The 66,481-nt window shown below is 59.7% G+C and overlaps 4 protein-coding genes across 5 annotated transcripts in view; 3 read left to right on the forward strand and 1 right to left on the reverse strand.

The window, feature by feature from the left end:
- CGN (cingulin) overlaps nucleotides 1-8,738 on the forward strand; it is a 10,059-nt gene extending 1,321 nt beyond the window's left edge. Inside the window, 18 exon segments of the mRNA XM_050912282.1 lie at nucleotides 210-279; nucleotides 499-594; nucleotides 898-1,049; nucleotides 1,367-1,508; nucleotides 1,591-1,803; nucleotides 2,161-2,309; nucleotides 2,585-2,726; nucleotides 2,814-3,005; nucleotides 3,198-3,404; nucleotides 3,488-3,745; nucleotides 4,259-4,429; nucleotides 4,540-4,701; nucleotides 5,217-5,306; nucleotides 6,539-6,622; nucleotides 7,532-7,650; nucleotides 7,742-7,850; nucleotides 7,974-8,137; nucleotides 8,243-8,738. Coding sequence (XP_050768239.1) covers nucleotides 210-279; nucleotides 499-594; nucleotides 898-1,049; nucleotides 1,367-1,508; nucleotides 1,591-1,803; nucleotides 2,161-2,309; nucleotides 2,585-2,726; nucleotides 2,814-3,005; nucleotides 3,198-3,404; nucleotides 3,488-3,745; nucleotides 4,259-4,429; nucleotides 4,540-4,701; nucleotides 5,217-5,306; nucleotides 6,539-6,622; nucleotides 7,532-7,650; nucleotides 7,742-7,850; nucleotides 7,974-8,137; nucleotides 8,243-8,384 — 2,662 coding nt within the window. The 3' untranslated portion in view covers nucleotides 8,385-8,738.
- Nucleotides 8,739-9,389: 651 nt separating this feature from the next.
- TUFT1 (tuftelin 1) lies at nucleotides 9,390-25,359 on the forward strand. Its single transcript, XM_050912233.1, has 14 exons — nucleotides 9,390-9,429; nucleotides 10,554-10,657; nucleotides 15,128-15,202; nucleotides 15,485-15,589; nucleotides 15,967-16,053; nucleotides 17,941-18,021; nucleotides 18,380-18,451; nucleotides 19,071-19,184; nucleotides 20,704-20,832; nucleotides 21,608-21,702; nucleotides 22,326-22,431; nucleotides 22,975-23,058; nucleotides 23,869-23,969; nucleotides 24,298-25,359. The coding sequence occupies exons 1-14, from the start codon at nucleotides 9,390-9,392 to the stop codon at nucleotides 24,350-24,352; spliced, it is 1,248 nt and encodes a 415-aa protein (XP_050768190.1). The 3' UTR covers nucleotides 24,353-25,359.
- A 986-nt stretch (nucleotides 25,360-26,345) lies between these two features.
- SNX27 (sorting nexin 27) lies at nucleotides 26,346-60,290 on the forward strand. 2 transcript variants are annotated; one of them, XM_050912362.1, is made up of 13 exons: nucleotides 26,346-26,629; nucleotides 39,112-39,343; nucleotides 42,477-42,669; nucleotides 43,969-44,033; nucleotides 44,872-44,976; nucleotides 46,042-46,120; nucleotides 48,211-48,374; nucleotides 49,595-49,684; nucleotides 52,033-52,182; nucleotides 52,545-52,673; nucleotides 52,931-52,990; nucleotides 54,936-54,998; nucleotides 59,567-60,290. In XM_050912362.1, the coding sequence occupies exons 1-13, from the start codon at nucleotides 26,346-26,348 to the stop codon at nucleotides 59,612-59,614; spliced, it is 1,662 nt and encodes a 553-aa protein (XP_050768319.1). In that variant the 3' UTR covers nucleotides 59,615-60,290. The 2 variants fall into 2 exon arrangements, with proteins under 2 accessions (XP_050768319.1, XP_050768320.1); XM_050912363.1 differs by lacking the exon at nucleotides 54,936-54,998.
- Nucleotides 60,291-63,372: 3,082 nt separating this feature from the next.
- CELF3 (CUGBP Elav-like family member 3) overlaps nucleotides 63,373-66,481 on the reverse strand; it is a 9,317-nt gene continuing 6,208 nt past the window's right edge. The window contains 7 exon segments of the mRNA XM_050912389.1: nucleotides 63,373-63,500; nucleotides 63,851-63,994; nucleotides 64,367-64,428; nucleotides 64,430-64,469; nucleotides 65,122-65,187; nucleotides 65,253-65,402; nucleotides 66,023-66,161. Of these exon segments, the coding sequence (XP_050768346.1) occupies nucleotides 63,373-63,500; nucleotides 63,851-63,994; nucleotides 64,367-64,428; nucleotides 64,430-64,469; nucleotides 65,122-65,187; nucleotides 65,253-65,402; nucleotides 66,023-66,161 (729 nt within the window).

A 66,481-nucleotide genomic window follows, 5' to 3' on the forward strand; every position in this document is an offset into this window, starting at 1 on the left:
CCTGCCCCTTTCCCAAAGCCCCGGCGGCTGCGGCTGGGATGCTGCGGGGTGGTTTGGGAGCGGGGATACCCCTGTAGCCAGCCGGTGCTCAGGATTTTGGGGGAGCGAGCAGCAAAGCGCAGGGGGTGTTCCCGCACCCCGGGCTCGGCCGTCCCCCAGCTCTGTCCCCCCCCGTCCCCAAACGCTTCCCCCCGCTCTGACGCCCGCAGGAGCAGCGAGAGCGAAATCTCCCTGAAGAGGAAAACTGCCCGGCTGCTTGAGAAGCTGCAGGAGCTGGCGGTGAGTCGGGGCCGTCCCGGTGCTGCTCCCTGCTGGGGGGGGGAGACCGGTCCCCAAGCCCCCCCAGGGGCTCCTGCCTTCCCGGCACCGTGTCCCGGCATGCCGGGGACTGGATGCCAGCGGCACGCGGCTAACAGGCGGTGGCTGGGGACCGAGCCGTGGCCCCGGGGGGGTTGCAGCACCCCAAACCCACCGAGTGAGCCCGGGGGTTCTCTCCAGGCACCCGCCAAGGACGCGGCATGTTCCCAGCCCCAGCACAGAGAGCTGGCCCGGAAGGTGGAGGAGCTGCAGGAGAAGCTGGACGAGGAGACCAAGGTGAAGCCAAGCAGAAGGGTGGGGGGCGTGGGGGGATGCGGGGTCGCAGTTTACGTCCCTGGGGGGGGAAGCGCAATGGGTCCCTGCTCTGAGCCCCCTTCACTTGGGCTTGGGTGCCCAGGCGAGACCAGATCTTCTCCTGGTCTGATTTACACCCCGCTGGGGTGTCTCAGGGATGCTGGGGCTGCAGACGTCCTTCCCGTCCCCGCCGGAGCCGGGGGGGGATGCTGGGGAGGTGGGACGGGAGCGTCGCTGGCCGCTCGGCCCCCAGGAGGGACGTGACCGGTGTCCCCTCTCCCGCAGCTCCGCCAGAAGCTGGAGCTGAGCAGGGAGCCGGGGAGGAGCGGCTCCGCTCGGGCCCTGGAAGCCCGGCTGCGGGAGGCCGAAGGGGAGAGCCAGCGTCTGCGGGGAGCCCTGGAGAAGAAAACCCAGGAGCTGCAGAGAAGTTTGCAAGAGTAAGAGCTGCTGCCGGGGGCTGCGGCCGCGCTGCCGAACACGCCAGGGCTGGGGGCGTTTGTCTGTCCCCGGCCTGGGGGTGCTGGCAGAGGGGGGTGGGAGGGCGGCGGGGGCGTTGGGAGATGCAGAGAGGGCTGGGGGTGCGCAGGGTGGGTGGCTGTCGCCCCTGTTGTCCCCGTCCCCTTTGCCGTGCCGGGATGAGCCGCCCGCCGGTGTAGATGCTGGCGGGTGGGGGCTGCAGCCCCGGCCCTTCGGGGCGCAGATGTGGCCGGGGTCTCGCGCCCCGCGCTGTGAAGGGCCCGGCGCTGCCCTCCAGGCTGAGCGAGGCGAAAACGGCCAAGGAGCAGGCGGAGACCCGGCTGGGCGACTGCGAGGAGCAGCTGCTGGCGACGCACCGAGAGCTCGACCGCCTGCGCAAGGGCTCCGGCGCCTCCCCGGACGGCGAAGCCTTGTACAAGGTACGGTGACGGTTGCACCGGGGCGTGAGCATCCCCCTGTGTCACTTCGCTGCCACCGAGCCCGGCTGTCCCCATCGCCCAGGAGCTGCTGGAGACCAGGGAGGAGCTGGAGGAGGCCCTGAGCTCCAAGCAGCGGCAGGAGGAGCAGCTGCGGCTGCGGGAGCGGGAGCTGACGGCGCTGAAGGGAGCCCTCAAGGAGGAGGTGGCCAGCCACGACAAGGAGCTCGACCGCGTCCGGCAGCAGTACCAGAGCGACATGGACCAGCTGCGGCGCAGCATGGAGGACATCTCGCAGGTCCGGCCCTGGGGAGGGCTGCTGGGGAGAGCCGGTGGACGGGGACTTGCCGGCCGCGGCTGGGGAGGGTCTTTGCTTGGAGTCGGTGTCCATGAATTCCTCCTTTAAATGGTCCTGAGCTGGAAATGGGGTTTGTGTCCTGCCCCAAAGTCGCCCCATCGGAGCATCCGTCTGCCCCGGCTCTCGCTGCCCCAGGGCGGAGCCGCTGGGCGATGAGCGGAGGTGTGGGGGCTCCCCGGGTCCCTGCGTGGGTTCCCTGGGCTGGTTCGGGGGGGCATTAACCGGGGCAGGACCTCAACATTGTCAGAGCATCCTGCAAGGATGCTCTGCAGCTGAGCACCCAACGCTTCGATCCAGGATCAGGCCAACCTGGAGTCGGAGAGGCAGAAGATCAACGCCGTGGTGAGGAACCTGCAGCGGGAGCTGGAGGAGAGCGCGGAGGAGACGGGGCACTGGCGGGACATGTTCCAGAAGAACAAGGACGAGCTCCGCAACACCAAGCAGGAGTAAGTGCCGGAGCTGCGGCTGAGCCGGAGGCGCGAGCAGCTTTTGGGGAGGTCCAGCCGCTCGTGGCCATCCAGCATCTTTACTCCAAACCCCGTTAAAATGGGTCGGGAGCTGGGATGGGGCTGGTTCTCCTCCTCCTGCCCTGGGCACCCGGGGAGGAAGGTGATGGCCAAGGTGGGTGCTGTTCTCCGGGCACGCTGGGACCTGGGAACGGGGATGTGGGACACGAGGACACAGGGGTGGGTTTGGGTGGCCTCATCCTGCCCCTCTCCAGGCTGCTGCAGGTGAAGCTGGAGCGGGAGGAGTTTGAGGAGGAGCTGCGGGAGCTGCGGGAGCGCTTCGCGGCCGCCCGGGAGGAGGCGGACCAGGCGCGGAACAGCGCGGTGGACCCCAGCGAGCTGGAGGCGCTCAGGAAGGTGGGTGACGAGGGAGGAGGCGCACGCAGCGCCGAGGACCGTGTCCAGCGCCAAGGGTCCCCGACACCCCCGTCCCCTCCATCCCAGGAGCTGCGGCAGGCGCGGCGGGAGCTGGCGGCGGAGAAGCAGAGCCAGGAGGAGCTGCTGCGGGAGCGGGAGCGGGAGCTGGCGGCGCTGAAGGGCACCATGCGGGAGGAGGCGTCCAGCCGCGACGGGGAGCTGGAGCGGTACCGCAGAGACCTGCAGCAGCTCCGGGAGGAGCGGGACGAGGCCACCAAGGTGAGTGGTGGCTCTGGGCTGCCCTCGCACCTTCCCCTGAGCCCCAAGTTTCGCAGCCACGCGGCAAACCCGCAGCCCCGCAACCACCCGCCGTGGGCTCCTCCCAATGGATGCAAGCCCAAATTGCCCCCTGAGACCCCCCCAGCTCAGCGGCTGGCCCCAGGTCCACCCCGTGCCGTGGCTGTGTTGCAGGCAAAGGCATCCCTGGAGAGCGCACGGGAGGCGTCGGAGCAGGCGAGGAAGACGGTGGAGTCCAGCCTGCAGGAGCTGCAGGAGCAGAACGACGACCTGAGGAGGAAGGTCCTCGGGATGGAGACGCAGCTGAAGGAGTACGAGCGCTTGGGCGAGAACTGGGAGGGCTCCCAGGCACGGCTCAAGGAGAAGGTCACCAAACTGGAGGTACCGGGGCTGCGGCCGTTCCTGAGCTGCCCTGAGCTGTTCCCCCGCCGTGGGAAGGAGTTTGAAGAGCCCCGTCTTTGCAGGCAGAGCGCAGGCAGATGGAGGAGTCGCTGGGCGAAGCCACGGAGCGGGAGCAGGAGCTGCAGATGGCCAAGCGGTCGCTGGAGACCCGCCTGGAGGAGGCGCAGCGGAGCCTGGCCCGGCTGACGCAGGAGCACCAGGAGCTGAGCGCGTCCTACCAGGACGAGCAGCGGCAGAAGGAGCAGCTCAAGCGCGCCAAGAGCGAGCTGGAGGAGCAGAAGCGCCTGCTCGACCGCACCACGGAGAAGCTGAACAAAGAGGTTGGGGCACCCGGGTGCCTGCGGGGCTGCTTGCACCCCCAGGACCCCCCGTCCCATGCGGCATCGTGTGCCACGACACCCGGTCTCTGTGGCACGGGACGGGGATCTCCGAGACGCCCTCGCTGGGTTAGGGGAGGGATCCAGGACTTTGGGTACAGATCTGGTTTCCCTGCGGAGCCGGTTGGGACCGATCCTTCCCCGATGTCCTGGGAGACTCCATAAAACCACGGTGTCCCCAGGGATCAGCCTCCCCTGGTGTCCCAGGGCCATGTTGTCCCCTGCCCTTCCCCAGGCGGCTCCTGCAAGAGCCCGGTGCCTGCTCAGACTCTGGGGTCGCCCAGGCTGCTCTGCCGGTGCTTGCACCCCTCACCGCGATGCTCCTGAGCCCACAGGGCAGAAACGTCCCCCCCAGCCCCGTGCCCACGGGTATTTCTCCCACCTCGAGTCCCGTCAGCTCAGGACAGGGTGCCTGGGCTGGTGCCCGGCGCCTGAGCTGTCCCCGCTGTGCCGCAGCTGGAGCAGATGACGGAGGAGTCGCACAGCTCGCTGGCCGTGCTGAAGTCGCAGCTGGAGGAGTTCAAGGAGAAGTCGCGGAAGGAGATCACGGACTCCCAAAAACAAGCCAAGGATCGGGGCGCCGAGGTGGAGAAGATGCAGTTCAGCATGGGACGGCTGCAGGACGAGGTGCGGCAAGGGCTGGCAGGTTCTGGGTCCCTACGCCGTCCCCTCCGTCCCTCCCTGGGGTGCCCAGGGCCACATCTCACGTGGGGACGCCTTTTCCCTCGGCGCCGCAGGTCGCCCGGCTGAAGCAAGCGCTGCAGGACAGCCAGGCGGAGCGGGAGAGCACGCTGCTGGATAAGGAGGTGCTGCTGCAGCGCCTGCACAACCTCGAGCAGGAGATGGAGACCAAGAAGCGCTCCCAGGACGATCGCTCGCGGCACGTCAAGGCGCTGGAGGTGGGGAGCGCTGCGCGGCGCCCCAAAACCGCTCGCCCCGTCCCTGCAGTGCTGTGTGCTAACAGCAAGGGGCAGAGCTCGCCCAGCCATCCCCTGTCCCGCAGCCGCCAAAGAGGAGTTCCCAAGCCCGGCAGCGCTGGCGGGTGCTGTTGCTAATATTCCTATTTACGGACTGCCAGCACAGCCGGCTTTGTTTCGGCTCTATCCGGCATTGCCCCGCGGCTTGGCTTGCCACAGGCTGTTGCTTCGTGGGTTATTCTCCCCTGATGGGGTGGTGGGCGCACGGGGGTCCGCACAGCATCAAGCTGCCGTGTCTCGTATCCGAGCATCTCCCTCCTCCTGCCGCCCGGGCCAGTTGGGTTTTGGTGGGCTGGAAGCGTTGTCGGAGCAAAGCCCCTTCCTCCAGCATCCCCGCTTGCTGGCCCCGGCTGGCCTGAGCCCCTCCTGCCCCTCGTCCCCCTGCCCGCGGGCACCCCGAGGCCCGTGCTGACCCTTCTGGTCCCGTCTCCTGGCAGGAAAAGTCCAAGCGCCTGGAGGTGGAGCTGGACGAGGAGAGGACCACGGTGGAGCTGCTGACGGAGAGGGTCAACCGGAGCAGAGACCAGGTAGGGCAGGCGGTGCCGCCCCGAACGCGGCCGGGGCCGGGGCAGACCCACCCCCAGCTCCGGCAAAACAGCGCTGGGTGACGTGGGTCCTGGGGTACAACTGGTCACTGGAGCGAAAACCCCATTAACGAGTCGTTAGCGAGCAGCCCGCAGCCCGCCCTCCCTCTAAATGCAATCGGGATGACGGCGTCTGAAAAGCTGGTTCGGGCGCGAACGGAAATTATACGAGCTTGGCGCAGGAGGAAAAAAAAGCAATCCCCTGAAATTACAGGGTGAGGTTTGCGTTTGTGCAGGAAGTTGGGGCTTAAATCACGCCGGGCTCTGCCCTCCCTCCTAACCCGCCTGCTCGTTACCTGCAAAGCCGGAGCCCCTGTTTGAGCTCTGCGAGCGGGCGGGAGCTGCCTGCCGAGCCGCCCGGGATCCGGCGGCGCTGGGTTTTACTGGGATCCCGGGATCGGCAGCTCCTCCGCTTATAGCCCGTCTCCCTCCTGCCCCACCGGGATCCAGCCTGGGGCTTGGAAAGGGGATTCCCACCCCTCGGGCTACGGCGAGCCGGTGAAATGGGTGGTTTTCCCATTTTTCCATCTGGGAAATGGGCACATCCCAGGGGAGACTTTTCCCATGAATCCTGGACGTGTCTGAAGCCCAGGAGCTGCAGAGCAGGGATGCGCGTGAAACCACAGCTGGGTTCAGCTCCGAAGCAGCCCTACCGGCTTTTGGGGCTGCTTGAATAAAATCCAAGCAATTTTTAATATAAATCCCAATTTCCTTCGCTTTGAAATAACGCACAAAGCTGCGTATTTCGCCTCCGTCAACCTGAAAGAGGCCCCTGGGGCGGTTCTGGTTTTGCTCCATCGGTGGATCAAACCCATTCCTGCCCCCGGCACGGCCACACCGCCGTGCCTCGCGGTGCCGGGCAGAGCTGGGAGTGCAGACGGGTCCCCAAATCCCAGTCCAACCAGTTTAAACCCTCCAGTGGAAAATTGCAGCCCTCGTCTCTGGGCCGCTCGCCAGAACGGCGGTAACTAATTCAGGAAGGAACCAAAATCCTCTCGTCGGGGGTTTTTGGTGTCACCGATACCGGCTGTGCGGCTGCTGGGCGCACTGAGTCCACCCGTGCTCTGCGGCACCGGTGTCATGGGAAGAAATTGTGGTGGCCCCGATCTCTCGCCGAGCAAACGCGGCGGCAAAGGACGCGGCAAAACCAACCCGTGCCGTGTCCTTGTCCCCAGATCGACCAGCTGCGGGCAGAGCTGCTGCAGGAACGCTCCAGCCGGCAGGACTTGGAGTGCGACAAGGTCTCGCTGGAGCGGCAGGTAAGGCTGCGCTGCGGCAGGGCCGGGCCCAGCCCGCAGCCGTGGGCACAGCCGGAGGGCCGCTGGACCCCTCGTCCCGGTGAGGGATGCAGGGCAAAGCATCTTGCTGCGGCCCCGCTCCTCTCCAGAGCATCCCTGGGAGAGGGACCGTGTTCCCAAGGAGTTTTTCCTGCTGTAAAACCGTTCCCCCTCCTCCTCCCTGCTCTGGATACGGCCCATCCCCATCCTCCCCACGCCCCATCCCTGGCCAGAGCATCCTTGGAGCCATCTGGCATCTCCCCGGGGTGGCATTCCCGCAGGATCCCCCCCTTTCCTCGCAGCTCCCCGCCAGCCTGCCAGGGCTTGCATTCCAAACCCTTCGTTACCTAACCCCGAGCTGGCTCTTAACGAGATGGATCAGTGGGAACTAAGCTCCCCGAGCTGTTCTTGTTCCCAGTGCGGAATTGCCGCTGCCAAGAAAAACACGGGGCTCCTACTGCTGACGCCGCGGGGCCCGGCCCGGCTGCCATCGTTACCGCCGCCCGGTTGACGAGGCTGGGGCGATGCCGCTGCGCGGGACGGGGAGAGGAGCTGGGTTTTGTGGTGCTTTTGGGGATTTTTTTGGCCAACGAGGGTGTTTAAGAGCGGAAATTGGGGAGCTGGGGGATGATGGGCGTCATGGAGCCGGTGGGGGCTCTTGCACCCACTGGTCCCCGGCACATCCTGGTCTCGCCTCGTGCCCCGGCTGGTGCCAGCGCGGCTAATTGCCGTTACATAAGCCGGCTCGTTAGGTCTCCTCCTTGGGAAAGGGTTTCTGGGCCCTGACTCACCGCCGGGATTTACATAAGCGAGGCTCTGAGCCTTTCCCACCCCAGCTGGGAGCACCGCGGGGGGTGACGGGGACGGCTTCGGGGCTTTCTCTCCCTGCAGAACAAGGAGCTGAAGAGCCGCCTGGCCAGCTCGGAGGGGCTGCAGAAACCCAGCAGCAACGTCTCGCAGCTGGAGGCGCGGGTGGAGGAGCTGCAGGACAAGCTGCAGGCGGAGGAGAGGTACCGGCCCCAGAGACCCCCGCCCCGGGGCTGCCTTCGCCCTCACCGGGCGCCAGCCCAGCTTGCCCCACGACCCGTTGCTTCGCCGTAGGGAGAAGAGCGTCCTGCTGTCCTCCAACCGCAAGCTGGAGAGGAAGGTGAAGGAGCTGACCATCCAGATCGATGACGAGCGGCAGCACGTCAGCGACCAGAAGGACCAGGTGGGTGGTGGACGGGAGCCCTCGGAGATGCCGAGCGGCTTCGGGACCCACCGAAGTGACCCTTGGGTGCTTGCCCCACGCCGGCCATCCTAATCCCGTGGGACTTGCCCTGTTTCCCCGCAGCTGAGCCTGCGGGTGAAAGCCCTGAAGCGTCAAGTGGACGAGGCGGAGGAGGAGATCGAGCGGCTGGAGGGCACCCGCAAGAAGGCGCAGCGGGAGCTGGAGGAGCAGCACGAGCTCAACGAGCAGCTGCAGAACCGCATCAAGGCGCTGGAGAAGGAGGCTTGGTAGGGGATGCCGGGCTGGAGGGGGGTCCCAGCCCCGTCCCCGGGCTGGAGGGGGGTCCCAGCCCCGTCCCCGGCGAGGGCTTGAGCCTTCTTCTCCATCCCCAGGCGCAAAGCTGCCCGCTCGGCCACCGATTCCTCCCTGCAAGACGACCAGCTCAGCTCGGACGAGGAGTTCGACAGCACCTACGGGCCCTCCTCCCTCGCCTCGCTGCTCAACGAGGCCAACCTCCAGACCAGCTCCTGCTGACGCCGGCCCGCGCCGCCCCGGCTGCTCCATCCCGGAGCGGAGCCGCGTCCCGAGAGCCGGGCAGGGGACTGGCCACGGATGCAGCTGCTCGATGCAAAAACTCTTCTAACACCAACGCCGTGAAGGAAGGTGCCGCTGAAAAAGCGGTGGGATGGGGAACCCCCCCGGACGCTGTCCCGCCTCTTCGTCTTCATACGGGTCTCAGGCTGCGTTTGCACCGTGGCTTTTTGCCGGGGGGGAGCTGCTCACCGCAGCCGGTGTCCCCCTTGGTGAGCGGGTCCCGCCGGGACGCCGTGGCCCTGGGGTCCAAGACACGGCCCCGAGGGATCAGGCTCCCATGGGGGCAGCCGGAGAGCGGGGCTAGAGGGGCTGGGGGCACCCACGGCTCCGGCCCCCCGTGGCTCCGGCCCCCCGCTTTGTTTTTATACGCAGCCGCCCTTCGTCCCCCGCTGCCCTCTTCCCTCTCCGAGTGCTATTTTAAATAAAATCGAGCATTTTAACGCCTGCGGCTCGTCGTCCGTCCGGGGCCGGAGGGATGGCGCAGGCTCCGGCACGTCGGGCTGCGTGGCACCAGGCTCCTACCGGGCTCGCAGAACGCAGCTCCTTCCCCGCTCCGCTGGATCTGGCCTGGAGATAAATCCTCGTTATCGCTAATTAACGAGGATGGGAGTCTTGCCAACTGCTAATTAGCGCCATTGCGTTGATTGGCAGGTGGTTACCGCAGTTCCCCTCCGTGGCCTCGAGCGGGGCCGAGCTGGCTCCATCCCCGAGCCAGCACAGGGCTGGGACGGTGCCCGGAGACCCGGCCAGCCCCGTCCCTGCTGCCTCAGTTTCCCCTCCCATGCCCCGGTGACGTTTAACCAGGACGGAGCCACTGGGGATGGGCACGGTGATGACACAAGGGACACCCCTGTCCCCTCTCCGGGCAGTACTGGCTGTGTCTCTGCGTCACCGCCGCCCAGGGCTGTGCCAGGCTCAGCGTGCCCGGCACCTGGCCCCGCACCCATGGCGTCCCTGCTGCGGCTAAACCGGGCCAGCACAACCGGTTCTGCCCTCAGCTCCTCCTGGACACGCGTGTCGGAGCCGAGGTCAACCACCGTCCCCACCCTGTGCCTCGGTTTCCCCAGCGGCTGCTCGGCCCGGCGAGGCGACAGGGGCCCCGCTATGCCTCAGTTTCCCCCGCGGGCACTGCAGTGGTTGTTGGGGGGCTCGGGGGCCATGGGGTGCGCAGGGGGAGGAGGCGCCAGCTCCCACGGCTGAGCGTGACCGAAGTTTGCCGGTGCCCGGCTTTGCCACCGGCAGCCAGCCCCGAGGGAGCGACAGCCTCCAGCAGAAAATCCCGCTGCCCCAAGCCCCCCTGGGATGGGGTGTCCCCACCCCAGGGCTGGAGCGTGGCCCCGGCTCAGCCCCGGTGACCGCACGGGGCTGGAGCGTGGCCCCGGTTCGGCCCCGGTGACTGCACGGGTCTGGAGCGTGGCCCCGGCTCGGCCCCGGTGACTGCACGGGGCTGGAGCGTGGCCCTGGCCGGCAGGGCTGGGGCCAGTGGTGAACCTGAGGCCGGCTGAGCTCATCACACCGGTATGTGGCAATTAGCGCCCGGCACAGAGGAGGCAGCCGGCACGCCCAGGCCACCCGGCGTGGCACAGGGACACCCGCCCCGGCAGTGCCCAGGTCCCTGCGGCACCCACTGAGCTTGACCCCGGTGTGCAGCCGGTGACTCTGTGGCTCTGGGTGGGGGCACCCCCGGCACCTCCCGCCGGGCTGGACCGGCACTCCGGGGCCAAACCGGTCCCAGGCGTGGGGGGGCCCAGCCCTGGCATGGTTTGGGGCACCACGGCACAGCTTGGCACGGCTCGGCACGGCATCCCACCGCTCGGCGCTGCTGGGCAGGCCCTGGCTTGGTTTGGCAAGGCTTGGCGAGGGTTTGGCAGAGCTCGGGTGGGGTTCGGCAGGGCTTGTTGTGGCTTGGCACGGCTTTGGCACGGCTTCGGTATGGCGTTGGCACGGCTCACGCTGCCCGGGCACGGCGCGGCGTGCCGAGGCTGCCGTGGGCGTGGTCAGCGCGGAGGGGCGTGGTTACAGCAGAGGGGCGTGGTCAGAGCGGAGGCGTGTCTAGCGGCAAGGGGCGTGTCGGCGGGCGTGTCCCGCGGTGGGGGCGTGGCCGTATAGAAGGGGCGGCGGCGGCGGCGCGCCCCGGCAGTCGCGGCGGGGCCATGAACGGGCTGCAGGGCTGGTGCGCGGTGCTGGACGTGCGGCCCCACGGCGAGAGCCCGGTGAGCCGCGGCCCTCCGGGGCCCTCCGACCACCCCGGTCCGCGGGGGCCGCCCCTTTCCTTCTCCCGGTGCTTCTGGGGGGCGGCTGCTGCCCGCGGGGGTGCCCCGGTGGGGCGGGGGGGGGGCGTCCCGGGACGTGCCGTCGGTGGAGCGGGGCTGTGCCCACCCGGCATCGCTGCCCCAGCCTGCCCCGCTGTGCCCGGGGCTCGCCCGGCAGCCGTGGGGAGGTGCGGGGGTCAGCGGGGGCCCTGCGGCCCCTCTCTGCCCCAGGGGACTCGGAGGTCCCCCAGCAGCCGGGGTCCACGGCTGGCCCGTCCCCGGGACCTTCGCTGGGCCGGTCTGCGGGGCTCGGGTGAACCCCGCTGGGGCGGGCGAGGACGGCGGAGCGCACCGAGGGACACCCCGGCGTCGGGGTCCCACCATCCCCTGTCGCACTTACGGGTGGCTCCCGGGAATCCCGGCTGGCGGGCGGTCCCGTGCGGTCATCGAGCCGTCCCCGAATAATGTGATTTTTTGGGTAACGCACCCCTCGAGCGGCTGCTGGGGGCCGTGGTGGCGGGAGCAGCCGGCAGCGAGTCTGTTGTGGCGCGTTCCTCCCTTGGTTACAGCAGGGCCTCGCGTTTTTCCCTTCCTTATCGTTGGGTTTTCCCCATCGCTGTCGGCAGCCGGGCCATCGCCGTGAGGATGGGCCCTGGGTGGGGCTGGCAGCACCCCAAAGCCGGCCCTGCGCCGGCGCGGCGCCCTGATTTCTCCGCGAAGGGGGCGAAGCCGGCGGCGGTGCTCGGCAATTCGGCTTTTTGCTCAGGTTTCAGCAACCGGAGGGATCCCCCAAAGGCGCTGGCGGCGGCGGAAGAACCGTGCCGGCGCTCGGCCACCTTCCCCCGTGCCGGCGGCCGCCCGGCTCCCCGGCCTGAGCCCTGCCGGGTGACTCAGCTCTGAGTCTCCTTAGGAGAGTCCTAATTCCCGGCAGCTTTCCCGGCCTTATAAGGAGCGATTGCAGAGTTGGGCTCGTTTGGCTAATGGGTTATTACGGTGATAAGCGCTTCTGTAACGCCGGCAATCTCCAAACGCCAGAGCTGTTTGCTGCTGATCCTTGGCGATACCCTCCGGGTCAGGTCAGGCCTGTTCTTATTTAACAGTCGGGACAGATGGACGGACGGAGCGCCTTCCCTGTGGTTGCAAAACGCCGGTGTCGGGATTGCCGGCTGTGGTTCCTCAGACGGTGCCGCCTCTCCTCCGCCCGGGATGTGGTTGGGATTTGCGTGGTTCCCTCTTCCCCGGGAGCGGAGTCGGTGCCTCTCCCTCCAGCCAAGCTTTTCCCAAGTGGGGTTTTTTTGGGCTGGATGATACAAAATAGACCAAAAGATTTAAAATCGGCTTCAGTGTCACTAAAAGCCTGTCCCTGCTTGTCCTAGCCGATATCGCTCGCCGTCATTGCCAGGGGACCCGGCTCTTGCTGGGTGGTTGGACCCAAAGGGCCGCCGGGATTTTGGGAGCGCCTCCTCGAAGGGTGCTGGACGGGAGCGCGGCTGTCCTGCCAAAAAGCCTCCAACTGTTGGTGCTCCGCTGCAGCCAGCACCCAAACCTGGGCAAGCTCTCCCGATCGCAGTTAATTCCCGAGGCTGGTAGTAAAAGCCGTAAACACGCGCTGCCAGGCTGGAGTAACTCTTGGGGTGCACGGCTGGCGCGTTAAGGAAGCATTTTCTGTATGAGGTGGGGTTTTTTTCCAAGCAGGAGACAAGTGTGAGGCACTCCGTCGTCTTCCCAGTGCTGGCCACGTTGCAAAACCCTTCTGCCTTCCCCGGAAAATAACGGAGGGGGCCTGAAACCCACTGCCCCCTCCGCTCCGGGGCTGTAAACAGGAGGCAGTGCGGATTTAATGCCAGCCAGGAGGCAAAGGAGTGGGGTAGGGGAGTCCTCACGGCTCCGCTCCTCCTGCCCCAGCCGAATTCGGCACCTCGGAGCGGGAGGACAGTGTGTGCTGGCTGCAGCGTCCCTCTGGGTTGCTCCGGCTTTGCGTCGGAGGAGCTGCTTCTCCTAGAAACAGCCCCGGCGCCGCCAAGGAGCCGATGAAACTTTGGCTGTGGGACAGTAAGAGCAAAGCCCAAAAATAACCATGCGAGAGCATCGCCGGGGACTGGCGTGCCAGCGGTGCGTGAGACGAGAGCCAAATTAAGTGCCTCTTCTCCTCTCCTCCATCCGCCTGGTCCTGGCCAGGCGCAGCTCACCGCAGCCGAGGCTGCTGCAGACAAACAAGCCGGGCAGGGAGGGGTTTGCTTTACCCGGCTGCGGCTTCCACCTCCTGCACCTGCCTCGGCCGCCTTAAAAGCACTCCCCGCACCGAAAAAGCTGGTTTTCTCCCCCGGTGGTCCAGAGAGCCTCGCTCAAACGTCCGTCTTGTGTCTCGCCATCCCTCTGCCTCCCCCGCGCTTCCCCGGCGTGGAGGAGGATGGAGACGGCGGAGCCTTCCCCCGCTGGCATTTGCATGGGTGGTTTCCTCATTGTTTGACCCGAGGTTTGGTAGCGCTGGTGCCGGTTGGGAAGGCACCGGCTGCTCTTCGCTTCCTGCCGCAGCTGGTTTGCATCGGCTCGATGGCGGGTTTATCCAGGAGCAGATTTTTTGGGGGTCTGCTGGGACGGAAAGCACCCGTGTGCCAACTCCGGGTAGTTTTGGCTGCGGGGATGGAAATAGGCCGGTGCTTGTTTCTTATCACAGCAGATCTTCCCCAGGCGAGCGATTTCCTTGGCAGCCTCCCACCCTCGCCCGGGCTTGACGGGACGGGGACGGCGAACGTGAGATCCTGACGCTTGTAAACAAAGCTGCGAGTAAGGACGCGTGAAGGGACTGACGTGCTGCCGGCGGCTCTGCCGGGCTCGCGCCGTGCCGAGGCTCCTGCCCTGCTGTCGGCAGCCTGTGCGGGAGGAGGCTGCTCCGTGCTCTTACCCCCGGCCTTTCCCTGCATCGCGTTTGCTTTAGGCAGCGCGAAGATGATGAGCGATGCTTCGTGTGCAGGCACTGCCGTGAGCCGTTTTCCCTGCCGTAAAACCCCAAGTGCTTCTTGCATCTTCCCAAAACCACGGAGCATGCTACATCCGGCTGCTCTGAAGTTTTCCTGACCGAAGCTTCCAACTTCTTGGATCTTGCCAAGGAAAACATTCCTTGGAGCAGAAGTTGCAGACAAGTATCTGGTTAAATGACCAGTGCTGCTGAGTGCTAGCAGAGCCCAAGTGAAATTTCTCTTGGATAATTGTCTTAACGGGGGAACGAAGGGGTCTGGCCATGTGTTTGAGATCCGTAGGAGGGCTCCTCATTTCCCAGGGAGCCGGAGTTTGTGCGAGCAGCGTACACAAAATATTTTGGACGCAAACAGATGGCTTGTCGAGACTTGGATGGCGAGGAGAGCGCTTGGAAGCGGGGAGGCAGAAATACCTTGACATTGCTTTTGGAGAGCAGGAGGCTGACGTGGCCGAGGTGTGGCGAGGGGCGGGCGCCCGGCGCTGTGCGGGCACCTACCCCGGCTCCGCGGTGCTGCCGCCCGAGAGCCCACTGCCGCGGCCGTCGCGCACCGAGCAGCTCCCGCTTTCGGGGTCGCGTTTAACAAGGACCATGAGCGACGGCTGCCTGGGTGCTGGTGAGGTCTGTCTGGAAAAGGGGGGTTGTGCAGTGCCGTGGGTGCACGGTGCCGGTGTTGAGCTGTGGACGGAGAGTGGGCAACCCTGTGGAGCGTTTCGGGTGTCCGTGTGCTGGTTTAGGGCTACTTATGTGCTCCGGGCATCTCCTCGAAACCTTGCTGAGCTTTGCACGGTGCTGGACGCGGCTGAAACGCCTCTTCAGTGGGTGGCACTGGTAGGAAGGCTTTGGGCAAGGAGTTAAGCGGTGAAGGCCTCCGTGGATGCTCGTAGCCATGAGCCGGGGAGCGCTCTGCTGCCGGTCTCTCTGGCTGCTGCCGAAATGGGCTCCACTCAGCCGGGGCTGTGCCAGCAGAGGACGGGCAGAGCCGTGGGGGCATGTGGCTGTCGCGGTAGGGCAGGGAGAAGGATGAATCTGGCAAGATCCTGGCGCGCGAGCTGGGAACGGCTGCTTTCGTCCTTCTCCAGGGCTGCTACCGAATGCCGTGCATCGGCCCCGCCGTAGCCGGCTGCCGTGACGGATGACGGCCGTGACTCCCGGCAGAGGGCATGCACGAAAGCGAGCCCGGCAATCGCTTCTCCAGCCCGTCTGCATTACCTCAGCCTTGGCTGGGCCACGGCTCCTCCAAGCCCTGATGGGTTTGATAAATGTACTCGTCGTGCGCTCACTAGTACTCATTTTCATTCCAGCGTTACATCGCGGGCTGCAGCTCAAACCGAGGGGAAGGCAGCTTGTCCACGCGTCCGCAGCAACGCCGACCTGGCTGTCGGCTTGTACCGGCGCTGGATGAAAAAAGACTTTTGGGGAGTTATAAAACTGAAACCTGCCTCTTGTTTTAGGAGAGCGTGAAGGTGCTGCGGCTGACTCTGCCGAATGACCTCCCGGGCGACAGGCGCGAGCAGGCGAAGCAGAAGGTGGGTGTCCCCCGCGGCTCGGTTTGGAGTTGAAAATACAAGTTTGTGAGTTAACTTAGGGAGGGGGGGAACGGGCGTTTGGTGGAGGATCGGTCGCTTTATGCTTCGTGAACTAGGAAACTCGCCTCCTGGTCTGTTAAACGCTTCGGTGCCGGTTCCCGAGGCCGTGCTCGGCGCCGCGTTCCTCTGCGAAAGTGCCTGATGCTCATTTGACTGGAGCCGGGCGAACCGTTCCAGCCAGTCTCGCCTCTCTGAAAGCCCTGCTGCTTCTGTCTGTTGCAGCCGGTGGGAAAAGCCTTTGCCATGGTGGCCAACCGATCCAGCAACGGTCACTCCCTGGCCTCCGAATGCATCAAATCCAACGATGGCGATGAGGAGATCATCAAGGTACGGTCCCCAGCTCCCCGGCTTTGTTGCCAAGTGATCTTGTTTAATAAGTGGGGCTGGAGAAAAGGTTTTGTCTGAAGCTACACCGGCAAAAAGTGTAGCTGGCAGCTCCAGCTCGGTGGGCGTCCCTGGCTTTGGGGGCTGCAGCGAGAACCCGGGGCAGCTGCGGTGGCTCTGCGGGGTGGGGGTCACGCAGGAGGAGGAGAAGCTTCAAAAAATGCCAGGTTAACTGCAAAGGGGAAACTTGCGGACAACGTGTCTCGGGAAACGGTGGGATCCGGTGTCCCGATCCCTGCAGAGCTGGGCTTGCTGCTGGCATTACTGGGCTGGCCGGAGTCGGGACGGTCTGACCGGCTGCCACCGTCTCTCCTGGGCAGGTTTACCTCAAGGCGCGGGCCGAGGGCGGCGTGAACCATGAGGAGCACGTCAACCAGCTGAAAAGTGAAGTTCGTTACATTCAAGAGGTAGTTAACGTCCGCGAGGGGCTCTGGCTTGCACGCCGCTGCCTGCACCCGCGGGGGCTTGCAGCGAGGGTCCGGGGCGCTCTGCTTCCCCCCGGGGACCTCCCGCGGGGTTTCACACGAGCGGGCGGCGATGCCCGCGCCGGCTGCGGCACTCGAGCCCCGGCTGAGCCCCAACCACTCCGGCAAACTGGCAGCGGAGCTGAACTCTCCAGTTTGTTGACTTGCCTGTACAGGGCAGCAGTCTAATCAAGCACCATAAATTAATTCAGCCTGACTAATTGCTCTGCTATATGGACTGAATTTGAAGAGAATTGCGTGATGACTTTCCCCCAAGGCTGTCCCCTGCATGCCTGGGTGCGGCACAACCCGAGCCTCTTGTTAAAAGGCAGTTTCTTTGGTATGTCTCATCTCCCAAAGTAAACTGGATGATGAGGCTCTCGGAAGATTAACCCTTTCCTCTGCTCCTGGTGGGGATGTTATTTCTGGAGAGCTGGTTGCAAGGCACGGAAGCGGTTGCGTGCATGTTCTGGTCTGGGCAGCTTGGCCTAAAAAAAAGAAAAAAAAGAGAAAAAGGTGAAAAAAAAAAAATTACACTTGGGATTGCTCTCACGGGGAGTTTCTGTGCTGGGTGCTGGCCCCAGGGAGCAGCAAGGGGCAGATCTGGTAGGGCGGCCTCCAGATCTTTTACGTCATCCTTCTGACTCCTCTGCCAAAAACGCATGTTTTTTTCCCCCGGAAAGAAAGCAGCCTGTTCCCGCTGCCTCCTGCCTGCAGCCCAGACCTGCCTGGCTCCCGCCCGCCCAGGGCTGCAGCGCTCCGGGGGTGTTGCTCACCCAGACCTTATCTCGCAGCCACCCGGATGCCGCAGTTCTTGTGCGTGGTCCTTCCCGCTCCTGGGGCTTCGACTTCAGCTCTTCTGATCTGAGCTTTCCCATAGCTCCCCACAGCTCAGATGGAAACAGGAGTCGGGTTTTAAAAGGGCCTCTGAGCAATAGTTGAGCGGGACTTAGACCTTGTCTGGCCGCAAAGGCTGTACGTAGCCCTATCAGAATAGCTGAAGCAGCACAAGCATGCAGTACGACTTAATCCTGCATGTGAAAACCAGAGAATAAGCTAAACCAGTAAGTCACGGTGGCAGTACCAGTCTGTCCGCATCCAAGAGAGGTGCCCTGCGCTGGGTTGTGGTGTAAAAACCCTGGGGATGTCTTGATCCAGCTGGATCAAAGTCACGGATCGCTGTCCCCGGGTGAAGGGCTCGATTGCTGACCCGAGAGCCGCACGTTGTGCTCTCGCCTTGTCCCTTGTCCTGCCGCTGCCCGGTCTCTGGCAAACTGCTTCGCCCCAGCGCCTCGGGCATCTAAAATCAAGGGGCAGGGATGAAGCCACGCTGTTAATGCTTTGAGAAAGCTTTTCTTTGAAAAGCGTTGGGGCAGCGTTTGCTGTAAAAGCCTGTAAATCATTCCTCTGGCTCACTTGCTCTGACTAATTCGGGTAGCTGCAAGTCAAGACTGTACTTGTCGGCGTCCTGCAGCCTGGCAGAGAGGGAGCTGGGGAACAGCAAGGGTCTTCTCAGCACTTCAAAGGTGAAGTCGATGATTAATGCATGAAAAATCAGTACCGTCTCCAGATTGTTGCTTTTTTTTATTATAATTTTTTTTTTCCTTCCCATGATGGTGTGGGAGAGCTGCCTCGCAAGGATCGTATCTGCCAGAGACGGTGCTGCTTGCAGGCAGGGCTGTAGTAAAGCCAGAGGGTCAGGCTGGCAGAGCAGCCATCAGCTGCGTATCGGCGCAGGGCATCGTAGCAGCCGCGCGCCTTCGTTTGATTTCTGTTAGGCTGAGTGACACTGTCCATGCAGATCAAGCTAAATTGACTTGCCTTTGCCAGGCTAGAAGTTCTTTGAAGAAGCTGCGGGAAGACTTAAGTAGTAAACTTGAGAACAGACAAGGAGATAAACAGCATGCACAGGTAACGGGAGCATTTCTCGGGCGTTAAATGACATTGGCTTATTATAAAGATGTCATCTTCGGGTCCGGAAAATGATAGAAGGGGCCTTAAAGATCGAGGCGCTTGTGGCGGATGAAAGCCACGTTGGCACCGTTCACAGGCAAAATTCGAAACCCACGCAAGCACGTAACGAGGAGTCAGTAAGCAAAACGCGTTGGCTGGCCAAATGCACTGTTGCATGTCCGTTTGCAAAAAAACCCCTCGGTCTCGAGTCGCTGCGGTGCCCCAGAGCTAGCTGTCTGCATGCGACTGTGCTCTCGCGCGAGCAGCTGTGCCGGCCGGCGTTGCATCCCTGTCCGTCTGTCCTTTGCTTACGTAGGTCATGCTGGAAAAGCAGAACGGGAGCTGGCTGTACCCCGAGAGGCTGCGTGCCGATTCCTGGGAGGACCAGGTATGGAGCTAAAGAGGGGGATTTCAGCGCTATGGAAAGAAATACGGGTTTTAGTTTGATATCTTCCTCCCAGCAGGTCACTTTGAACCTGTTCAGCACACGCTCAGCTGCTCCTGCAGCAAACTCTAGTCTTTTTACCAGGGTCGGATCAGAAATGGAGTGCAGCTCTATTAGAGCAATAAAAATGTGCACAATGGGTTTTTAAACCTCTGCACACGAGAGGTTTTTAGCAGAAGGGATAACAGGAGTCTTCAGCTGGTAAATATTTCTCCAGCTCTTCGTCTTTCCCCTGGCTGGGGCAGATGCTCTGGGCTGGGGTTTCAGGCTGGGTTGCTGTGGACCTGGTTCACGTTGCAAGGTTTCAGGTTGCCCAAGCGCGGATCAGGATGGCATCCTGCAAACAGGGCTTGGAAGGCAACCAAAGGATACTGCGCGCGTTATCTTGAGGGCTGGAAGCTGTCGCTCAAGTGTGGGAAGCGAGGACAGGGAGCGCCTTTTGTTTTTTCAAGCTGAGAAGTGATGTTACCAGGCTTTGTCACCAAGAGCGCTGCCCACATTGGGGCGGAGGGCTCCTTTAATACCTCCCGACTGCTCATCCTGTCCTGTTACGTCTCCGCAGGAGGAGGACTGCTCAGGTGAAGACGTGGAAAAGATCCGACAGACGGCAAAGAGGCTGTTCACGAAGCTGCAGGAGGCTGAAAAGCGCCATCAGTTGGAAAAGAAAGCCTTTGAGGTGACTACGCTGCACACTTCTCTGCTGGGAAAGTGTGATTTTTATTTTATTTTGGTATTTTTTTTCTTTTTGGAAGTCTGAGGAGCTGCATGGGCACACGAGTTTGGGCTGCCAGAGGTGTCTGGCTTCTCCTTGCAGAGCAGCGGGCTTGGTGCGTGCTGTTAAAATACACCGGGGAGTCCAGACCTGGCCAAACCCCATCAAACTGCCTCCCTGGTTGCCCAGATGAGACTGAAGATATAAATGCTTTCCCAGTTAAAAATCACATAAAATAAAAGGGGCAGCCAGGTTGGAAGGCAGTCCCTCCAAACTCTGCCGAGCCTTTCCAACCGTAGCCAGGCTCGGTGCGTGAGAGGGGTGTTTCTTGGGGAGTGGGGACCACCGGAGTGTCCCAGTGGGTCAAGCGGAGACCAAGTCTGCGGTTCCCAGCCACGGTGCTGGGCTGCTGCGGCCGTGCTGGCTGTCGTGGTCTCTCTTGGAGCTCAGCCTCCTCATCTGCAGGGCTGTTTGCCGTAGAGAGAGGCGAGCTGAGCGGGAGGCACCCGGACCCATCGCACGGGTCTCCTCGCCTGCCGAGCGGTGCTGACGAAGCTGCCGCGTTCGCTTCCCTCCCTTCCTCGGCCCTGGTGATTAATGGTCCCCTTCGGTTTGTTTTGTAGTGACTGCTCATGTCCCGGATGGGCTGGGCCTGACCGCGTCACCCGGCAGCTCTGAGCGCTGGTGGCAGCGGTGACGTCCCGGCTCGCGTCCTGTCCTGCAGACCAAACTGGTCCTGGCCAGCCTGGGGGGTTCCCCGCAGCGGGACGGGGGACAGCGTCCGCTGGGGAAGTGGGTTTGAGCGGCGACCGCTTCCTCCGGCGCGGGGACGTCCGCCCACCCGCAGCGGCGGCACGTGCCCCGAGGACGTCTGTCCTCGCGCATAGGAAGTCGTGTGGTTTGGTGGCGTTTTGGGGTCTTTGGTGAGCTGGGATGGTGACTGCAGGCTCTGAGCCCGGACGGAGATCCTGGGGACGGCAGGGATGGCTGTTTCGGCAGTCGTTGGTCCTGCCAGCACTGCCCAGATGTTCTCGGTGTGCCTTGTTGTCTGAGCCTGCTCTCCAGCTGTTGTGGGGACCCACGGGGACAGCCTTGTCCCCTCTCGGCTCCTGAGCCGTTGATGCGGGCGTGGGGCTGGCTGCCGAGGTCGGTTCCTTGGGCAGATGGCCCGCGAGGAGCCTGCAAACAGCCCCAGAGCGCGTGTGGCTGAGAACGAACATGTCTCTTGCGTTTGAGGAGCCTTTATTGCTACAGCATTTAAGCGCTCGCTCCTTTGAAGTGCTTTGAAGCCGGGGAGCTTTCTGAAGAACCTCTTCTCTCTGAAGCACGTCGGGCTGTTTGCTGAGACGCCCGGCTGCCTTCAGCAAAATCTGCCTGCCAAGGCTTCGAGCACCGGTGCGGCTTCAAAACATTGCTTGGGAGAGGGCTCCGGTGTCCGGGCACGCGAGGGTCGGGGGTAAAGCCATCTCCATCTTGTTTGCAGAGGACGGTCTCGCAGTACCAGGAGGAAGCGGAGCAGACGAGCTCTGCCCTGCGGAGAGCGGAGAAGAGCGTGGTGGAGAAGGAGGTGCAGGTGGATGAGCTGCAGAGGCTCCTGGCAGGGATGGAGAAGGTAGGGGCCCCGAAGCCGTGGCGGGGCTGGTGGGATTAGCGGAGCTGCCTGGTCCCGCTCTGTTGGGGGGGGAACGGGAAAGCCTGGTGGTGATGAGTTTGGCAGCGCTCAGCGCAGACCCCGCAGAGGGTCTCGGACCGGCTGCAGGGTACCCGCCATACGGAGGGTTTGACTTCCCAACCAGGTCTAACCCAAAAGCGTGGGGCAAAGCCAGCTGCTGGGAACGGCCGAAAATCGACTGTTGCTGATTTAGACTTGCATTTCTCAGGTCTAGAAGATCTGGTCGGTCTGTGCAAACTCTTCCAGGTATCCTGGAAACAAGTGTGCCGTCTAGACAGCTGCCCGGTTCTTCTTCTCGTGGGGGCATTAACACAACCTCCAGCCTTGATTATATTTTATTTTTTTTCTAGCTGTGGTCTGCTCATAATACTATTAAAGTCGTAAATCTAACAGTGCAGTATGAGCATGAAGCGATCTGAGACTGCGTTCCCTGGCCCGACAGCAGGGAAGGAGATGGGTTGGTGCCTTGCCTGTATCCTAGGGGTAAAGGAGTGGGACGTCTGCTGTCGGTCATCTCTGCGGCTGCCCTTGTCTGTCTGTCTCTCGCATGTAAATTTAATGCTCATGAAAACAACCCGCAGATTGAGCGGGGAGGCTGAGCTGAGCCTGCCTGGCTCCCTGGGTGTTTGTAGTTCCCTGCTGTGCAGCGGAGGCCAAGGAGCATGTGTTGCGACTTGTTTCCCTGCGTGTAACTCGGCCTCTCGCTCTGCCGCAGGAGCACAGGAGTTTGCTGCTGAAGATGAAAGAAGGCGAAGCAGAGCTGGCAAGGCTGAGAAGCGTGGAAGGTGACAAGCTCGCCGAACAAGACCGGTGAGGCTTGGCCTCCGGCTCGGCTGCCAACTCCAGAGCAAGCCCACGCCGCTGGGTCGGGGTGTCAGCTCGCTGGGGCATGACTGCACATTCCTGCGAAGGGCGTGCTTGCTCTCTGGCTTGCAAAACAGCACCCTACTCCCAAGAGCTGACTAATCTCCAAATACCTCCTGCAGTTTTGCTTTGCTCCGAGAGATCCGGAGCTCCGGAGCTGGGCTGCCCGGAGACCTCTAGCGGCCCCGCTGCGGGCCGGGAGCTCGGGGCAGGTCCTAGGGAGCCTCCGGATTCTCCCCGTAATGTCGGATTCGTTCCACCCAGCCGGTATCCTTGTGCTCCAGGGGCTAATTGGCAATGGCTTGTTTCTGGAAGGCCTTGTTTGTGGCCTGACTCTTCCTGATGTTCCTGTGTCCCTGCAGCCTGTGGTTGCTAGTCTTTGTGGCTCCTGCTTGAATAGGTTTTGTCTCTCCCTCTCCTTACCTCGTCTAGCCAAAATATTTCAAGACCTGCGTGGCTGTAGAGGAGAGCCGGCTGATAAAAAGCCGCTCTGGGCATGGCTGGGTGGGTGCTCCCTTTCTGGGAAGCCATCCGGTGGCTCCTGGACGCTTGTACTCTCCTTCTCCCAGGTCAGCCCAGCTGGAGAAGGAGGTGGCCATGCTGCGGGAGAAGATACACCACCTGGACGACATGCTGAAAAGCCAGCAACGCAAAGTCCGCCAGATGATCGAGCAGGTGAGAGGAGCGGGGCTGGGGCGGGAGGGCGGATGGGGCAGAGCCTGGGCGGCCTCAGAGGGGGCTCAGGAAAAGAGAAGGGAGGAGGAAGAAAAAAATTAAAAGATCTCTTGAGCTGCTTGGAAGCAAAGAATCGCTGGTTTGTGGGGCTGAGTCCCTTTGCAAACCGAAGGGACACAAGTGCAAAGGCAGCCCAGAGCCCCGTCCTGCAGCGGGGACTGTGCCGGGGGGACAGCCCAAAGGGCTGCGGCGCGAGCTGCCCTGGGCCGGGGAGGGTAACAGAAGGAGTGTAAAAGGAGTGCTGTGCACCCAGCTTGGCCTGCTGAAAGGGTTAAATCTCAGACTGTGTGAGCGGAGGCTCCTTCACCTGGGGCTTAATTCTCAAACTTAATTTGAGGCTTTTTTGATTGGTTTTTATGCAGACCTTGGAGTTAATGTTGTGGGTGTTAACAGGCAGAATAAGCTGCCCTCCTTCCTAGACGTTTCTCCAGCCCAGCCGTACACGAGAGGGATTTTCAGCTGCCGTGAACTTTTCTCTTACAGCTCCAGAACTCCAAAACGGTGATTCAGGCCAAAGATGCCGTGATCCAGGAGCTCAAGGAGAGAGTCGCTTACTTGGAGGCTGAGGTGCGTCTTAGCGGGGCCGTTCCGGAGGGTGCACGGGGTCTGCTCCCAGCTCAGACCCTCTCGTTGAAACCTCCCAGTGTGACTGGTTTGTGCATGCCTGCGGGTGGTGGCCGGGCTCCCTCGCGGCCACCAGCTTTGCTCTGGGCAGAGCGGCCGGCAGCAAAGCCCTTCCCTGGCACCGACGCCTGCTTCATGTAGGGAAGTGTGCCCTCCGCAGCCCCGAGGGCTGTGCTGGCTCCCCAAACTGGTGTGACAGTTTCCAATGCAGCCGGGGTTGCCGGAGCAGCTGTGAATTCAAGCCGAGTCCCAAATAATCTCATCAAGCACATTTCTCTGGCAGCAAATCCCTTCTTGCTTATAAAGCTGCAGCTGAGTGTGTGCGTGTCAGAAATTAAAACTGCATTCCATCCTCTAGGGTTGTAACGAGTGTCAAACCTCTCTCCTTTTTTGGAGAAAAACTGAGCCTGCACTGGCACTTCTAGCGTTTTCTTCCCTCCTCGTGACTTATTTTGCTAATTTCTGGTTGGGGACGGTGTGCGTGAGCACAGCCTGCTGTGAACCTAGGTGGAAAACAGATCCAGCAAGAGAGGTTGTGGGTTTCCATGTCGGGTGTTCGGCAGGTCTTACAAACCATCCCGGCTCTCCTTTGGCGAGCGGTCCCCGTGTAGGGCTGGATTTCATTTCGCTCAGGAAAAAGCTGCCCCATGGCAAGAGATATAATACTGGAGCATTCCTCGGCAAGCGATCTGTGTGCCCGCAGCCCGCCTCTCCCCAGCTGCCCGCCGCTAACCGTGGCTCCGTCTCTTGCAGAACCTGGAGATGCACGACCGCATAGAGCACTTGATCGAGAAGCAAGTCAGTCGGGGCGGCCACAGCTCCAGAGCGCGCTCAAAGTCGGAGTACGTGAGCAGGTACGTGGGGAGCGCGTACCCTCCAGCCTGCCCGGCTGCTCAGCGGCTTCATCTGCAGGTCCACGTCTTACCTGGGGCAGTGGGAGCGGCAGTCTGGGAGGAGATGCTGGACCCAGGGGTGCTCTTCTGGAAGCGCCTTGTATTATTGTCTGTTTGCAGAGAGGTCTCCATTCCTGTACTCCTCCTTCAGGGGAGCAGCAGTCCCTCCTGTGGGCGGTTTTGGGGGGAGCCATCACTGACCAGGGCTGGGGCAGGACCCTCTCCCGCGGGTTTCCCCCCCAAACCCCATCCAGTTCGTCTGGCTGAACAAACCCTTTCTCTCTTGCAGCAAAAGGCTGACGGGCCCCAAGCCGCTGCCTCTCATTCGAGTAGTGGAAACATGAGCTCCGAGGGCCGGTCCGAGCTGAAGACTCTCCCCTTGTTATCGTTGACTGGATTTCCCTGCTTGACTGCCGTCCTCTGGCCTCTGTGCTCCCGGAGTCTCCCCGGAGCTGTCGGCGGAGGGCTGTGCCCTGGAGAACTGTGGCAGCCGAGGACAGACGTAGCCGGGGCGGTCCTGGCAGAGGAAGGAGGTTTGCGAAGCGTCCCCATTGCTGTCCCCACTGGGTCCCAAGGTCACAGGGATGCCAGTTTGGAGGCTGGGACCAGCCGGCCCCGGCGTGGGCACGGTGGCTCTCTGGCTGGAGAGCCAGGCTCGCTTTCCCTGGTCAGTCCTGGGTTTGCCAGGGTTGCTCTGCGAGAGCAGCCTTTGCTTCTGAAGGGCTTCGTCCGAACAGAGCCCCCCCCTTCAGCTTACAGCTTGCCAACATGGACTTGGGGTTTAACCTTTTTCTTTTTTTGGTTAAAAATAAATAATAAAAAAAAAAGATTCACTCTTACAAAGAAGAAAGAAATCCTCCTGAAACCGGACTCCTTCCTACAGCAAAGCCCAATGCGTGACAAGTTGGGAGCCTCCACCTCCGATCTCCAGCACATATCTGGCTGCTCCGGACTTGGCCAAGGCTCACGTGGCCAAAAATCAGTGTATCACCATGCTTTTCCTAAGAGCGTAGAGAAATTGTACCCGACGTACATGTAGTGTTTAAACCCAGAGGCTGTTCGGTTTGTTACCTGTATTTATTTCAATAAATTATTGGTGTCTTCCAATGATGTGGTGACAGGCATGATTGCTGCTGTCCACCTCCACGGGAGCACAGTTGAGGACTGCCTGTCCCATGTTTGAACTGGAAAATACCAACCAGCTTCCTCTGGGCTTGCGAGTTATTGCCTGTCTTGTGTGCGCCCGTGCTCAGGAAAGGAGCTTGGGTACATCTCAAGGAAAGCCGTTGGCATTTGTACTGGCCATAGCGGTGAGGCAAACGTGCTGTAAATACACCTCACGACTGTTAATACAAAAATACGTGTGCCTGAATCCCTCCGACCGTAGTCGATTGAATTAGGTGTGAACGGTGGAAATGTACCGGGGTGGGGGGTGGATTCGGTGTTTTGGGCGGCGCTGGCTGGGCTCCCTGCTTCTTGAGGTGGCTGTGTGCACCTTCGTTTCTCTTTTTTTTTTTTTTTTCCTTGCTGGTGTGTCAAACTCTACCAAACGTCCCCATCCTGCGCTCCACGGGAGCGAGCTGATGCTGTGTCCAACGCCGTCGGCACCGACTCCTGTGGTGCTGAACGCCGAGGGCTCAGCTGGCTGCTTCTGGATTGGAATTCCTCTATGGCTGCCCTCCCCACGCAGCCTCTCCCCGGCGCCTGGGGGGGGAAGGCGGGCGGGCTGGGGCTGCGATGTGGCTCTGATCCAGAACCAGAGCTCCTCTGCCGTCCCCACAGCGCATCTCCGAGGGCTTTGGAGCGCAGCCCTGCAGCAGCCCCCCTCGTGGGGCGCGAGCTGGGCTCCGGGCCGGAGCCTGCGGCGTTTCAGTGCCTCCCTGGCGCTCCCGCTCCAGGCAGCGGCCTGTGCCACCTGCCTCCATGGCGGCCGGGGCCCCTGCTGTGAGGGAAGGGGGGGCAACGAGAGCACCCTGGCAGCGAGGCCTGGCCCAAGCCGGCCCCCGGCCCTGTGGCAAGGCCTCTCTGCCACCTGTTGCCTTATGAGGCCGCGTGACGTCACAGCAGTGACATCACGGTACGGCGCCGCCGGGCACAGCGCCCCTCCCCCCCGTTGCCACGGCGACGCGGCACTACAGCTCCCAGAAGGCCTCGCTCCCGCCGTGCCGGACTACATTTCCCAGCGTTCACCGCGCCCGCGGGGGGGGCGACGACGGCGGCGGCGGCGACAGGACTACATTTCCCGTCGTTCCCCGCGCAAAGGCGGGTGGGCGGTGCCCTACGGTGGCCGGCGCGGTGGCGGTCGCGTGACGGGCCGGCCGGGCGCTGCTCGCCAAGATGGCGGACGAGGAGGGCGAAGGGCTGCCGCGCTCGGCGGCGGCGCCGCACCGGAACGGCGGCGGTGAGGGGGCCCCGGCGGGGCCGGGTGGCCCCCGCGTAGTCCGCATCGTCAAGTCGGAGTCCGGCTACGGCTTCAACGTACGCGGCCAAGTGAGCGAGGGCGGCCAGCTACGGAGCATCAACGGCGAGCTCTACGCCCCGCTGCAGCATGTCAGCGCCGTGCTGGGCGGCGGGGCGGCCGACCGCGCCGGGGTGCGCAAGGGGGACCGCATCCTGGAGGTGTGAGTACGGGGGGGCCGCCGCCCCGCTGCTGCCCTGCCCTGCCCGGCGTGGGGGGCTGCCCGCCCCCGCCCCGCTGCCGCCCCCTCCGCTGCGGGAGGGCTGGGAGGGGGGGCTGAGCCTCGGGGGGGGGGGGCTCGGGGGAGTCCTGGGGGGGGCTGAGCCTCGCTGGGGATTGGGGCGTCCTTGGCGGGGGGGGGGCGCTGAGCCTCCCTGGGGGAGTCGTGAGGAGGCGCTGAGCCTGGCTGGGGGCTTGGAGGGGTCTTACGGGAGCCTATAATGGGGGGCTAGGCCGGCTTCCCCTCCTTGGGGATGTGGGGGGGCTTATGGGGCGGCTGGACCTCACCAGGGGGCTTGGGGGGGCTGGTTTGTTCTTCTCTCACCAGGGGCTTTGGGGGGGCCCCCAGCGGAGGCTCCTATGAGGAGCTGAGTTGGTCTGCCCAGATGCTTTGGTGGCCCCTGCTGAGGGGGCCCGGTGTGGCCTTCTCTCACTGAGGGCTTGCGGGAGCCCTGACTGGGGGGGGCTGGGCCAGGTTCCACTCACTGGGAGCCCTTAGGGGGTCTGGCCTCCCCTCACTGGGGGCTTTGGGGTCCCCTTACGAGGGGCTGGGCCAGCCTCTCCATCCCCAGGGACCCCTTTATACAGAGAGGGGTGTGGACTGCCTTCATCCTCTCATTGAGGGTTTTAGGGTACCTCTTTTAACAGGGAGTTGTGGGCCAGCATCTTCCTCCCTGGGGGCTTTGGGGATCCCTTTGGGCATGGAGGGACACAGCCTCCCTCTCCTTGAAGGCGAGGCGCTCACTTGTCAGGAGGTTCTTTAGAGGATCCCCTTCTTTGTGGGGTGTGTGGAGGGATTGAGGGTCACAGCCTCAGGAAGGAGCCCCTCTCTTGGAGGACGAATCTGGGGTCCCCCCCACCAGCTCATCCCTGGGGAGATTCTCCCCCCACCTTTGTTTTTGGGGGCACCCCTTGGATTGCGGAGCAGGAAGGGCTCACAAGCAGCAGAAATACCTGTAGGAGCCATGTCCACGGACCTGCCTCCCCGGCTGGGAAGGGGCTGGTGGAAGCGGGTGGCCGTGGTGGGGAATTTGCCTGGGGAAGCACTGGGCTCCTGGAGAAAAGCTGTTCCCGAGGGAGATCCCTGGTAAGGAGGGGAAGTAGGTTAGGAGACGTGAAAGGAGGTGGCTGGAAGGAAGGGGGAGCTCACCCTCAGAAAGTCTGCAGGGGAGAGAGCAGGGGGAAGGACCCGTGGCCTGCAGAAACCGGTACCGGGCTGGGTGAGCTCATGGGTGCCCTCGCAGAGAGCCGGCGTGGGCCGGGACGAGGGGTGCGAGGGTGCAAACCCTCCTCCGGTGAGTGGGACCCTCGGTCTTCAACGCGGAGACCCTCCTGGGGAGGGCAGGGGGATGCTTGCGGAGGGAGGAGGCGATCTGGCGTGGCAGGATTGCTGCGGCAGGCATGGCTGGGCAAGGAGGGGGGCAAAAAAAAAAACCACCCCCTTTGGGATGAGACAGGGGTGCTCTCTGGAGTTGGTGGCCTGCCTTCCCCCCCCGCAGCCGTGCAGCTTTGCAGAAGGCGGCAGAGATGGAAATGCGCACTCAGGGATGGGACCGGCTGCTCGGTTTTTCTTCCTCTCGGTCACTGGGACCACGAGTTGTCCAGAGCCGTGCGGTAGCTGTTTCTCGACAGCAAGAATTGTAATGTGAGCCTGAAAACATCTTTCCATGGGAATGCTTCAGCTGTGTTGAAACTGATCTTCCCCCCCCAAAAAACCCCTTTAAACTTTGAGCCCGTGTTTGCGGACTGACATCGGTTAGATCTCTTTGAGGGCTTTCTGTAGCCTCAGCCTGCCGAGGTGTATTTTTCTCAGCATGTTCCCCTTCGTCTTGTGGTTCTTGGGGTTGGTTCTGCCCGTGCTGAGCTGTGCGATACTCCTGATCCTTACGTATTTGTACTTCATGCTGAGTTGGTTAAGTTCAATTACTTATTAATTACAGGGATTTCATAGCAGCAGGAATGCTTTGCTGCCAGTCTTTGCAGGCTGCAGTGTGTGAAGGACAACAGCATGTGTTTGGGCCCAGCAGAGAAGATCTGTTCTGACTAGCCCGTGGCTAGAGAGCTGGCCGTGCCCTGCAGAAAGCTTGCTGTTGGGATTTGGCTCTCTCCCGTGTGACCCAAATACTTTACGCTTTGATTTTTCTGTGCAGAAGAACCGTTCGGGGGGTGAATTCTGCACCAGGAGGATCTACTTGAGAGAACAGCGTTTATTGACCGAGGGGAAATATTTTGTATGCGTTGCAAGGTGCCGAGCTGAAATTCTCCCTTGTGCCCGCTGTGGGGAAACACTTAAAATGCCGTGTTTGAAATCAGAGGTAGGTTTTGAGGCCGGCGCTGGAATTGGGGTTCGGTCCCCAGCGTCTCAGCCGGCGCGAGGCGAGGGTCCGACCTTTAGTCTGTTGCCAAACCACTCAGCGGTGTTTGAAAGAGTTAAGACCTGCAGATAACGACGGTTAATGAGGGGGTGCGAGGGGTGTTTGCTCCTGGCTCTCTGGACCCCTGGCTTCCCCCTCCGCAGGGCAGGGAGCAGCTGCGGCTGGAAGGATGGGGGATTTCCTCTTGCTTCATCTGCCACTTCTCATCTCCTGGGAGAAGTCGCTTTTGATTTGCCCGTGTATCTTCTTGTAGCACTGCCAGGTTGGCTCTTGCCCTTTTCCAATATCAGCTATCGCTTTTGTTAACCTGGCTGCATAAATTGGCCTGAAAAATACTACGTGGTACCAGCCACGTTTTGGCAGCGTGAAGTCCCTGTGTCTCTGCACGCTCTGCCAAGAGGACGCTCTTTCTCCCTGGGTCTATTAAAATCCAACTCCTGCAAGTAAACCTTAGCACGGTTGTGAGCTGGAGTAGAAAACAATACAACAAGATTCCAAAAATAGCTCTGATTTCCCTTCCTTTCCACAGCAGCACCCTGCGCACAATGGTGGGGGTGGGGTTCCCCGGGAGGCACGGGGGCCCATCCGCCGCCGCTGCCGCCTCCCCGGCACAGCCGTCCCGGCCCCGGCACCCAGTTTTGTACTGCCTGCCGGACCCACGGCGGGCTCGGCAGTCGCGGTGAACTCGCCGAAAGCCGGGCTCCGGGTCTGGAGCTGGGCGGTGGAGCTTCGGGAGGAACTGCTGGCCGCTCAGCGTCTTTGCAGATCTCGTGTCGTGTTTGAGTGCCGAAAGCACGTGCAGGTTAGGTGTTCTCTGAACAGGCTCTTTATTTCCAAGCGGGACTTTGTTTCCACCTCCTGCGACTCCGAGCAAACTGGCCTGGGAGGGAGGTTTTTTTGTAGCAAGAGCCTGAGCGACGAGATTCTTCTGCTGCATGGGCTTGATGGAATTACTGAGGCTGTCGCTGCGGAGTAACGGGGTATTTAGCACGTGGTAACTTGTCTGTGGGGTCTCTCTCCCCACGTCTCTTCCCCGGCTCGCTCTGGACGTGCACGGTGCTGGAAGACCCAGAGACCACGTGGTTTTCCTCTGCGAGGTGGAGCACAACCTGCTTCCCAGCCCTCATCCAAAACCAGAGGATGTTTCGGGTGTTCTCTGAAGGGTTTGTTTAGAGTCCTGTGCCCGCCACAAAGTCCTTTCTTGCCATCCTTCACTGCATCGCGCTCCGTATCTAGCACCTAGCTCAGACCTCTTGCTTTCGAAGGCTGGTTTTGCAACATAGCTATGGCGTGCTCTCTAATCTTCTTAGCTGGTTGTGTGTTTGTGGGTGTTGAGGGCATTGGAGACAGACAATGAAAGCTAATTTAGTTCTTGATTATCGCCCTGAATGACAATCATAACTAATCTTGACAGGGAAGAAAATCTCACTAGCATTTGCTCTGCTTGCAGGGAAGCTTGCTCAAAAATAATTGAACAGATAAAGAAGGGATTTGTTCTCAATATTATTGAACTGTGTGTGGCGGAAACCTGGTCCGATCTAGGTGTGATTGCGAGAGGAGGGGGGTATCGTATCCCACCAGACCAGAGAGGTGGTCTCCGTCACTCGTTCCTGCATCAGAGAAACGTCTGAAACGGTCACAGGACCTTCTGCTTTGAGGGAAGGTGTCGTGCCCCTCGATACGGGTCTTGATGGAATAACACCCCCCCGGAGACGGCTTCTTCCTAACCCTTGTGGGGAGTGACTTGTGCCTGGTGTGCAGGGTAAAAGGCATTTCCCACAGGAGATTAAACTCTTTATCTCTTCTTGGTCTAAAGTCTAATTTTGTGTATCGACGTGGGACAGACAAAGCTGGTTCTGCTTTGGAAGAGTCCGGAACAGTCTGTAAAAAGGAGGCGGCAGCTGCGTGCTCTGCTTATTCGCAGCATTTTGCTGCTCGCACAAAGGGCGCGCGACCAGAAAATCACCTTACAAAGAGGTCAGCCGGCTTTGCCTTGGCCAAAGTCTTTAAGGGTGTCTCTTTCCTTAACCTCAGACAATTTAGGAAGTGGATTGAATCAGTGTTGGAAGCTTTACCTTACACGGCTGGATGGTAAGAAGGTGGAAGACGCGTGGGGATGCGCGGCCCCCTCGCTGCTTCAGAGGAGGGTTGTTGTTCTGCAGTTGCAGCAATAGGATCTCACGAAACGTGTTGAGTTTGGCTTGCAGCCTGGCGAACCTAAAATCCCTCTAATCACCAGCTGATAGATGTCTTTCCTCCCCCCGCCTCTCAAACACACTGTCTTCCCGGTAGCGTTCCTGAATTCACCCCAACCTTTCCAGACTCCGTCCCTCGCTTTCCTGCGCACATTTTCGGAGCGTTTTTACCGTGGGTCAGCATCTCTTCCCCTCTTATGAAGAGGGCTGCTGAAGCGCAGGAGGGGGAGTGGATTCGCCCGGTTAAGGCTGTAGATTAGAATTGGGAATAATTTGGGTCTCCTGATTGCGCCTTTTAGCCTGTGCTCGGTGTGCTCAATAAGGCTGGCGTTGGCTGTTCGAGTGAAAAACTGCAAATGTATCTTTTCTTTCTTGAGAGATAACAGCAGTGGGTAAATGAAGAACCCTCGTGTGCTGGGTTTTCCATTAAGCGTACAATTAGATAAATGGAAGAGCCCTTTTATCTACCCTGGTTTAACACTTCTGCAGTATATTTAAACAGAACTCTATATGTGCCTAGGAATGGGCACGATGACTGAAGCTGGAGAAATTCAAACCCATTTCTGCCGCCTGCGCTCTCTGCTCCTGCTTCGTTCGTCTTGAGATAATGAAGCAAATGGGTCAGACCCCGTGGGCTCGGTGGAAGTGGCCGCCCCGCTCCTGATGGGGAAGAGCTGCTGGGGATGTGCTGGACGTTAGTGCCCGGCGTGTTGCGGTGGCTTTTTTTTGTACCCATCGTTTTCCTTTCCTTGTTCACCAGTCTGAGCACTGAGGAAGCAGCGATGGATGAAATATAAGGCAGGGGGAGAGTTTCCTTTTACTGGGGTTCAAACCTGTGCTTGCAAAATGCGAGCCGCAGACCGAAATGTCATTGAGAGGCCTCGTGTACTCCAGGCTGCTGTTGGACTGGGATGCTGTGTCGAAGAGCTGGAGCGCGAGACCCTGCCGGGCTCTTTGCTGACATCTCTGGAGGAGCGTCTCGTGACGGTGGTTTTCAGCGTGTGGTCTGCAGAGTCCTCGGGGGCTCATTGATGTTGCTCGGAGCTCTGCGAAAGAGCACGGCTGAGAAACCAAAGCCACTGTCACAGGCTTGAACTTGGTCGTCAGCAGCTTGAACTGAGCCGGAGGAGAATCTGGGTCTACAGAAGGAACAGATAAAAATCATTGCTTTGATGTTGGTCAGAAAGGTTACGCTTAAAAGTCCAGCTCCGTGCTAGCACTGGGGCTTGCGGTTTAGCAGCCCTGTCCATCTCTGGTCTTCTCAGGGTGGTTTTGCTGATGCTTTGCGGAAGGAAAACCCAAGGAGGCCTTGACCTAGATCGTGTCTCCTATTGCTGGTGTAGAAGCTGCTTGCAATTAACTGCTGCTGAGTTTCGACGGTGGCTTTGATACAGATTTGGTTTCTGAAGTGTCCAAAATGTTGTTCCTTTTTCAGCAAGACTAATCGCTTTCCGCCTGTTGAGTCAGTACTAGTTTGCTTTTCAGTAATATTTAGTTTTTAACCTTCTGAAATGTTAACATTCTTTGTCGTCTTTCACGGTGTTTCAGAAGTGTTAATTTGCAAGGAATCATTGCTCTTGTGATTGGAGCGGGTGAATGGCAGCCGCACTGTTTGCCAGAGCAAAGCGTGTCAATATGCACAGGGACGTTAAAACTTCCTTAAAATGTTGTAAGAGGCTTCTGTGAAAATGGTAATTATCCCAACCTTCTTCAGGTCTCTCCCACGTCAGAGAAATAGGAGAGGTCACTGGAATTGCACTTGTTAGTGTCTTCCTGGGGTTTTTAATCTGTTTGGTATAATATTGGACAGGGTCTGGATTGCTTAGCTGTAAAAGAGGAAGGCTGGCTTCCCTTCTTTTGGGTGGTTAGAAATGGGGAAATACTGCTTCGGCCTCAGCTGAACAGCCCTGGGATGGCTCGGTTTGAGGAAGGCTTGCGCCGACAGCCGTCTGGCTTTGGGGACTGAGCAGTTCGGGGCTGGAGCAGGGGAAACGCTGCCTGTCAGGGAAACCGTTTAGCTTGAATGGTCTCGGGTGTATCATGCAACTGAGAAACTTAACACTCCTCTGGGATTAGCTGCAAGGAGCTGGGTCTGTTAAAGCTGCTGTCGATAGGTCGGGCAAATACATTGCTCTCGCGAGGAGCGGTAGAAGGGAGCCGGCACCGTCGCAGCGGCTGCCCCTTTGCAAACGCACCCCATAAGGCATTTTCAGTGGCGTCACGTGGAGCTGTTTCGGTGTTCGGCGTTAGCTGGATTTGAGAAGGAAGAGGGCTGAAGATGATGAAGCGCCTGTTTCTGCTGCTGCTACAGCAAGCCTGGAGAAGGTGTCCCGCACCGCTGTGTCCAGTAAGCTCATTAGCCGTTCGTCTTTATTTCCAGAGCCTCTCCTGAGGAGGCTGCTGATCCCTGTGGTGACTGCCCTTGTTGCTGGATCTCGTCTTCAGCACTCTTCTTCCTTCATCAGCCCTTCTCAGAGCAGAGAGTAATCTGTCACCGCTGCTGTTGTCTCAGCACCGCGCTTGAAATCTCTCCCGCAGCTGAATATTGCTGAGAACCGGTGTGTTACAGAAGAAGCAGGAGTGCAGGGAGCTTCTTGGTTACGTCTTGAATTTTATGGGCTTAATGTACAGCCCCGGACAGAGCGGGAGCCAGATGTGTTTTGAGCCAAGCGTCAGGAGCTGGAGGATGCAAAGCGCTGGGTGGGGGAGATGGGGACTTGGCAGCCCGTCCCCGTTAAGAGACAGGTGACCCGTGAAGCGGTGGTGCGAGTAGCTGCTGCCAGCCTTACTTCTGAGCCCACATCGACACGGCAAGGCTCTTGCCAGCCTGGTTCTGTCACACCGGGGTGGCAGAGCTCTGACCTCTGCTTTGCCGTGGTGGCCCTGCTGATAGCATGGGATGGCTGAAGGCGCTCATCTGCTAAAAAGCAAAGCCTTTAAGGTGACCTGAGTTGTTTCTGGGGTGTTTTTCCTTGGACGGTTTGTCGGCTGGGTCAGTACTTTGCCTGAACAAACCACAAAGACGGGCCGTGGTCTTAATCTCCAGGAAGCTTATTGCAGACTTTCTTACAGTAAATTTCCTTGTCATCTCTTGACAGACAGATAGTTGGGAAATTTTAAGAAGTCTTTGCAGAAAATGAGTCATTTGGCTTACAAATGGGAGAAGTGAAATGTTCTTCCCCGTGTCTTGGGGATCTTGCTCGTTAGTGTCGGTGTGATGGGGAACTTTGCTTTGTCGAACGCGTGCTTCGTCCTCAGGGTCTCCCGGTGTTTGCCAGCGGTTCCTGCTCTTGCCGAGAACACTTGCCGATCGGTGTTCCAGGGTTCAAACGCAGCTGGTGAGTGAGACACTTTCTGCACTGTGCTGGCGGAGAGAGCAGGTTTGGGGGAGCGAGTGGGGTGCGTCAGCAGCTCATCCTCCTTCCAGCCAGGGGACCGTGCCAGCCTGCAGCCGCTGCTCACCGTCTTTGGCCTAGTGCTTTGGAAACTCAGTCTCAAAGAAGCTTTTAAATTCATTACGGTGAACAAACACTGGTCTGCTCTGCCCCCCAGCATGTATTTTTTGCGGCAGGAGCTTGCCGAACCACAGGCTGAAGATCTTTTTGTTAAGCATAACCTGCTGTAATTCCCAGAGCTTGGCTTCCCCCGTAGCACCAGGCGAGCCCCGACGGGCGAGTGCCGAGGCTGGCAGCGCCTGGTCTCGCCCCACGCGTGCCAGGGTTTCTGCGCTCACAGTGGTGTCGGCGGGCAGCAAAGCGTGCCGCTGCCTCGGGTCACAGTCCAGAGTCTCAGCCCAGGCCTGTCTTGGCAGGCGTCTTCAGCATCGTGCTGGACTGTGGACTGCGGCACGGGCGTGTGTTCCCTCTGCTGCGGTGAGACGATTGCCGTCAGAGACGTGGTAACGAATGCTTTGGGGTTGTGTTGTCCTCAGCTCAGCCAACGTGAGCCGTTAGTCATGGTGAGTATTGAGCTAGACCGACCCTAACCAGCACCAGGAGGAACACGGCTTCTTCCCAGCTCCCTGGGGGGATGGCGAGAGCATTTGGGAGCCCCTTGCAGTCCTGTTTAGGTGGCGATGGCCCTGCCAGGGGCACCGCCTGAGAAGGCTCCGCATTGCCCAGTCCAGCAGCTCCAGCATCACTTCGACCCACCGACTTCAGAGCTTTCCCGCGGTAACGTTCCTGTGAGGCAGCTCGCATCCCCGGCGAGGCGAAGAGGAAGCCGCGCGCCGAGGGAAGGAGACTCGTCCACTGTCCTGCAGTGGAACGTGACAGAACCTCGTGCTCCTGGTTTGACCACGTGCACGTTTGGTGGCAGACAGCTGAGAGAAGTGATTTGTCGGAGGAAGTTGCTCTTCGAGTGCTGCTGAAGTCTGGCAGATGTGGCCGGGGGTTGCATGGGCCTGGCTGCGGTCTCCATCCTGCGGCGGTTTGCTCTTCCATGAGCAGAGTTCTCCTCTGTTTCCCGTCCCCTGCAGAAGGGAGCCGTGTGCCGCCTGCGGTACCTCCTTCGTGGAGGGAAAGATGTGTTGGATCTGGTCGTCATCTGCCGCTGTTGTATCTGGACGTCCTTTCTGTGAGGTATGGAGGGACGCAGCCCCGCGGTCAGCTCAGCAGCCCGCTCCTGGGACTCTGCGCTTGAGGACCAAAGTACCCGACTGTCCCGTTGTCTCGGGAAAAGCGCATTCGGCTCTCGGATCCCGCAGGTCCGTGGCTGCGTAAGCAGCGCATGGTTCACCTTGCCACCTGCTCCTGATGTGCCCGTGTCATACGATTTACCATTCCCCTTCTTCGTCAGTTCGTCGATGATGATTCCAGCCTGAGTTGCTATGGTGACTTTATTGCAAAGGTGCGAGTCCTCCGGCCCTGCGCGCCTACGGTACCGACTGCTCCTTCCTACCAGGGCGGAGGGGCGAGCAGGGCTGCTATTAAAGCAGCATCTGATCTTAGACAGACCTGCTGGGAGTGATGGAGAGCCGGCAGTGGGTGTTACCAGTTTTTTGTGAATGAAATGATGCATTGCAGTCTTATTGTCGGGAGTCCCAGGTCCTGTCCTCGCCCCCTCCTAGGGTTTGGTGTCGGCTCGGGGAGGAAATGGGTGGCAGCAGAAGTCACCAGGGGCTGAGGAGGGGGTGGGAGAGGAAGAGGAGGAAGCCCGTGGCGTGTTTATTCTCGGTCTGCTGGCAGAAGGGAAAGCACGGTGTCTGAGGTCTTTGCTGATGGGAAGTTAAGCTGAGGACCTCGTTCCAGCCTAGCTGGAGCTGAGTAACTAAAAACCAGCCTTGGCTTTTGCAGACTAAGCAGCGCGTCCTGCAGTCTGGGTCATCCGAAAGCCCCTGCTGCCAGCTGGAGGGGGCTCTGCCTGTCACTGGCTGGAGATGGGCTTGACGTCGAGCGTGCGACGGTCACTGAACTCCCCTGCCTTCGTCCTTCTCTCTTCAGGGCAGGACTGGGATGCGCGGAGGAGAGTCGTTTTGGCCTGCCGTCCCTCCTGGTGCGGGCAAACAGCAGCCGTCTCCGCACAACTGGGGTCTCTGCCTTTCCATCCCCATCCACCAAAAATCACACTTGGGCAGCGGTACTGTAGGACTTTGCAGACTGGGTTTATTCTAGGCGAGTGGAAGGGGTCTGGGATAAGCGAGCAGCACGTGAGCATCGGTCGGGTGGAACAAACGCGAATGTCACTTTAGTGTGACGGTGTTGGTGGTTAATGGCTCGACTCGGTAACGAGGGCTGCCCTCTGCGGCCGGATTTGCTCCTTTGGAGGCCACGCTCCTGCCCTGTGGAAGAGCTGGCCGGTGAGGAGGGGATTTTCCCTCTCCCTGAACTTAACGGCCTCGTTGCTGTAAAAGCTGCATACAGCTCTTCGAGCACTCTTATCGCACAGAGCCCAGGGGCTGCATCCGAGGGCTGCTTTGTTATCCCTTCCCTGAAATGATACAGGAGCTCTAAGAGGGCTGATAACCGCAGGTAGCGGCCGAGCTGGGGGAAGCTTTCTCGTCCCGCTCCTGGCAAAGCACAAGTGCTGTCTCTGGCTCACGAGCACTGCTTGGGGCTTTTTTAAACTTGATTCAGAGCCTGGGATCTCTCACCCAGATTTGTAAGTCGAGATCAGATCTTTTCAGGGCGATTCTTCTAAGTAAAAGTTCGATAAGAAATGATCGATGTGAAGTGGTAAGAGCTGTCTTTCATTTGAGAGCTGGGGATTGCAAACTAAATCCCGTGCTTGATTTAAGGCAAGCTGGGATGATTCTGTGACTAGTACTACATCTTCGGTGGCGAGATGATGACAGTCTGTTCCCAGGCTCCAGGAGGGAGTAGCTGATTGCCAGAGGGAGTAATTGAGAGCCCTTTCTCTCCCTGCATGGTCACGATTCGTGGCTGGGAAAGTGCAGGCTGCTTTCCTCTTGCACTCCTCTGAAGCATCAGGTAATGGCCATAGCCAGCAGCGCAGAATAAGGGCGATGCTGGGCTTCCTGGTGGAGAAATTCCTAGGTGTGAGCAAAGACAAATTGGAGTTGTGGCGTGGTTGCCGGTGTTGCTTCCGCAGCGGTGAGAAACTCCTCGGCTGGTTTATTCCAGGCTCGTCCCAAGCAGCTGCTCGGGAAGCAGAGGTGGAAAGGGACCTGTCGTCTCCGATGATCTACGGGCTCTCCGGCAGCCTTGCGAGAGCGCGGCCAGGCTGACTGGTAGGGATGTGGTGGGTGAAGCTCTGCCTGTTCCTGTTTATACAGGGAATGTTTCGGATACCAAACTCTTCACAGAGACGCTTGGGATGACGGCAAGTTTATGGAGACTCGCCACTAAATTTAGCTCTTATCAGGAGGAAAAACAGGCTTGTCCTTTCCCAGATTTGGAAGGGAACCTAACAGCTCTCTTTGCTTTGAAGTGAAGTCATAGGTCCAGCGTCTTTCCAAGCTGGCTGAGGTATGCTCTGGATCTTCTGGGCAAAGCAAGAGCCAAGCGAAGGTTAACTGCCCAGGGCTCGCAGGGAGCGCAGGAATGTCAGGAATGCTCCCAGGGCGGCTTGGGTATATCTTGGGTCTTCAGAGCTCCCATGGGGCTCCTGGAGGGCTTGGGGCATAATTGGGATGAGCTCTTGTGCAGGTTGGAGCAATTTAGGAAGCAGAAGCACGCCTTACTCACTGTAGCAGTGCTCCTGGGCTGTTCGGGGCAAGGCAGAGCAGTTTGCCTAGAAGTAGCTGAAGCGAACGCGCGTCTCCTTTGTGTTGCACCGAAGCAGGTGTGCTCGTGGGTGCTGCGTCTTGGTGGATGGGAGCACCAGCTTCTGAAATCGCTTACCTTTGCTCTCTGAGCCTCCTTGCCTCCTTTCTCATTCTTGTTCACCTGGAAGCTTCAATTCAGATTTGGGGAAATCCACTTACGTTTCGGAGCTGTAGAGGATCAGGAGATGGGCTTTGCCCTAGCGGAGTAGTATGTCTTATGCATTCAGTGTTTTCTTCCCCAATTCTGTGGTCTCCTTGTGTTTGCCTTTAGCTGATGGGGAAACGCTCGCTTTCTGGGTACGAACGTGCCATGTTGTACCATTGAGAAGTGGTAAAAACTGCAAAACTTGTCTTAAATATTCAAGGGGGTGCCTGAACCTTCTAAAGAAGTTTTAGCTCTGTCTGTAGTCATTAAACGTAATTCAGTAACTAGTAACTGGAGAAATCATCAATAGGAAAAATGAGTGAAGTTTAGGCCAGAGTGAAACTGGAGCAACCAGAGCAGTTGAGGCTGGAGGGATTTTCAAGGGAAGCAGATGTGTGATGGATCTCTGGGCTGGTTCTGGCGTGGTTTGAAGGCTCTGCGGCTGCCTCTGCCTTGCTTATGGCTTTCCTGCTTTCTCTTTTGCAGGAATGGGGTGAATGTCGAAGGAGCAACACACAAGCAAGTGGTGGACCTGATTCGCGCCGGAGAGAAGGAGTTAATTCTGACGGTGTTGTCCGTGCCTCCCCACGAGGCAGATAACCTCGATCCGAGTGATGACTCTTTGGGGCAGTCATTCTATGACTACACGGAAAAACAAGCTGTGCCCATCTCCATCCCCACGTACAAGCATGTGGAGCAGAACGGCGAGAAGTTTGTGGTTAGTATCAGCTCGGGCAGTGTTTTCTGGGTGTCTCTGGGTATCGGCACCCTAAGCTGGCGTGCTCCTTGCTGGCAGGGACAGTTGGTGGCAACACTCTCTTCTTGTCTTCAGGATGGAGGGAAGTTAATTTATTATTGACTGGTTTTGACGCTGTCTTATTTAGGCTTGCCCATCTTCACTCTTACTGTGCTTGGTTATTCTTCTGCAGCTATTTCCTATGTGCTGGGAAGCTTTTTTATTAATGTGTTTGGAATAGCTTGATCTCTTGCAAAGATTAAGTAGGAAGTTATTATTTTGTTCGTATAAGCTTTCATATTTGTATCTCCTGTTTTACACCAAGTGTTAAGGACATCTGTGATGGATGTAAAAGCAAAGGGAACAGATGTCTTGAAGCATAGCCTCCCATCTCCAGAATTTCTTTTCCTTTTAGGCAACGTCGAGGGAAATAGCTGTAAGAAGTCTTTTTCCTTTGGGTTCCCTGCCTCTTCTGTTGCATTTATTGGGGAGGCTGGCAGTCATTTTCCTAGATAACGTGAGCTGTCATCTGAGTACCTGACACGGGTGCATCCTCCGAGGCTTAGGGTTGATTCTGGCTCATCAGGGGTGGCTGGCTGTGGCTCTAAGGAAGTGTTCGGAGTGGGACCCGAAACGGGTTGGACAAAGAGACAGGACTGTTTCTTCTTGCAACGTTTGGGGTGTATTTAACCGCCTCAGTCGGCCTGGCCTTGCTTAGCTCTTCGGCTTCCTTGCCTGGCTGTGTAGTTTGCAGGCCGAGCATCTCTGAACACTATCTCGATCGCCCCGTCCTCCAGCACCCTGCGTCTCACTGCGTGCCGCTGCTCTGAGCCTGCCTCGGGCCTGAGCTGCGGCGAGGGTCAGCAGAGCCTGCGGCCGAACCCCAGCTGGCTCCGAGTTTCAGTCAGCGACTGGTAGAGAGAGACGCGTGCCACAAGGACAGTATTCTTCCCCCTCCAAATAGCTGCTTATTGTTGGGAGCACAGTCCTGCCCACATCCAGACCGTGTTTTTCTTCTGCTCTGTCTGCTGTCTTCGTTTTTCCAGAGCCAGGGAACTGTGCGGCCGTCGTCGGCGGGGGTGGACGATGAGGCGGGAGGGACTTGGGATGAGGTGGCGAGTATCGGGCGTTTTAGTTACGCCGCTGCTTTGAATCGTGGCTGGAAGATCTGTGCCGCACGCTGGCTCCCTTCACCCTCCCAGATGGGGAGTTAGGTTTGGCTGGAGCAGTCGCCCTCGGGACACGATTGCATCGTAGTGTGAAGCACCGGGAGATGGATGACAAACTGGCTCATCACTTTTTCCTCTCCCAGCTGAGGATGGAGGCATTTTCCCAGGGAGGACACGAGCCAGCATCAGTGTTGCAGAAACTGTGTGTGTGAGAGAGAGGGAGGAAGGGTGGAGAGGGTTCGGCAGCACTCGGCTCGCCAGGAGAGTCAGGCTCCTGCGCAAAGCGAGTCGCTTCAACGTGTCGCTCTGGTGCGTGTCTCTGAAGGGGACGGATGGGATCCTTGCGGATCCACGGCCCCAGGGAGGGTGCGTGCTTTCCCTGCACCCTGCTCTCCCAGCCCGGGCGGGATGCTGCTGGATAAGGTGTGCTGTATGGGGCAGGAGAAAAAGGGTCCTAGAAACCAGAGGTTCTTAAAGAAGCGCAGTGCAGGGGGGGGGTCAAAGGGAGCCTCTTCGCTGGACTGGCAATAGCTGCTGCTGTTCGGACCTAGCCCCATCCTGGCACCTTCTCTTGAGGCGATGCCAGAAGGGTTGAACGCATGCTTCTTTTTAAGGAAAAAGCTGTGGTTTTGTTGGAGCACTTTCCCCTTGTGAAGGTTGTCGGGCAGGTACTGGAGCGCAGACGTGGAAGGCAAGTGAGCTGGGACTGCTCCGGGCCCTCATCTGGGGAGCAGGTTGGGGTTTTGAGTCTTCTGAATGCTGCTGAAGCCATCCTCAGTGCATCTTCGGCACGTGCCTCTTGCTAGACTCCACCTCTGTGCTTTCCCAGCCCTTTGGCTTCGGGAGGACGGTGGAGGGTGATGCTCCTCTCCTCGAGAGGAAAGGCTGCGGTTGCAAACACTTCCATTGTGCAACATGAAAAAGCGTGAACCTACCCTCTTCCCCACTGCACCCCTTTCCTCGTGTGAAGCTAATCAAGGTAACGCTGCTGTTTGGGACCTCCTTATCACTGAGGGCATATTAGCAATGCCTAGGTAAGAGCTTGTTTAACTTGCCTGCGAGACTGAGCAGATTGGCTTTAAAAATGGAGGTGGCTGGTTAATGAATGGGAGGGGAAATCCCTGAAGAGCATCGCGGTGCTTAGAAATGTCGTGTGACTGTAACTCTGCTCCGGGTTTCCCCTATTTGGGACCAGAGTCCTATTTCCTTAACGGTGTCCAGAATGAAACTGGAAGAGTGCATGCATAGCAAAGAAACTAGTTAACATGGGGTGTTGCCAAAGGATTTCACGCTGCCTCTCCCCTGGGACCTGCCCCATGGTTGGTGCCTGACGGCTGCCAGGGGCTGTGTCCAAACACAAACCCAGCCTCCTGCTCGGTTTGGGACCTCTCTGTGTCACGGGGGAAGTAGTCGTGAACCTGAATCCAGAGCTCTGGGGCTTTGGCTGCAACGTGAGGCTCAATTCTGCAACAAGCTGGAAATTCAGCAGTAGCGTCGAGCACATCTGGAAGGTGCTGAGGCTCTTGTTGCCGAAAACAACTGGTGCGGTCAGCATGGTGTTGCTGTGGCGTCCGTCTGGTGGTGGCTCGGTGCATCTCAGGGACCCTCCTGCGTGCAGGACGTGAGCCAGGTGAATGCCATGACGGCTGCATCGGGGCTCGGCGCCTTTTATAAAGGGTTTGGGTGTTTTTCCTCTCCTTTTGGAGTAGAAAGGTACCTTGAACTCATGCTGATCCTGCTGCTGTCAGATGGAGGTAGTAGTTGGGACATCCCTCAGCTCCAGGGATAAGCAGTGGTGTATTTAACTACTCATACCAGTTTCTCATTCTAGCTCAAACCCTCCTAGCTTAGTCTTGCGCTACCTGTGGATCTGGGAAGGCAGAGCTGTGCCAGTTTGGATTTGGAAAGCTTCTCTCACCCCAGTGAGCCTCTTCTCCTCCCTGCAGGTCTACAATGTTTACATGGCGGGCCGCCAGCTCTGCTCGAAGCGGTACCGGGAGTTTGCCATCCTGCACCAGAACCTGAAACGGGAATTTGCCAACTTCACTTTTCCACGTCTCCCGGGGAAGTGGCCGTTCTCTTTGTCGGAGCAGCAGCTGGACGCCCGGCGGCGAGGGCTGGAGGAGTACCTGGAGAAAGGTACTGAGCTGGGAGCTGTACGCCGCCTTCCTCGCAAGCGGGGAAACAAATCCTCAGGGTACATCCTTCCACGGGTGGTCCAAAACTTCACCGGCATTTGTTTATCTGTGAGGGGAAGAAGCTTGTTTGTAGCTGGATTGGATTTTACGGCTGAAGTGGTGAGAGGGAGCTCAGGCTTGCCATGGCTTAATGATGCGTGTGTTACCAGCTTGCAGTGCACTTCCAACAACAAAATGTATAATTAGTTTCTTAACGCACAACGAGCTTTTTTTTTTTTTAGTGTCATGTTGCTCACCAGTAATCTTGGAGATGAGGGAGCACGGGGCGGAGGAAGAGGAGGGAAGCTTTGGAGCAGGGAGAACATCGTGTTCGAGGCCGTTCTCATCAGGGGAGCTCAGCTCAACCTGAGCTTGCTCACAGCTGAATGCTTTGGTCTTTTTTAATCAGAATTGTAATGCCTGTGGCAGGAGTTGCCTTTAGGTTGAGTTCAGATGATGGGAAAGTGGATGCAAAACCTTCTCTCTGTATCAGGGTGCCTGGCTAAAAGATCTGACCCCACATTTTGCAGTGAGGAGGCTGTAGATGGGGTTCAGGGAGCAGTGACCCCTCGTCCTGTGATGCTGTGTTATTTTCTTAGTTGCCTGGAAGCAGCTCGGGTAGTTTGTGTGAGCTTAACAGCCTCTTCCCTTACCCAGCACCTGGGAGTGAAGCCCCCTCTTCCCGTAGGTTGGAAGTGGGTGAGGTTTTCCCCACCCTGCTGATATCTCAGCCCACCTCGTCCGTCTTCATCCTCGGTTACCAGCTGGCGAGAGGAAGGGGCAGACTGGTTACATCTTAGAGGCAACATGATACAGTTCGGGTCCAAAAAATTTGCTGAATGTGGCCTAAATTCCCAAATAGTTTCAGTCCCTCTGGAATAACTTTTTTTTTTTTAAGAGGCAAAAGTACTATTTATGAAATTCTTGCCCACTTTTAAGTATAGTCGAAACCTCCTGTTGGCTGTGTGCCTGGGGCCTGGATTTCACCCACGGGGAATATCTCAGTGAGTTACTCGACACCGCTGTTCGCTTGCTATTGTAGGGGATTCAGGCTGGATCAGTCTTCGTGCCAGGACACCTGATACAGCCTGGAAGGGACTTGCTTTGAGAAGGTTTTTCCGGGCTGGAGATACCACCCCTGTTTCACGCCGCCCGCAGAACAGACAGTTGTTATTTCCATGCCGCCTTTGGGCCGGTCGTGGGAGGGGAGGGCTCCCCCTTCCCCCAGGCACCCCACTAACCTGCGCTCTCTGTCCTGCAGTGTGTTCGATACGTGTCATTGGGGAGAGCGACATCATGCAGGAGTTCCTGTCGGAGTCGGACGAGGTAGGCACGCAGGCGACGGCGCTGGGGCTCTGCCCTGACCTTCCCTGTTGCAGAGGCCGTAAATGCTTGGTGAAACTGGATCAGAGCACAGAGATGTTCCCTGCCAAAGTTTCAGCTGGTTGAATAGAAAACCACGGCAAAAAATGAAGGCAGCAGTTTGCTGTCTGCCATTGCACGTAGGAAACCTTTTCTCCACGGCGGCAGCGAAGAGCAGCTTTGATGCTGCTCTGGGAGGTGTGCACGGAGCAGAACCGGCCGCGAGGCCTCGTTGCGTACCCTGGCTCTCTGGCAAGGGCAGACCCTGCAGAAAAACCACATTCACTGACTTGCGTGGTGGTTTCTGTGCTGGTGGCAGCCCAGGTAGCTCTGCGTTTGTGAGCTGTTTGTATTCGTCAGCCTGTGGCCAGGAAGGCAGCAGGCACTCTGAATACCGGTCTGTTTGACTTGCTTCTCCCGAGATTTGAGTTGCCAGCAGCAGCAGTGAGTTGCTGTTTGCCCTTCAACTGTTGTTCTTTTTCCAGCCTTTCCACGGTGCGTGAAGTTGCCATGTCCCAGAGCTGTGTCTCGCTCTTCCCTGGCAAACCCGTGAATGGAAAATCCAGCCCCGTCGTGGTCTGAAGCGGTTTGCTCAGCTTCCTGTCTCGGAGCAGAGCTTGCCTCTTCCTTCTTTCAGAATTTCTCTGGTGCAGACCGGAATGGGATTCTTGAGGCTTGCAGAGCAGCTGGTTGTTAGAAGTGACCTTTTTAATTAGCCAGTGCGAGGCAATAAATAGTCTGTAGAGCTCTGGGGTCCGTTCATGTGATGCTGATTTCAGTCCTCTCTTCTTCCCTCCTTCAGAATTACAACGGCGTCTCGGACGTGGAGCTCCGAGTAGCATTACCAGATATAACAACAGTGACAGTAAGAGTCAAAAAGAACAGCACTACAGACCAGGTGTACCAGGTGAGCTACTTCTTTTTTTGCCTTGACTGGAAGATTAACATGATTCGGACGTTAACCGAGACCCTGTGGGCACCCACTTGCTTCTCTCTGCTCCTCTTGAGTGCGCGTGGGCATCGGTGACGCCACTTTGCTGTAGCAGAGAGGGTAGGGATGCTGGAGAGCTCTAACCTTACGCCGTGCTGAAGCAGCGTTTTCGCTGGCAGGCTTGGCTGCAAGGACAGAGTCATCGCTGAATTAATTTTCACTAATAATATCTTAAAGCTGGCGGATGGCTCCAAGCACTAGACAGATTGTGTGTTATGGCTTGCAGTGGCTGCGGTGGCGGCGTCGGATCCAAGAGCTGCCAGCAGCCAACACACGAGTTGCGCTGTGGCTGTGTGGCAGGACAGCAAGCTGGCTATGAAGGGCAGCGACCCTTCTGGGGAATCCTCTGGCCAGAGTACAGGTTTGCAAGTGGCCGGAGGCACGGTGCTTTCAGTGGAACACTAAGGAGAACTGACTTCAACCAGCACTGCGGGAGGAAAAGTGGAAGCTGTCAATGGATTATGGGGGAATAAGATGATGCAGGGGAGACCCTTTTTGAAAGGGGAACTAAAAATGTTGCTGCAAGCGAGGCAGCCAGAGGGTTGCGAAAGAGCAGGCTCTCGGGAGCTCCAGATCCGCACAGCGGAATCCTGCGGATAGATGGGATTTGCGGTATGGGGTGCGTTTGGGACGCAGCCTGTTGAATTTCACGTCGCCTCCGCTGAGGTCTGTGAGTTTTGGCTGTGGTATTAGCGTGCAGGACTGAAGCGTTCTTGGAGAAAACTCCTAGGGGAGATGTGCACGCCTCTTCTGTTAGGAACTGAAGCTGTTAGGAACTGAAGCTGGAGGCGTCAGAAGAAAAGATGACCTAATTGTCAGCTATGGTGGCACTTAAAATCTAGAGCAGTTTACAGGAAGGTGAAAGCGGGAGAGTCTAAGCCCTTGCTTAAGAGAACATCTGGTTTTACAGGAAGAGTAAAATTCAGGTTTTCCGTGGCTCCTGTTTTGCTCACCCTGTTTTCCCGTTTGGTTGCTCTTTAGGCTGTGGCTGCGAAAGTCGGAATGGACAGTATTACCGCAAACTACTTCGCCTTGTTTGAAGTGATCAATCACTCCTTTGGTAAGTCTTTTAATCCCCTCGGTGCTGACGAGCAACTGAGGAGAAAGCTCTGCAGCACCAGCAGAGCCCGGTGGCACTCTCATTTAGGTCTTATCTCTACTCACAAAATCAGGAGCGCCCGGGAGGAATCGGGCAGGCACAGTAGGCTCCGATAATGAGGAGCCCGCAAAGTTGGATGGCTTTTTTGCTGCCGCTTGACTTTCCCTTTCTTAAGCAGTTCAAGGAGACAAGCTTTTTGTTAAACCGAGAGATGCATTTTACTTTACTTCAAAGGGTCCAGCGAGCTTAGAAAAAGCAGGCAGTGTCACTGCAACGCGGCAGTCTCTGGAGAGGGGGGCACCGGCAGCAGCTTGGGACGGAGCGACGGTGCTGGGAAGTGGATTGAGGGCACCCTCGGTCCGTACACGCGTTGGTGTGGGGCGATATCTGGGTTCTGGGGGGGTGTGTGTGCTGCGAGCTGCGTCTTGGCTTCTCATCTCTCCTTCCGTGATTAAATCCTGATGGTATTTGAGGCTTGACTGTGGGATTCTGGGCGATCGTTTTGGCACTTAAGTAATCGCCATCCTTCCAGCTTAGCGCGTGCTGGGGTCTCCTGGCTGGTTCACATCCCTGGCCACAGCAATCTCTGATTTCGCCCAGCTTCACGTTGGGTTCGCTGAAGCTGTAGAGAGGCCAGAATGTGGCGGTCACACCACAAAATGGGTGTAGTGGTTGGTCTGTGTTTTATTTTTTCCCTGTGCTGGGTTTTAAGCCAAGTGTATTTCTCATTCCCAGCTGGGTACCTTCATTTCTGGATTGTCATCTCTATGTGCCTCAAGCTCATCCTGTTGTTACAGCAAGCTGTGCGTTGTAGGAAGAGATTTCTAGGGCTCTTCCTTGTGCTCACAAGATTCTGGCTGAATGGAAGGGGCGATTTTTAGTTTCTTAAAGCCCTCCTAAAATGACTTGTCTCACAGAACAGGCTGGGTTTGCATTCAGATGCTGACCCTGGGGCAGCCAAGATCACCAGTCTCCTGTAGAAGTGTTGGCATCACGAACTGCCTCTGCCACCGAGTTTGTGGTCACTCTTTGAGTTACCGGGTGCTGGCGTGACAGAGCAGGACACGGACGCAGGGAGGGAAGACCAGGGCTTGAGGGTCGATGTGTTTCGAGATTGCCGAGGCAGGGCTGTGCGGGGAGCCTCGAGCGGTAATACCTGCCTTTGGGAGATGGGACGCTGCAGCGCGCTGGCACGGTCTCATGCAGGAAGCTTTTACGGTGCCAGACTCTAACTGGAGCTATTAATTGCTCGTTCCTGTGAGCACTGCACTTCTCAAACTGCGCTGGAAAGTAAAATCTCCAGTTAACCTTTATGGCTTGTGCTTTCTGGACACTCGCTGTGAACATCCACGTTATTCCTGTCTGGATACGCTCCATTTAATTTCTCTGGAAGCCATAAGCTCCATCTGCAGTAAGACAGTGACCATATCCCTGCCTGATGAAGGAGGTGTACTGGCACTCGCCTTTTTTGTCTGTCATAGCTGGCTAGAGCAGATATGAACACAGTGAATGTCTCGACAGGGGCTCGCTGGTGGCCCAGCAGCTCCAGCTTGGCTGAGCAATGCAGCAGGGTTTGTCCAGGCTCTGGTGGCAGCCTGCCAGGACGGGGGGGGACCCTCTCCAGTCCCCCCACGCTGTGGGGACAGTGCACAGGTCGAGGACGCTGTGACCCTAAGGCTTAGGCAGGGTGGACCTCGCTGTGCACGGCAGGGGATGAAGTCAGGCTGTTGTGCTGACGCTCGAGAGCCGCGCTCAGCTCTCCGACAGCCCAGAGGAGTTGGGTCTCACGCAGATTCCTGCCTGTGCACTAGAGGCGATTGCAAGGGACCGGCGTGGCCTGGCACCGTGGAAGTAGGTATTGAAAAAAGCTGGATTTGGTCAGGGAGGAGAAGAAAGGACCCTGGAGCAGAGCTGGGGTCCTGATCCCGGCTGACTCAGCTAAAGGGCATCGCCGATGTTGATCTGCGCAGCAGCCGGGCTCCGGTCACAGATGACGCCGCTGACGCTGTGTGGGGCTGTGCGCTTACCTGGATGTCTTGTGCTTTTTCCAGTGCGCAAACTGGCGCCCAATGAATTCCCCCACAAACTCTACGTGCAGAACTACACCTCGGCAGTGCCGGGAACGTGCCTGACCATCCGAAAATGGCTCTTCACTACAGAGGAGGAGGTTCTTCTCAATGACAACGACCTGGCAGTCACCTACTTCTTCCATCAGGTAGGTGCCCAAGAGCTGTAATTTTTTCCTGGCGGTAAGGCAGCACAAGTGCCCGGCTCCCAGAACTGCTCCAAACACTGCTGTCCTTTGGCGTACTGGCAACAGAGGGTGAAACTGAGGGCCAGCCCTGCTTGGGTAACTTCAAGAAGTCCACGGTTGGGTGAATCGGCGGTGCTGTGGTGAACTTGTGGCCGAGTCGCAGTCGGGCTGGGAGGCAGGACTCGTGCCGCTCTCATTGCGGGAAGTTGCCTTCCCAGAGCAAGGTGAAAGGATCACGGGAGGCTGCACTGCTTGGGTCGGATATGCTTTCCTCAATTCTGTGTGTTGTCAGTGAAGGTGGGGAACAGACTTCTCCCTGTTCACCCTAAGGAAAGGGGACGTTTCTGCCTGTGATTTCACTTTATGCAGATTCTCTGGGATGAAGTGAGTCCAAGAAGAGCCATGTTCTCCCATTGCCTGCATAAAGCCAGTCTAGGATGACCAGCTCAGAGGTAGATATCTGCCAAGTTCAGTAAGATGAATCCTGCTCTGTCTCAACCACCAAAAATGCTGTCCCAGCGCTCTCTGAACTGAGCCTGTAGCAGCCTCTGGTACAAATTGAAATAAAAATAGTAGTTGTCAAATTCTTTGATCTCCTAGACTGGATCTTTACTGGCTGGCAGCTTTACAAGCCGCTTTGTGCCAGGGGCAGGAGTCCTTGCTGGGGTGTGCAGCTGAGGAGTTAAAGGAAGGGGCTGTGTACCTGCTCAGTCCTGAAGGAAAAATACATTTTCATGCCAAGACTCCAGCAGCACAGTGGGTAAAAGCCAGCGCGGCTCTGCTGGAGGCGGCTGTGCCTGTGTGTCTGGAGTGGAAGGGTTGTACCAGCCTGTCCTTGCCTGTGCCTGAAGGCAAAAGCAGGATTCCAGGTACCAGCATTTCCAGACCCATCCTCTTTTGCCAGGGGACATTCTTCCAAAGTCCGCCTAGATGCTTAAGCATCTGTGTGCTCCCCAGGGCAGTCAGAGGCTCGTGGCAGGAGTCGGTGAGCGCAAAGAACCACCTCTTTGAGCCTCTCCGTCCCTCTGCCTCTCTGGGGACGTTGGGCACCTTCTGGGGCTGTGAATTCCGGTGGCTGTTCAAAGCAGCCTCAGGGCCAGCCAGGGAAAGCAAAGCGTTGTGACTCAGCGGAGAGTCCTCTGGTCTGACCTCCTGGGTTTCCTTTCCCTTTTTCTGTTTAGGCTGTTGATGATGTCAAGAAAGGCTACATCAAAGCAGAGGAGAAGTCCTACCAGTTACAGAAGCTGTGTGAGCAGAGAAAGATGGTCATGGTGAGTTATCCTACCTGTCCTGTTCGCTTTCCTTCCTGTTTGCAAGGCTGTGTCTGGAAAGGAGACACTGGCGCAGGTTGCCCAGAGAAGCTGTGGATGCCCCATCCCTGGAAGTGTTCAAGGCCAGGTTGGACGGGGCTCTGAGCAACCTGGTCTAGTGGAAGGTGTCCTTGCCCGTGGCAGCGGGGTTGGACTGGGTGATCTTCAAAGGTCCCTTCCAACCCAAACCATTCCGTGCACGCAGCCTTGAAAAACCCATCTTTCTTGGAAAGCAATAACCGTGGAGAGCTGTGGGGGTGTGGGATTAGCGCAGGAGGGATCGGCGGGGCGTGCAGACACGCAGGAACGCCAGGCGCGGGGCTGGGACGTGCCCGAGGGTCGGCCGCTGCACGAACCAAAACCGCCCCTCGTGCCTGGCACGTTTGAGCAGCGGCTTGTCCTTGGCAAGATCGCCCATTGACTCGGCTCCAAACAAGGCAGCGATAAAACCTTCTGGGTTATTGCCGGTGTTGAAAGGTGTGGTGCTTAACGCGTGGTGTAGCAATCCTTCACCTGCAGCCCTTCGGGGACAGCTCTTTTTTTTCCTAGTAATTGAGAGGCAAAGATCTCTTTCTGCCTCAGACCGCCTCTGAGATGGCGGTGCTGGGCTAGCCAAGGGAGGGGTGGGTCCTGGCCCGCTCGTGATGCGAGTTGCTGCCCCCTCAGTGCCTTAGGTTTTTTTTTTTGTCTGGCAGAAGTCTTCCCAGATTGCAAATCCTGTGTCAGAGCTCACTGTCTGGTTGGGGATTTTCTGCCTCTTATCACTCTGCCCAGCCAATGCTTGGGGGCTTGGTATGACTCGATGAGCCTGCCTGGCTTGGACGTGGGGGAGTGAAGGGGATGCCCTGAGCTCATCTGCCAGACGCAAGCTTGGCTTGAAGATCAAACAGCAGAAGAATCTGACTTGTAAATAACTTCCTGGGTTGCTCGGGGCTGCTGGTACCGAATGAAGGCAGGCTGCCCTTTCCCTGACTCGCTGCACCCCGCCTGCGTTCTTGTGGCCAGCTTGGCTGCTCCCGAAGAGCGATGGCCTTGGGATCCCCTTCTCCAGCTTGGCTGGTCTTGGTCAGGCCTCTCCTCAAAGCTGGTCTGACTACGGTAGCTCTGAGGGGTCCCTGCGGGGGACTACCTTGGGGTGGGCCTCGGAAGGGTCACCTGAAGTGCTAAGCCAAGAAGGTTAATTATTAACTAATGATAAGGATCAGCAAATAGACCCTTCCCCCTGTGGGTTATCTCATGGCTCTCTTGTTTCTGCTCGTCTTACTGGCTTTGTAATGACCAAAAAAAGATCTGAATCTTTGGAAAGGGTATCTCCCAGCATGTACATATATCTGTATGCACACACCTACAGGAGGTGCAGCAGGGCCCTGGTCTAGCAGGAGATCAAGAAGACAACGTCTGTGTCCCAGAGAGCCTGTGAAGTCAAAGCACTTCATCCTCTACCTCCCCCCATGTTATTAAGGGTCCTGCCTGGAGCGCAATGCTTGAGGATTTGGCCCCTTCCTCCGGTCTGGACACGGCTTGTTCCTTGGTTAAAAAGTCACTTCAGACTTTGCTGTAGTTCTGCCCTGCGTAAACCTTTCTTACACAAAAAGAGGTTGTGAGGCTCTGGAGCACCGGCCCCTGGAGAAGCTCCTGGCTTCTCCCGCGTCCTGAGCTGTGACTCTGAGCTCCCAGCACTTCTCCGGTGTCCTCTCAGCGCTGCTGTGTCTGGGCTACACTCAGAAAGAAATGAAACAGCCAAAATACCTTGTTAGACCTTTTCACAAGTTTTAGCATTTGCATCGAAGGACTCTGAGCAACCCGGATCCCACATCTGCCCGACAGCCTCTTTTTCTCATCTCGTCTTCAGCCTGTAACGATCAGGAGGATGGCTCTAGCGAGAGCAGTGCTTTCGGTCCCGGGGCTGTTTTAGCTGTTTGCTCAGATCCGTACCCTGCCCGGGGGAGCACGGTCGCGCTGATCGGCAACTCTGGCTGCACCAGCTCTCCTGGAAAGGGCTTTTGGCGTTCGAGGCTGCGAGGAGCTCCGTGCACGACTGTACCTGGGTGGATCCACGTTTTGGGGAGGGGAATTGAGCAGCTGGAGGGGTCTCCTTCCTTCCCCTAGCACAGCCCTGCTGCCCGTGGGTTTTCGGTTTCCTTTGGAGGGGATCCAGCCTCCCTGGGCTGGGGTAAAGCCGGGGATTTCCAAGGGAGCGATTAGCACTAGGGCGTGTGAGAGGTGGAGGGGGTGTGAGGAGCAGGAGGATGCGGGGGTCCCCTTTCCTTCGTCCCGACAAGCTAACGCCTGCGGCTTTCTCTCCGCAGTATTTAAACATGTTACGGACGTGCGAGGGTTACAACGAGATCATCTTCCCCCATTGCTCCTGTGACTCTCGGCGGAAGGGACATGTGATCACAGCCATCAGCATTAAGCACTTTAAACTCCACGCCTGCACAGAGGAGGGCCAGCTGGAGGTAAGGGCTTTCTGCCCTGAGGTCCCGGGGAGCTGGGCTCAGCCCCTGGCCTCCACCTCGGCTTTGCTATAGGGAGGGAGCACCAGCACCATGTCCCCGAAGCTCTGGGGGCTTGGGACTGCTGCTGAGAGGCCTCTGAAGGGATGTTGGGAGCGCAGGGGTTTATCTGGCTGCTCTGCGGGTGTTAGCATGTGTTTCCACTGCTGCTTCCTCGGCTCGTACCTGTCTCTTCAGCAAGGCTGTCCGAGGCATCCTCGTTCCCCCTTTGTGTGGCTTCGCTTTTGCCACCTGATCGGCCTTAAACCTCCCCTTCCTCGCGGTCTGCGGGGCTCTGGCCTCACCTGCGTTTCGTCTTCCTTCAGAACCAGGTAATAGCATTCGAATGGGACGAAATGCAGCGGTGGGACACGGACGAAGAGGGAATGGCATTTTGTTTTGAATACGCGCGAGGAGAGAAGAAACCCCGATGGGTTAAAATCTTCACCCCCTACGTAAGTACCCCCGTCCTGTGCAGATTTGCGAAGGAAAAGCCCAGAGCCTGCTTGTTTTCCCTCTAGAAGCTGGAGGAGCGCCCTGTGCTCCAGCTTTTGGGGCGGGAGGTGATGCAGGGGCCGGTGGCCGCCAGGAGGAGCCCGCAGCACGGGGAGCTCTGGGCAGGCAACCAGTGCCAGGCTCCCTCCGGCTGGAAGCCAGGGCGGCTGTCTGGGGCTGCTTGCTGCTCTGAGAGATCCCTGCTTTCCCTTTGCAGTTCAACTACATGCACGAGTGCTTCGAACGGGTTTTCTGCGAGCTCAAGTGGAGGAAGGAGGTAAGAACCCGTAACTGCAGGGAAACGGCTTCACCTTTTACAGGAGGCTTCTAGTGGCAAGCGCTTCTGCCTGGTCCTTAACAGCAGCTTGTACGGGGAGTAACTGGACGCTCAGAGCAGTGATACCGGGTCTCTAGGGAGCGCGGGGATGGACCAGCTGGCTTGCAGAGGCCTGGGCTCTCTAGGTGGAGGGTGTGTGATGTTGCAGCTGGAGCAAGGAGCTCCTGGCGCTGGGAAAGCCTCATGCAGGTGTGACTGACCAGGATAACCAGTTCCCAGGCTGCGCGACTGTGGCCGGTCGCTCCCCGGCATCTGCTGTCGAACGTCGAAAACGTCCATCCTCCGGAGAGATTATGCAGGTTGCTGAATTATTCAGAACGGGTTGCGAGAGCCTCCAGCAAAAAGCTGCTGAGAAGTACAGAGAGGTTTGGGGCTTGGTTCTTTTTTTTTTTTTTTTCCTTTTTTTTTTTTCCCCCTGAATCGCAGCCTGAGGTGCCTGCTCAGCCTTCTGCTGTCGAAGCTGCGCTTAGACCTGGCTCTGAGCCCTGGGTGGGGAGATGCACGCGAGCCAGCCTGCCCTGCCTTCTTCGTCCCCGCTGCTGCGCTTCCCCTGTCCTCTCCTTCCACTTGAGGGAGACGTTTTGTCACCTTGCGTCCATCTGCTGCTCCTCCTTGGGGTTGCCCCACATCTGTCATCCCCAGGGACTGCTCCCATCAGCTTCGCTTGCGGGGACGAGGCAGAGAGCAGCTAGAAAAGCCACGTGCAGTCAGCTTGCTCGGCCGGCCCTGGGGTGCCCTGGCCCGGGTTTGCCCTGTGTGTGGCTACTGAATCACCGTCCTGTGCCTCTGCTGCCCCGGAGATGTTGCTCTCCCCTGTGGGGTCAGAGATAAGCAACTGTTGGAGCTTGGAACCTCTCTTGTTGCTCTTGATCTGATCAGTGCTGTTGGCATCAGCCGCCTTCTTTCCGCGGATGGCTGTCTCTGCCAGCTGACGGATTTGGGTACCTAAAACAGGGCTTAAACGCGGCAAGTCTGAAATGGTGATCCAGGAGAACCTGCCCTGCAGCTGCCTGGTGGTGGAGGCTCCTAAATGGGAACGATGCCTCCCTCTTTCCTTACCTGGAAGTTTCCTACCTGCCGGGCATCGGCCCGGGGCAGGGGTGTTGGCGCTTATCCTCGGCGTGGCTGGGATCCAGGGTTGGCACCGCGCTGGGCGTGGGAGGCGTGTTGGAGACATGCAGAGAGCGCGGGCTCTGGACCACGGCAGCCGTGCTCATCGGAGGATGTTAACAGCGGGATGGAGGAGTATAAACCTGGAAGAGTTTTCCAGGAAATAAGAAAATGGGATTCTTGGCTTGCCTTAGCTTGAGGGGTGGAAGCTGAATCTCCCACGAGTGACCGGAGACCTGCAGGCAGGGGCGAGGAGACCTCCTGGTGCTGGGCTGTGCTCCAGGCTCCGTGGAGGCCCAGAGCAGCCCGTTTATCCAGTGGACGATTGCAGGAGCAGCGGTCAGGAGCCCCTGTGGAGCCCAGACCTGCTTTGTCCCGGCCCTGAGCCTTGTAGGAGGGAGGCTGAGAGGCTCGATAGCGTGTGGTTACACAGTTCGGCTTCGTAAAGCAGCAAACGCTCCCCGTGCACCATGTGCAGAGCCGAGGAGCTTGGCTCTGGGTTTGTGTCCCAGCTGGGGGTGACATCTCTGTCCCTCCTAGGAACAAAGTCTTTGTGGCGCTCGGTTCACGAAGTAGAAGCTGCCTGAGTGGGTTGCCTGGCTTATTCTCCGAATCCCAGCTCCTCTGTAGCTCCCCACGTCCGACGTCCGTGGAGTGCCCTGGATCCCATCCCGATGCCCTCCCAGCCGCTCCAACGCCAGCCGTTCAGTCTCCTCCCATCCTCTCCGGCTCTGCTTTTTTATTTATACCCTTTTTATTTTTTTCCCTTGTAAAGGTGGAGGAGGAAGCAACAGACAAGGATAACAAGAACTGCAGTAAAGACAATATGTGCAGCAAGGTAATTGGGCTGAAAACAAACAGCATCTGTGCTCTCTGAGCCAGCCTGGCTGCTCTGCTGCGGATGCAGTGTCTCTCCTGCTTCTCTGCTCCGGTTCCTGTTAGCGTAGGACAGTCTCCTTTCATAGCGGCTCCTCCTTGGAGGGAACCCGCAAAGTAAAATACCCTGCTGCTGCTTTTCATGGATAGAGATGGCTTTGCGCTTAAAGGCCTCTTTCCTGACGGTAGAAGCCCGTGGTCCTGACTTGCCCGTCTCCTGGACTCTGCCAATCTTTGGATGACCCGGAATATGACGCTGCAGCTGATGGCTGAGATCCGAGCTGCGGCTCCCTTCGCCTCCCCGGAGGAGAGGGAAAGGGCGCAGTTGTAAAGGAGACAAACGCTTTGGCTCTGCGCTTCTTTTAAAGGACCAAAGACTTGATCCTGCAAGCCGCAGGCTAGCGGCCTGTGGTTTTTCTCTTTTGTTCTGCCGTGGTGGAGCAAAGACCTTTAGGGATTGACAAATGCCATTCGCAGCGCTGCTTTAGTAGCAGGGAGCAAAAACACTTGTGTTGTAGCACCTTCTAAATGCGCCTCTCTCCTCCTGCTGCTCTCTGCCCGGCCGTTTTTGCATTCAGCCCAGACAGGATTTAAAGCTAAACACTTTAAATTGCTTCAAGATGCACTGGGAAGCATCTGTGAACGTCACCTGCCTGTCTCTAGGATATCCCCTTGTAGGCTTTTATCCCAGCACCTTTGCCGTAGCGTACGCACGGGCAAGGCTTGCGGAGAGTCGCCTAACGCTGTAATGCCCTGTCGCGGTGGTGTGTGCCAGGAGCCGCAGCTCTGCGCGTGCCTCTCTGCAAGGCTGACGGCTCATAGCATCCTCCGCCGGGATGCACGAGTGCCGTTCTGCCACCGCGGACCCAGCGCTTTGCCGTACTCCCGCTTCAAGTTTTACTCCTTTGCTCAGGCGTCGGAAATAGCTGCAGGTTATTTAACTTGTAAGAGAGAAAGCGCAGTTGCGTGTAGTGAGGCTGAAAGCTGTTAACCCCAGCGGTACTGGTAGGTGCTTCTCTCGGGTAGGAGTTGTGTTGTGTTGGCTAGAAAGCGTTGGACATCAAAGAGGGCAAGAGCCGCTGTCTGACTGAACAGAAAGCTGTAGTAGACGGTGTGGGATGTCTCACCCGTTCAGGAAAGAGCCGTGAAACACGGGGGTGTGGGAGCCTCCCGCCCTGTGTAATACTTCCTCTGCCAAACAGATCCTGCCTGATAACGCTCCCCGTGATCACACCGGGGTAAACCCTCTCGTCCCAAAACACCGAGTGTGTGCTGCATGGGGCGTGTTTGAGGAAGAGCAGGCAGAGGTTTTGTGTGCACAGTCACGCGTGTGTGCCTGTGTTGCCCCTTCAAACTTAAAAGCAGGCGTTTGATGTCTTCTCTACAAAGCCTGGAGACGCTGAGAGGGATTCGCTCGTGCTGCTCGCAGGTGAACGGGGCGGCCCTGCAGAAACAAAGAGCTGCGGTTTGCCTTAGCCGTGCTGGGGCTCTGCCGCTCTTCGCCTTGCTCGGGGCGAGCCCCCAGGAAGGGACCGAGGATTGTCCGGCCCTGGAAATCAAACGGCTTTGTTGAGCAGGGGAGCTGGTGGGTGAGCTGGGGGAGCCGGGGGCAGTGGAAGAGCTGTGCTCGGAGCTGCTGGCTCCCAGGGACTGCTTAAACCTTGTCCCTTGCTTATCCCTGGCAGCAAGTGAACCGGTTTCCCTCCAGGGAGGAGGCGGCGGTGAGGGCGGCAGACCTCCCTGGGAGGATTTGTTGCAATCGGCACAGCCGTGCCAAGGAGCGAGCTGGGTACTGCGAACCACGCTCTGGGCTTCGCGCCGCAGCCTTTGAATGCAGCAAAAGCTGCAAGGAGCAGCCTCGGCCGTCGCTTCCCCCCTCCCCGGGCCGTGCGCCTCGCTGCAGCCCCGGCGCCCATCGAGTCACGGGGAGCGATGGGAGCCGGGCGGCCGCGGCTCGTGTGCCAGCCCGGCTCGCGCGGGCGCAGGAACCGGCTGCGGGTTGCGCTGGGCTCGGTTCTGCTTCCTGCCGGGGCCGCTGCTCGAGGGCTCGCCAAGGAGCAGCGCGCAGCGCTTGCTGAGCATCGCCGCTTCCCCGCAGCCCGTGACGTCTCTTCCTGGGGCCGCAATAACACATCTGGAGATGGAAACCACGGGAATTGCTTTTCCTTCCCTCTTAAATCGGTTGTTCCTCAGTACTGAACGTCCCGTTACTTCCCTGCCAGGGAAATAGATTTTTTTTCTCCCATTCAGTTGATACGCGTCTGCACGATTTCACTTGGTATAACGAGAGAAGCCCTTGGCTGCAGCTCCTGGGTGGTGTCTGCCCCGGGGCGTGCTCTGGCAGCTCCCACCACCCCCAAAACTCCCTCGGGGCACGGTGCTGCCTATTCCTACCGATCCCATCACCAGCGTTAGGGGAGGGAAGGTTGTTTCCAGATCAGGAGTATTTCTGACCAGTCACTTGGTAATTTTCTCTCCCCATCGTAAAATAAAAAGATTGATGGAATTTGGCAGGTATTTTACAGGTATACTTAGTGCTCTGTAAACTGCTGACTTGCCTCCCAAACCGCAGATGCTGGCTGATAACGCTGGGCGCGCTCAGGAAGAGCAGGTTTGAGGCTTAGCCCATGTGCCATCTCACCGAGAAATAAAAGCCCGGTTCTTTGTCGGACCCTTGTGGTCCCCGCTGCTCGGGCCGGGCACGGAGAGGACGTGGTGGCCCTGTTGTGTCCCTTCTCAGGAGGAGGCTGAGGTGTGCACGGCTCCTTGGAGGATGAGGCTGGCTTGCTGCGGGTGACAAGCTCTGTTTGGGGACATGGGGGTGGCTCAGACCTTGTAGGTGAAGTCGTGGGAGGGAGACCGTGCCATGGGGCGAAGGGCAGTCACCGGTGACCCCCGTGACCAAACTGGGGGGACACGGGGAAACAGCTCCGTCCTCCTTTCGCGAGAGATGAGCTGCTGCTCAGCTTGCCTTAGCTCTTGCAAGCGTAATTTGGGTTATTTGCAGCCTCTGGCCCTTTTCTAGAGGGAGAGAACGGGGCTTCCTGGGGGGATCCGTCCAATTCCCAGGGCTGCTCCTGGCCTCCTTCCTGCCCTCCTTTAATCTCCTGCTCGAGCTTCAGCCTTCGGGCTGAGCCACTTTCCTGCAGGGCATTATTTGCCTTCTCATCTGGCTGTCACGGCCCCGCGTGCATGGGGAGGATTCATCAGCGCAGGAGAGGAGCTGGGATATGCTGGATCCAGGGCTCCCAGCAAGCGCCGCAGCTCTCCGGAGCAGCAAACCCCGGGCAGGAGGTCCCTGGTGTGTCTGAACCCTCGGCTCATCCTTGTCCCCGAGCTACCCTCAGCCTGGGGGACTCTCCCCGAGCCCGACAGGCATCCTCGTGCACGGTGCATCCCCGCAGCATCCCCTGGGACCGCTCCGGTCCTGGCTGGATGAAGGTGTCGTTGGGAAGCCGGAGGATGCGGTGGGGCAGCTGGGAGGGTGTCCAGCACCCTGGTGCGATGCAGCGGTGGGCAGAGCGGGATGGTTAAATCATCGTGGGGCTGCTCAGTGCTGCAATACCGAAGGGTAACGCCAACGCAGCCCCGCAGGGCTGACGGCGGGGATTTCTGCCGGGGCAGGGGGTGCTTCAGCAGCCCTGAGGCCGGCAGTGGAGATGGGGTCCCGCACCGAGGATGCGGGAGCACGCAGGTGGGATCTTCTCCCGCCTGGGATCCGAGCTGGCCCAGAGAAGGAGGGCAGCAAACTCATCCCAGCTCGGCTTGCCCTGGTGCGTGCCTCCCCTGAGCCGCCCTTCCCAAAACCTGCTGCTCGGTCAGGGCCACGGCAAATCCCCACCCAGGAACGGATGTCTAAATCCCGTCTGCTCCCGTAATATCTGGCTTTCCCCAGCTCTCGCCGCCGGGTTGAGCTAAGGCATCCGCTCCTTGGGAGCCCTTAGCGCAGGGGAGGCTCGCAGCCGTGCGTGCGGGGTAGATCCTCTCCCCTCCTGCCATCCCGGTTATCGGCCGGGAGCTCGCAGCCGGCCGGGATGTGGCAGCAGGGAGTTAGAGCCCGGGGCGAGCGCTGGGCACCCCAGCTGGGATGCGACGTGCATCGGTACTGGGAGGGCTCCTTGCTCCTGGAGCATCGCCTCGGGGAGAGCTCTCGGAGGTGTAGGATGTGGTTTGGCTGCAAGTCCCTTGGCTCCCTGCCCTGCCGGCTCCCCGAGCCGGCTCGGGGGCAGCCCGGGGGTCGTTACCGGTAGGGTCGGGGGCTGTCGGGGTGACGAGGGGCTCGGGGGAGCTGCTGGGAGGCCGTTTACCCTGCGGGGAGTCCCTCGCTTTGTGCGGTCTCAGCGGTGGGACCAGGAGCGATCCCGGCCGTCCCCGGGCTCTGGTGCTCGGGCTGGGGGACAGGCAGACCCCCACGGGTCACCCCCGGTCCCTTCGGCGCTCACAGGGCTGCGGCGTAGCTTGGCAGGCGAGTCGAGCCCAGCTCTTCCCCAGCGACGTCGCGCTTTTAACGTCCTTTTTCTTCTCTTTCAGAATATCTTTCAGATGGTCAGGTCACAGCAGAGGGACGCGGCCACTTAGCCCCTCGTCACAGAAGAACGTAACCCCCCCCTCCCCCCAATTAACACTTAAAATTCTGTTATTGTATTAAAGCCCTTAAACTAAATATTATTAATAATAATACCATTTGTGAACTTCATGTTTATGGAATTAAGCAACTAGGATAAATGGCAGGCTCGGCCGAGAAAAGAGGGGAAAACAGTGTTGGATGGCAGAGGAACCGCCCGAGGGTGTTCCGTCTCTTCCCTCCACTTGGGTCCTGTTCCCGAAGATGGACTGTGCTTTTATTTTTTACAACTGGAACTAGAAACGTCATCCGTTTGCACTGTTCAGGCATATATATGTATGTATGTAAAAAAAAAAAAAAACAAACCACCAACCTACCGCCCCTAGGAAGTTATATATACGAATACCGTGCACGTATATACATATATATATTTCTTTTAAAATTTCATATCGGTGGCAGTACCTTTTTTAAGCTTGCGTTTTTACACGCATCTCTCCTCCCAACCCATCGTGTTTTTTTAAAAACTAACTTTAGAGAAAAAAAAACAGTAAAAAAGGAAAAAAAAAAAAAAAGAAGCAACGCTACAGGGAAATACCTCTCCTGGCACAAGGACCTCTACACGTTTACAAGCTCTTGACTTTCTTTTTTTCCTGTGTTTCGGTTCGGTTCTGGGTGTTCTCACGCAGACGTTGAGCGACCGTGGGGGACGTCCGGCGAGGGGAGCCCAGCGGCGCGGCCGGGATGGGATCTCGGTTCCGGGCTCCGTCCCCTCGCTCCGGCACTCCGAGGCGGGGGGGCCGCCTGCGCCCCTCGCCGCCCCCGTGCGCTGGCCGATCCGGGCGGTGGTCCGACACCCTCGGGCTTTTTGGAGGAGATCGGAGAGCGCTTCTGAGAACCGGCCGGCTTCAGCCCGCGGCTGGGGTGGCCGAGCAGTGCCGAGGAGGAGGAATAAGGTCGAAAAGCTGCTTTCCCGGCTTCCGAGCGGGTTTTGGGCTGGTTTCTGTACGGCTCCCCCAGGCAGCCTTGGGTTTGGGCTGGGGTCTGTGATATTTGGGAGATGCTGGTCCTGCTGCTTCCCCCACCAGGCACAAAACACAAACGTGGGGCATGGGTGAGCGTGGGCGAGCGCGGGCGAGCGTGGGCGAGCATCTCGGCCACACTCACGGCCCCCCCGGGCACCGTGGGTGTGGGAGGGAGGCGATGCCCCGGGGGAAAGGCCGTGCATTTGCTTGGCACGGTGTTTTCCCCTCTCTGCCCCCGTTTTGGGAAGGGGTTTGTCTGCCCCTTGCCGGGTCGGGAGAGGTCGGGAGAAGCCATGGGGCGAGGACAGGGCCGGGATGCCGGGATGCAGCCGGCGGAGGGGGCTCGGTGGGTCCCCGGTGGGAGCCTTTGGCGGCCGTGACCCCGGCTCCGCTCCCACTCCAGGGCTGCCTGAGGAAACAAACGGATTTAAAACCGCAGCCCCCCCCCTGCCCCATCGCTGGGCTGCCCCTGCTTTGGGGTTACGCTCCCGGTCGGTGCGGGGGATCCTCCTGGTTCCTCGGCTCTCGGGTGGCTTTTGCAGCCGGGGCCGCCGGGAGAGAGAGCGAAGGCGAGGACCGCAAGCAGGGAATTAATTAGCCCAGCGCCGGAGTAATTGGATTTGCACGGGGCCGTGTCTCTCGCCCTCCCCGGGCCCGTTGTCCTCGGGAGCCCCGTGCTGCTGGAGGCCCCGGGGGGGGTTTGGGAGAGGCGCAGGGGACCCCCGGCCTCGCCAGCCCCCGGCCTCGCCAGCCCTCGGCACAGCCCGCGCTCATCAACGGCACGAGAGGGACAGGTCTCAGCAATAATCCCGCCCGTGACCCTGGTCGAGTTGGAGCCGGTGAAACGTGTGTGTGCGTCCCCCCCCCCCCCCGCCCCGATTTCGCTGCCATCCACATCCTCTTTAATTTATTTGAGAGAACTCTAATTGTCTTTTCACTGCAGTATCTTGTATTTTTTATTTGTGAGTCAGAAATGTGAAGAAATGACAAAAAACCCCGTAAAAAGAAGGAAAAAAAAAAGAAGCCCCCCTTTCCCTCCCCCGGCTGCTCCCGGTGTTTCATTCCTCGGTCTCTAACCACGCCGGTTGTTTGGTAAAGTCACTTAGTGTAATTAATTGTAACATATTCTTTTAAATAAATTGATTTATTGATGAAACTACTGGGAACCGTGGCCGTGCTCCTTCCCCGCGGGCCCTGGGGCTGATCCTGCCCCGCTCCCTCCCGGCCCCCCAGTACCGCTGGGGGTGGGGATGCTTCAGAGTCTCCTTTAAGCTGGGTTGGTTTTTTTTTAACTTATTTTATTTAGACAGGGGAAAAAAAAAAAAGAGGGGGGGGAAAAAAAAGAGAAAAAAATTAAATTATCCAAAGTAACTGCAATAAATAGCAAATAAGTTAAGCGGCGGCGTCTTGACCGCAGACGTCAACTCCCGGGGGTCTGCGTCCCCCCCGTGCGAACGGCCCCGCGCCCCCCACCCCCTCCCACCCCCCAAGGTACCAAACCCCCCAAAAGGGGGGAAAGAGAGAGACCCGGCCCCCACGCCCCCCAACCACCGTATTTACAGCGGGGAGCGGCGGGTGCCGATGTGGGGCTGGGGGAGGCCGGGGGGCACCGTCCCCGCGAGGGCGGCTGTGGGGCTGGATGGCACCGGACGTGGCCCCATTTTGGCTGGTGGGTGCCCGGCGCACCCCGGTTTTGGCTGCTGCGGGTCCAGGCAGAGTCGGAGGCGGCGTGTCCGCCCGGCGCGTCCCCGTGTCTGTCCAGCTGCCGCGTCCCCGCTTCGGGTGCTCCGGGTCCCTGCGGCTCCCGGTGCCCTGGTGCCGGCTGTGCCCGTCTCCCAAATTTGGCTGGTTTGTGCCCGGCGGGTGCCGGCTTCGGCCGCTCCGTGTCCATCCGGCACCTGGCGCGTCGTCGGCTCCGCCACGCCGGCCACGTGCAGCACCGGGCGCATCACCATGTCGGAGCATCCCCATGTCGGAGCATCCCGGCTTCGGCTGCTCCGTGTCCGTACAGCGTCCGGCGCACCCCGGCCATGGCTGTGCCGTGGGGTTGCAGCCCCCTCACCTCCGGTGCCGGTGCAGCCGCCGGTGCCCATGGGCGAGGGGGGGGGGAAACTGAGGCAGGTTGGGGTGGGGGGGGCGAAGCGGGGTGGCAGTGTGTGTCGGGGAGGGGGTCCCGCTGCGCCCTGGCACGGCCACCCAGGGGACCTGGGAGGGGTGGTGGTGCCGGGGCCGGTACCCCCAACTGCGGGCGAGTCCCCCTCCCTCGGCGGGACCCCCCCTCCCCGGCTTGGAGCTGGTTTTGGTCCTGTTTGGTGAGAAAAAAGCTCCAAGCAGGGTCCCCCGGGGGGGGGCAGGGCCCTGCAGGGAGCGGGGGGGCTTGGGGGGGGTGGGTGCCCCCCCCAGGGCAGATTGGACCCGGATGCTGGGGGGGTGCTGGCACCCAGGGCCCACCCAGCCTTGCCTGGACTGGGATGGATGGGGGGGTCCGGATCGGTCCTGGAGGGGGGGGTCCATCCTTCCTGAGCATGTGGGGGTCTGTGTCCCCCCCCCAGCAGGACCGAGCCCCCTGCGGGCACCGCTGGGGGGGGGGGAGGCTGCTCTGCAATAGGGAGGCACCCAAGGGTGCTGCTCCAGAGCCTCCGGACCTGGGGTGGGGAAGATGGGGGGGCATTAAGCAGAGCTGGGGGGGGGCTCCCAGCCGAGGGGTGCCCGGGGGGGGGTGCGGGGGGTCCCGGGGGGGCTCACCGGGCTCAGTACGGCCGGTTGGCGTCTTTGGGCCTCTTGAGCTGCACCTTGAGGCGCTTCATCCCGATCTGGAAGCCGTTCATGGCCTGGATGGCCGCCTGGGCGCTGGCCGGGTTGTCAAAGCTCACGAAGCCTGCGGGGACGGCGGGGACATCAGGGGTGGTGGGGACAGGGGGTGGCCACAATCCCCCCCGCCTCTGCCCCACGGCCCTGGGGGGGCTCTGCCATGGGGCAAGGTGGCCCCGTGGCACCTGGCTGGGGTGGCCCCGTGCCCTGGCTCTGCTGTCCCTGCCCACGGTGTCCCCAGTTGTGTCCCCGGCTGGGGTGTCCCCATGCCCTGCCCACAGTGTCCCTTGCCACGGTGTCCCCATGCCCTGCCCACGGTGTCCCTGGCCGGGGTGTCCCCAAGTGCCGGCCGGGGTGTCCCCGTGCCCCAGCCGGGGTGTCCCCGTCCCCGGTGTCCCCAGGCGGCGGTGGCCCTACCGAAGCACTTGCTCTGGTTGGTGGCGCGGTCCACGAAGACCTTGGCGGAGATGACGTTGCCGAAGGGCAGGAACATCTGCAGGATCTCGGTGTCGGCGAACTCCTGGGGCAGGTGGTAGATGAAGATGTTACAGCCCTCGGGGCCTGCGGAGGGAGCGGCGTCACAGCGGGCACGGGGGGCACTGGCCCCGCACCCCCAAACCCAGCCCCATGCGCCCGCAGGCACCCCGAAACCTGGCGCCATGCGCCCGTGGGGACCCTGCCCCGCCATGGGCACCCCGAAACCCTGCCCTGCACCCACGTCCCCCTGAGTCCCAAAGCCCCCTCCCCGGTGGGGCACCCCCAAACCCCGGGGGGGGGGCACCCCAACAACCCCCATGGGGCACCTCCAGCCCCCCTACCCGATGCCCGGGGGCATCCCGCCCCTGCAGCACGGGGCACCCCAAGCCCAGCACCCTGGGCTGGGTCCCTTGCAGGGGGGTCCCGGGGGACGGGGGGTCCCCGGGGTGCACTCACCTTCGCGCTGCTGCTGCTGCTGCTGCGGGGGGGCGGGGGGGCGAGCAGGGGCCCCGGGGGGCGAAGGCCGGGCTCACCAGCCCGTAGGCTGCCGGGTAGGCGGCTGCGGGGGCGAGACGGGGTCAGCCTGGCACCGGAGGGGCAGAGGCACCCCCACACACCCCCCCCGCACCCCCGGCCCAGCCCTTCCCAGTGCCCACCAGTGCCCCCCAAAGCCATGCAATGCCCCCCAGTATCTTCACATGGCCCCAGTGCCCTCCCAGCACTCTGTGGTGCCCCCCCCCAAAGCCATGCAGTGCCCCCCAGTACCCCGCAGTGCCAGCCAGTGCACACCCAGTACCCGCCCCAGCTTTCCAGTGTTCCCCCAGTGCCCCCTGGAGCCCTGAGTACCCCCCGATGCCATGCAATGGACCCCTACTGCTAACCCAGTGCCCCCCCCGTGCTAATCAATGCCCCTCCAGTGCCCCCAGTCCCTCCCAGATGCCCCCCAGTGCCTCCCAGATGCCGCCCCAGTGCCCTCCCAGTATCCACCAGTGCCATTCAATGCCCCTCCGGTGCCTCCCAGTACCTACCAGTGCCATGCAATGCCCCCCAGTACCCTCCCAGTGCCCCCAGTACCATGCAATGCCCCCCCAGTGCCTCCCAGCTGCCCTCGCAGTACCCACCAGTGCCATGCAATGCTCCCCCAGTCCCCCCCAGTGCCATGCGATGCCCCCCAGCTTCCCCCAGTGCGCCCAGTTCCCCCGGGGCCAGACCTGTGTAGTGCTGCATGCCGGCGTAGGCTTGCTGCAGGGGGTCCCCGGGGGCGGCGGGGCTCTGGGCTGGGGGCAGAGGGGGCCGTTAGGGGGCCGGGGGGCGGCGGGGCGCGGGGGGGGGCGGCGGGCACCTGGGAAGGGGGGGACCCCGCCGGCATAGACGGCCTCGGGGGCGGGGGGTCCCGCGGGCTGCGCCGGCACCGGGCTGTAGCCGTTGACGCTCAGCGGGGCCGCGATGGCGGGCACCGGCGTGGCGGCCATGGCCGGCGGCGTGCTGGTTCCTGCGGGGACAGCCGCGTCACCCCCGCGGTGGCACCTCCTCGCCCCCCGTCCCCACGTGCCCCTGTGCCCCCCACCCCGGGTGGCCCCATCCCTCCGTGTCCCCAGCCTTAGGGTCCCTAACCCAGGTGCCTCCAGCCCACGGTGCCACCTCCACAGTGCCACCCCTGCCATGTCCCTGTCCCATTCCCTGGTGCCCCCGTGTCCCCATCCCTGGTGCCACCATCTCTGGTGCCCCTCATCTCCCACCGCCTCCCTGTGTTCCCATGTCCCCGTCCCTTGTCCCCCCATCTCCCCTTGCTGCCCCTGTGTCCCCCTCACGATGTCCCCACATCTCCGTTCCCATTGCCCCCATCCTGATCTCCCCATCCCCAAATGCCACTGTCATGTCCCCATCCTCGGGTGCCCCATCTCCCAGCGCCACCCCGCCATTGTCCCCCATCCCTGGACATCCCTGATGTCCCCCATGTCTGGGTGTCCCCAATATCCCATGTCCCCATCCCTGGTGTCCCCGATATCCCATGTCCCATCCCTGGTGTCCTCCACTCCCGGGTGCCCCCACGTCCCGTGTCCCCATCCCCGGCGTCCCCGTGTCCCCCCCCCCGTGCCAGGTGCCACCTACCTGAGGAGGGGGGCAGGGGGGTGGCGATGAGCCCGTTGGGGTTGACTGTGCCCATGTGCTGCATCTGGACGGCCATGGTGGCCATGGGGCTGAGGTAGGCCGAGTGGGCGGCCACCAGGGCCGCCTGCTGCTGCATCAGCTGCGGGGACAGCGCCTGGCACCGGGCACCGGCCACCGGCGTCCCCTCCCGCGGCAGTGAGCCCCACCCCGCCGAGAGGGTCCAGCGCCCCATTGGCAACCAACGCTCATCACCCCGTCCTGGGAATGGGCTCGGTCATCTCCTCGTGGCTCCCACCCCGCTGCCCGGCACCCCAGTGCCACCATCCTGGGCCACCGAGATCCGCCATCTCCCCCCCGACTGCCACCCCAACGCTCATCACCCCAGCGTCCCCACGCAGGACCACGGAGATCCGCCATCTCCCAGCGTCTGTCACCCCGGTGTCCCACCCTGGGCCAGGG

Source organism: Gymnogyps californianus, chromosome 29 (assembly GCF_018139145.2).
Source record: "Gymnogyps californianus isolate 813 chromosome 29, ASM1813914v2, whole genome shotgun sequence".
Lineage (NCBI taxonomy): Eukaryota > Metazoa > Chordata > Aves > Accipitriformes > Cathartidae > Gymnogyps > Gymnogyps californianus.

Excerpts from the sequence above, each read along its gene's own strand:
- TUFT1 (XM_050912233.1), top strand. The coding sequence starts at position 9,390 with ATGGCGTCCCTGCTGCGGCTAAACCGGGCCAGCACAACCG. Across the intron at positions 15,590-15,966 it reads GCGATGAGGAGATCATCAAG|GTTTACCTCAAGGCGCGGGC; the intron begins GTACGGTCCCCA and ends TCTCCTGGGCAG. Across the intron at positions 21,703-22,325 it reads AAGCTCGCCGAACAAGACCG|GTCAGCCCAGCTGGAGAAGG; the intron begins GTGAGGCTTGGC and ends TCCTTCTCCCAG.
- SNX27 (XM_050912362.1), top strand. The coding sequence starts at position 26,346 with ATGGCGGACGAGGAGGGCGAAGGGCTGCCGCGCTCGGCGGCGGCGCCG. Across the intron at positions 44,034-44,871 it reads TCCTGTCGGAGTCGGACGAG|AATTACAACGGCGTCTCGGA; the intron begins GTAGGCACGCAG and ends TCCCTCCTTCAG. Across the intron at positions 49,685-52,032 it reads AGCAGAGAAAGATGGTCATG|TATTTAAACATGTTACGGAC; the intron begins GTGAGTTATCCT and ends TTCTCTCCGCAG.